The sequence below is a fragment of the Eumetopias jubatus genome, unplaced genomic scaffold, assembly GCF_037043125.1.
Source record: "Eumetopias jubatus isolate StellerSeaLion01/CBP00866 unplaced genomic scaffold, mEumJub1_p1.0 scaffold_10, whole genome shotgun sequence".
In the NCBI taxonomy this organism is placed as follows: domain Eukaryota; kingdom Metazoa; phylum Chordata; class Mammalia; order Carnivora; family Otariidae; genus Eumetopias; species Eumetopias jubatus.
The window spans coordinates 47,602,345-47,670,578 of NW_028274816.1; the positions used below are offsets into that span (position 1 = coordinate 47,602,345).

At 53.3% G+C, this 68,234-nt stretch overlaps 5 protein-coding genes across 7 annotated transcripts; 4 read left to right on the plus strand and 1 right to left on the minus strand.

Annotated features, from left to right (window-relative positions):
• Positions 1-3,384: 3,384 nt before the first annotated feature.
• FXYD3 (FXYD domain containing ion transport regulator 3) lies at positions 3,385-6,147 on the plus strand. Its single transcript, XM_028123659.2, has 7 exons — positions 3,385-3,424; positions 4,560-4,592; positions 4,695-4,718; positions 5,462-5,536; positions 5,617-5,653; positions 5,953-5,990; positions 6,128-6,147. Exons 1-7 carry the CDS (start codon positions 3,385-3,387, stop codon positions 6,145-6,147), a joined length of 267 nt encoding a protein of 88 aa, XP_027979460.2.
• A 1,560-nt stretch (positions 6,148-7,707) lies between these two features.
• Positions 7,708-14,846, minus strand: LGI4 (leucine rich repeat LGI family member 4). 2 transcript variants are annotated; one of them, XM_028123572.1, is made up of 9 exons: positions 14,677-14,846; positions 14,174-14,245; positions 13,880-13,951; positions 12,518-12,589; positions 12,301-12,372; positions 11,915-12,084; positions 9,653-9,817; positions 9,025-9,530; positions 7,708-8,184 (listed from the first exon to the last, which is right to left on the minus strand). In XM_028123572.1, exons 1-9 carry the CDS (start codon positions 14,844-14,846, stop codon positions 7,870-7,872), a joined length of 1,614 nt encoding a protein of 537 aa, XP_027979373.1. In that variant the 3' UTR covers positions 7,708-7,869. The 2 variants fall into 2 exon arrangements, with proteins under 2 accessions (XP_027979373.1, XP_087884594.1); XM_088028468.1 differs by having other exon boundaries at positions 14,174-14,371.
• Positions 14,847-19,483: 4,637 nt separating this feature from the next.
• Positions 19,484-22,467, plus strand: FXYD1 (FXYD domain containing ion transport regulator 1). Its single transcript, XM_088026930.1, has 7 exons — positions 19,484-19,488; positions 19,729-19,849; positions 20,278-20,353; positions 20,907-20,981; positions 21,141-21,258; positions 22,159-22,208; positions 22,400-22,467. The coding sequence occupies exons 1-7, from the start codon at positions 19,484-19,486 to the stop codon at positions 22,420-22,422; spliced, it is 468 nt and encodes a 155-aa protein (XP_087883056.1). The 3' UTR covers positions 22,423-22,467.
• A 470-nt stretch (positions 22,468-22,937) lies between these two features.
• Positions 22,938-32,140, plus strand: FXYD7 (FXYD domain containing ion transport regulator 7). 2 transcript variants are annotated; one of them, XM_088028492.1, is made up of 6 exons: positions 22,938-23,017; positions 27,328-27,357; positions 29,495-29,569; positions 29,709-29,751; positions 29,915-29,955; positions 31,760-32,140. In XM_088028492.1, exons 1-6 carry the CDS (start codon positions 22,987-22,989, stop codon positions 31,780-31,782), a joined length of 243 nt encoding a protein of 80 aa, XP_087884618.1. In that variant the 5' UTR covers positions 22,938-22,986; the 3' UTR covers positions 31,783-32,140. The 2 variants fall into 2 exon arrangements, with proteins under 2 accessions (XP_087884618.1, XP_087884617.1); XM_088028491.1 differs by lacking the exon at positions 22,938-23,017 and having other exon boundaries at positions 27,258-27,357.
• A 469-nt stretch (positions 32,141-32,609) lies between these two features.
• Positions 32,610-46,392, plus strand: FXYD5 (FXYD domain containing ion transport regulator 5). Its single transcript, XM_028123632.2, is given in 11 exon segments — positions 32,610-32,732; positions 32,734-32,748; positions 33,498-33,558; positions 35,386-35,454; positions 36,184-36,237; positions 36,898-37,023; positions 39,605-39,700; positions 40,754-40,783; positions 40,865-40,939; positions 43,074-43,119; positions 46,203-46,392. Coding segments are annotated over 11 exon segments (801 nt in total). The 5' UTR covers positions 32,610-32,624; the 3' UTR covers positions 46,324-46,392.
• The last annotated feature ends 21,842 nt before the right edge of the window (positions 46,393-68,234 follow it).

The window sequence follows — 68,234 nt, forward strand, 5'->3', positions numbered from 1 at the left end:
ACTCCCACCTCATGACCTTGGTCATATCAGCCTCTTCTGCTGACCCTTAAACTGTCAAGAAGCAACAAGTGGTCCGGAAGGGGACCTTAGATGTCCCACAATTGCCACCAAGACCTCCAAGAGGAACATACAATCCAAGTAAAAGAAACTAGACTATTACACCAATGCATTGCTTTTCCCCACCATTTTGCCAGGCAGAAGCTTGGCTGTTAAAGACCCCAACCTTCTTCTGTCTGAGTCCTTTTCACGGGGGCAAGAGATTAAAGAAGGCCCCCTCCCCTGATGTGAGGAGCCGAATTCCATGCTCCCTCTGGCTACCTGAGGCTGCTGTGGCCTTGGGGACCTCAGGGAGCTCCCTGCCATTAGTGGCTGGGAAGAAGGGGTGGTAACTGTCTCTTTAAGAGCAGGAATGGGGTGAGAGAGCCCCTGAGCTTTAGGGAGTCCGACTTGTTCTCTACCTGCCCAGGTTTGCCTAGGGCGTGGCAGCTGCAAATAAAGGCAGGACACAGGCTTAGCAGTCTCATTCTCTCCCTTCTCTCCCGGAACTTTCCAAGCGGCCTGGGGAGCCACACAGGTGAGCCGCAGGGGTCCCTTACCCCCAACATCCTCTTGGCTCTGCCCCCAAACTACCCTTGCCCCTCTCTCCACTGATCTCTGTTAAAGACACTAGAACTTGCTCCCTTTAAGGATCTTTTCTGGGGGGCAGGGGCGCAGGAGATTAGAGAAAGCACCTTCCATTAATGTGATTGTCCCCCATCATTCTCCCTTCAGGGGGCTGGGTGAGCTGGCTCGGATGAGCCCACAAGTGGGATTGGGGTGACTGGGTAGGTCTGGGGCATCTGAGTGCAACAGGAACATCTGGATTGGGGGCATCTGGGTGGAGAGGGTTGGAGAGGGGTGCCTGGGTGGATGGGGGTATCTAGGTGGATCAAAGGTGGATTGAGGGTATCAGAGTGGATGGTGGGTGACTGGGCGGATTTGGGGTGTCTAGGGATTGAGGATGTATGGGTCCTGGAGACCTCTTGGAAAAGGGGATGGTGACTTCCCGGGGAGGCTGTAAAATGGGGAGTTGGGTAGGAAATTTCAGAGACATGGGGGAGTCATTCTGCACAGGCTTGAGGGCCCTGGCTGCCATCACAGAAGAACAGAGGGGATAGCAGGGGGCAGAGGGTGGAAACGGCCCTCACATAGGTGTTGGGACCGGCAGGGCGGGGAAGGAGCCCAGACGGGTGGGCAGAGCCTCCATCTGCAGGCTGTCTTCCTCTCCAAGCCTTCACACCAACGTCAGTCCCCGGGAGCAGCTCAGGAGCCCCTTCCAACAACAGCCTGGGTGGGGAAGGTGAGGGCAGATGCCCACACACCAGCTCCCAGCGGCCTGCACTGCGGGAGAGCCGGGCTGGAAATGTTGCCCCCGGGGCTGGGGCCACGGCTGAGTGATGCTGAGATCACTCGTAGGTCTCCCCTCGGCCAGGGATGCTGGGAGATGCCCTGGGGATGGGGAGTAATGGAGCCCTCGAAGCCAGGGGGACTCAGTGAATTCCACAGAAAGAGGCTTCAGAACTGGGGCTCTGGGTCCCCGGGGACAACATACAGCATTAAGCTGAGTTAGCAGGGGCTATGGGGCTGTGATAGCAACATGGGGTAACCACAGCTTCATCAAGCTGCAGAGATTATATGAGTGAATAAGTGCAAAGAGCTGTGACCAGTGCCTGGCAAGAGGTAAACGCTCATTGGGCACTAGCTCTTATAACTGGGGTATCATCTTGGGGTAACAAAGCCTCACGAGGCAGCTTTAGACAATAGGTGGTCCTTCTCCAGACCTGCGCCTGGAACCACCGGGCTGTCCTGCCCACACACCCACTCCAGCTCTTCTCCCCAAATCTGTGGGGTCCTGAATGCCTTAGTAATGCTCCCCAAAGCTCTAGGCCCCCTTCCTGCAAGAAATGGATGCATTTGAGTCCACCATGTGGGATTAACAACTGAGAGGTTGCCCAGGACCTGAATGGGCACAGGGAGAGGGAGGAGTCTGTGAGAACATGCAAGAAACAGAAAGGAACGCGGGGTGGGGGTGACATGGAGGGTGCGGAGAGAGACGGGGTCACCGTCTTCCGCGGTGGCGAGCAGTCGGGTGACAGAGCAGGGAATGTCGAATGGCTTAGTGAGGGCACGTGCTGTGCCATGGGGGGGTGTGACATGGGCGAAGACACAGCAAGGGCATTGGCCAGTGCCCAGCACAGGGTCGGGCGGAGGACAGGCCAGCTCTTGCTGTCAACATCTTGACAGTGTGTGCTGGTGGCAGTGGGGCAGGGGCTGGGGGAGGGCCGGGGACACACAGAGACAGGGGCTTATCTCAGGCACTCGGGATGGGGGGAGGGTGGGCTGATACCAGACCAGGAAGGAGATGGAGGGGTTCTTCTTGCTGGACAGGCCTATCTGGGGAAAGAGGAAATAATGGCTTCCAGGAGGAGCTTGGCAGGAGCAGGGGCAGATGCGGGGGCAAGGGCTAGGCCAGGGGTAGGGGTAGGGGGCTGGGGTAGGGACGGGGCAGAGGTAGGGGCTGGGGTAGAGGCAGGGGCAGGGGTAGGGGTAGGGGGTTGGGGCAGGGGTAGGGGCAGGGGCTGGGGCAGGGGCAGGGGTAGGGGTAGGGGGTTGGGACAGGGGCTGGGGCAGGGGCAGAGGCAGGGCAGAAACGAGGGGTTGCGGGGGTCAGAAGTTGGGGCTAGGGCTGCAGCCCAGTGACTCCTCCCTGCTCTGGCCCCCGAGCCCTGCCCCAGCCTCTAGTTCTCTCCTCCCCACACCCTGCTCTGAGCAGCCTGAGGAGCCAGTCTGAGGTCTGCAGAGTCTGGGCAGGGCGGGCAGGCTCTGAGCTGTCTCCAAGAGACACACCCGAGAACCCGGGCCTCCTGCCACCTGGCTCCCTCCATCCCCTTTCCCAAAACACCCCGAGGCCCTGAGAGTCCTGAGCGACAAAGAGCCACTGCAGAGCCAGGCTGCTTTAAATCCTACTCTCTGACGTGGTGACCTTTTGCACCCATTTTCAGCTTTCAGAGCCTCAGTTTCCCCATCTGTAAGATGGGGCTAACAGCAGGCAGCACCTCCCTCATTTGGTCGCCAGGGCCATTCACGTAAAGCCCCAAGTCTGTGTCGAGTGAGTGATTCCTGTGACTCCTCTCCAAGTCTGCGTTGTCACCCCCCCACACACACACTTGGCGGCTCCTTCTCATCTCCCAGCCGGGCCTCTCTCTGCCCTGGGGCGAGCTGTGTATCCTGGGCAGGAGCAGAGTGGGAGAGGATGGGAACCCAGAGGCACCGGTCTGGCACCGCCAGGCCCGCTAAAGCTGGACCCTCCCCACCCACCACTACCTTTCAGGCCAGCTGGCTGACATGCAAGAGGTGACACTGAGCCTGTTCATCCTCCTGGCAGGTGAGTGCCTGTGTCCCGGACTGCCTTTTCCCCAGACCCCTCCACTGAGTGGTGGCCAAGCCCCACATGTCTCTCTCTCTCTCTCTCTCTCTCTTTCTCGTGCTTTCCGCCTCCCCTGTGCGGCGGTGACTACCTGGACGGCATCTCCTTGAGGGTCACAAGTGTCGCCCTTCTGGTTTCAAGGTGCACACACAAAGACAGGACCCCTTACAGCAGCGTCTCACACAGCTAGTCACCCCCTTGAGGTGTCCTTGATGAGAGGACTCAGGCCCAGGGCTGTGTCTTCATCACCTCCCTAGCACTTTATTACGAGAGGTAACTGGGAGCTTCGCGGAGGCAGCAGTTATGCAAATCCTTTGTACCTCAGTTTCCCCAGCTGTAAAAATATGGACAATACTAGTAAGTACTTAGTAGTCCCTGCGAGGATTGCACAAGTTAGTATTTGAAAATTGGTTAGGAAAGGGCCAGGTACAGAGTAAGCACTATTTGCTTGTGCTTTAAATATAATTAAAACTTATTAATCGCCCTTTAACAAACAAAGAACAGAGCTTAGGCCCAGACCTCAGGTAGCCCACTGCTTCTGGCCAGAATGTAATCCTAATCCTTTGCTTTTATTGTATGGTTTTGTTTTGTTTTGTTTTGTTTTTATGCCTTACATCAGGCAAGACTAGCATTCCATTCAGGGTAGTGAGAGCTGCATTTTTAAAGAACGTGTATTAAGTTTATAGCTAGTAATTTGCTCTGAAAGGAAGTGGTGAGCAAACACCAGAACCGGTGGGGTGTGGACGAGGCTCTGAGAATGACTGAGAACTGGTACCATCTGTCATCTTGCCAAGAATGTTGTTCGGTTTCTGCAGGAGGGAGGATTAGCCAGGTGTCTGGAAACATCAGGCCGAAGAGTCGTCCCGAGCCACCCAGATTAAAACCTATTTCGGGAGGCAAAATGCGGGCGGGCCCGTGGGGCTCGCAGGTGTGGGGCAGCGGGGGATGGCCACACCTCCAGGTTTGGGGCTGGATCCCGGTGCCCTCAGGAGGCGGGGACCAGTCCATCGGGGGCCCTTGAGGCTCTGTGGCCCTGCTGGCCGGCTTTGCTGAGGCCAGCACGCCATCTCCCTCTTCCTGCTTCTCCCAGCAGGCCTGCCTGCCTTGGACGCCAACGACCCAGAAGGTGAGTCCGACTCCTCCATCACGCGCACCCCCAAAGTCTCCCCCGCACCCTTGCCTCCTGGCCGTTGTCCTGGATTCACATGCTTTTTTCCTTTCTTTGCAGATAAAAACAGTCCTTTCTACTATGGTGAGAGCTTGTGTCCCTCTTTTGCCGCGCCCCACCCGCACCCCCTGCTGCCATTCTGTGTCAGGGTTCCCACACGGCTTGGGTGGGGGTCCGATGTGGGCGAAACAGGGGCGAGGACAGGAAGGGGCAAGGATGGGGAGACACTGAACAGTCATCACAGCGGAATAAAGGAACGAGCCACGCCGGTCTGGCCCCTGGGCAGGTTCTCTTCCGGCAGGATAGGTGCACACAGGAAGCCGGGACAGTTCCCAAGAAGCCGTTGTTATGGTTCAAATCAACTGCTGGGAGGAGGCTCGCTTTGCAAAAACTGCCCGGAGGAACGGAGCTATTGGGTGGCCTCCTTGCTGGCGCTCAGACACAGCAAACACGCTCCAAACCCCCGGACCTTTGTACCTTCCGATCCCCCTGCCACGGCCCCCCTGCACCCACTCGGGGCTCTGCTCAGAGAGGCCTTCCCTGACCAGTCTCTCTAAAAGAGCTGCCCTCTGACTTTTTGTTCCCTGGCTCTGCTTATTTGTCTTCAGAATGCTTATCTCCACCTGACCTTCCACCAAACCTCTTATCGCTTGTTTGTGTGTAAAGGAGAAAGCACAGGAGGGCTGGGGGGCTGTCTGTTCTCTCAGCTCTGTATCCCCAGCTCCCTGCCCATCATAAGGTGCCCGATACCTACCTGTCGAATAGATGGAGGTTTGGACGGGGAGGACACAGGCAGGCACTGGTGGCCTCATCTGGGTTTCTCCTAGACTGGCGCAGACTCCGGATCGGCGGGCTCGTCTGCGCCGCGGTTCTGTGCACCATCGGCATCATCGTCCTCATGAGTGAGTGGGGACACTGGTGGCTGAGCTGGTAGGGCAGGGCTGTGGGTCCCCTCCCCCAACCATCCCCTCTCCCCTGACAGGTGGGAAATGCAAATGCAAGTTCAGCCAGAAACCCAGGTAAGATGGGTTCCCTGTGTGCCTGCCTCCTACCGAACAGACACCTTTCACTGGTGAAAGAGCTAAATCTCGCAGAAAGAGGCCTCCCGGTTCTGCCGCGGAGAATTCCTGCCACTGAGATTTCCCAGGTTTATTCTTCAGAGCTGATAATCTTCAGGGGGTCCCAAATCCTGAAAAGCTTTGGTCCCATTCCAGGAAAAATAGCCAGGAAGCTCTGTCAGGGCAAGCTGAGAATCTTCTAGCCTTGAGGGAGAGGACAAGGGGGATGGGCACACATCTCACCACTTTTCCCTCCCTAGCCACCATCCAGGGGACGCCCCACCTCTCATCACCACAGGTAAGCCAGGAACAGAATGGGGATGCAGGGAACACGGGGTGTGAGGGGTGGGCGCGTGCAAGTGTGCATGCCTGTGTGTGCACGCGCCTGGGGGAGAAAACATCCGCTCCCACAAGCTGACCCATCATCTCTCCCAGGCTCTGCCCAGAACTGTTGAGGACGGATCAGCCGAAAGGACACAGAGGTCCCTTCTCTTCCTCCAAGGAGCTCTGCACAGGAGTCCGGATTCCAGGATGGAATTCTCCCTCCTCCCCTCAGAGCACCTTGCCAGGGCCTCACTTTACCTCTCACTGGAGGGGTCTTTTTGTTCAATTTTTTTTTTTTTCTAAACATGGATCTTGCCTCCTTATTCTTCTTCTAAAAACTGATTGCCTCAAGACTCCCTATGTGTACATCAGGGTGGGCTTTTGAGGACTAGAAGGTGGATACACACTGGCAGCTGACACAGAAGCCGGCAGCTGAATCTCTGTTGGGAAAAGCCCCAGGCCTGCTGGGTGGCCTGAGGTCCGCCCTCTGCCTCCAAGGCTAGGGGGACCACAAGTGCAATTTTTAAAATTTTCTAGTAGCCAAATGGCGGACGCTTTGGGGAGTGAAAGAAAGCTCTAACCAGATGGAATGCCGGGACATTCGAGGGGACACTGAGACCATCCCAGGGAAGCAAGGACGTGGATCTTCCTACCATGATATGAGTAGTCAGATAGATTGATTTCAGTAGTCAGACCCCATGACTCTCCCACATACCCCGAGACCCCACTTTATTATAGAAAACCCTTCCTAATACCCAACCGTCCTTGTGAGACCTTCAAATAATTCCACACGACACTCCTAATTATATAGAGTGGCCACATGGTGTGAGAACCTCCAAGGAGCCTCAAACTCCATTGAGACTCCCCAGTACCCTGTAAGATCTCCAAAATGCCCCCAAGGGCCACCCCGTAAAATGCCTAAAACCCTTTAATTAAAGCACCCAAAACTATCTCCTACAATGCCCTGAGACATGACCCCAAGAAGAGACCCATAATAAACCAGCGACTTGTCCCCTAATAATGCCTTTATATCCCTCGAACATCCCATGAGCCGCCCCCCCCCCACCCGCCGCCAATCCATGAGCCCACACTCATGGGGCAAGCGAAAGCGCACCAGGGCAGCCAAAATGCACCTCCCCGTAATACTGCTCCTGGGACACCACTCCTCCCCCCATGTCACTCATGAAACACCCTCAACATCGAGCGGGACAGGTGCACAGCGCGTTTATTGAGCTCATACACTTTCCGTCCTCTCCCCTGACCCTCACTGGAGACGCGTAGCCGGGGCTCCCCGCAACAGCTCCTGCTCACCCACCTGTTTCCCGCGCACGCGCAAGAGGGCCACCACACTGGGCTTCCGCCTGGGCTGCAGGCATGCGCACAAGCAGCAGAGGAAGTTAGCAAGCCCGGCAGGGAGGCCGGCCCAGCGACTGATGACGTCACGGAGGCGGGCGCTAAAAGCGATTGGCCGATGGAGTTTAGAGGGAAGGGGGAGCTATCTCTTCCTCAGTACTTTCACAGGGAGCAGGAGGGGTGGGAGTGGGTTGAGGGGGGCACTTCCAGACCTCACGGAGTTCTGCACATTACCCCCATCATGACTTCTGTATCCCGGCTCCTTGCAAGTGCCCCAGCCCGAGCCCCCAAGTCATCCTTAGTCGGGGCATGTGCCCCTAGCCGAGATGTTGCTTATGACTTGAAGGACAGCTCTTGCCTTGAGCTTGGCCTGTGGTCAGTACCTCACAGGGACCATCAGCCAGAGTAGGGCCAGGAGCCCAAGTGGGTGTCCAGCGGCCTGGGCCTCCCTGGGCCACTGCCCCCTTCCCTCCAAGCCATAGCCAAGGTCCCGTGGGGTCTCAGGCACTGAGGTCTAACTCGTGATGCTGGTAGATCTGTGTGGGGCCCTTGAAGCAAGCAGCGAAGAGGAAGCGTCTGCCGGCCAAGGTGATGGGGGCAAAGGCACGAGGGGCCACCAGGGCTGGGGGTCCCAGCTCCTGCAGAGGCTCCAGGAGCCCCTTGTCAGGCTCAAAGCGGAAGACCTGGCTGAAGGCGAAGTCACTGCCCAGGATGGCCAGCTGGTCCCTGGCGATGAGCAGTGGCTGAAAGACGTGGGCACCACGTGAGGGAAGCTGCTGCAGCGGGCGGAACATGGAGCCATCCCAGCGCATGACCTGTGAAGTGTGGCGACTAGTTAGGGCCTGGGGTCCAGGAGGGCCAGGCCTGCCGGTAGTCCTCTGGGCTTCAGAGCACCTGGAACAGCTTGGAGACAGGCCTGTAGGTCCCCAAATGCCTGCAGCTTTCCTGCCTTCATACCTGTCACCATCCTGCTGCCCAGGCCCCAGACTTGAAGTCATTCTTGGCTCTTCTCTCTCCCTCACACTCCACATGGAATCAGTCAGTTTTACCTACGGTGGTATCTGTTTGTCCCATCTCCTCTGGCCGCACTCTGCCCAGCCACAGTCACCTCCCTCCGGGACGGTAGGCTCTGCCCTGGGCTCCCCACTCCCATCCCTGCACCCACAGTCTGCTCCCCACACACATGACCCGTGAACACCTGAGTCAGACCACTGCCTTCTAGGCTCAGAGCACTCCGCTTGGCTGTTCCTCACCCCAGAATAAGAATGCTGGTGGGGGTGGGCCGTCAGCCTTGGGGTCCAGAGTGTGGTGGCTGTGGCCAAATGTAAGTCTCAGAGTGTGTCAGAGTTACAGAGCTGGAGGGTGGGGCCCAGTGTCAGTGTTGAGGGGATAGGAAGTGGCTTATGGTCAGCCAGCCTGGAGGAGTCACAGTGGTCTTGGGGTCAGTGGAGGGGTGGCCAGAGTTCAAAGATCAGTACATTAGGTGGGGTCAGAGCTCGAAGGTCAGCCTGTGAGGTCAGGTCAGAGTGTAGAGGCCCGTGTGCAAAGGTGGGGTCAGCGCTGAAAGACCAGCCCACACGAGGGGGGAGTCTGCGGCAGGTCAGTCTGGCTTGTGGCCTCCACCGCCTGCCCCACCTGACTGGGCCGGGCCTCACCATGGAGTCCCCGATGTAACGCGTCAGGCACAGGAACACATCCCCACCAGCCTGGAAATGGCGTGTGGCATAGACGTCCTCGGCCTCGGGGATGTCCGTGCGCCTCTCGAAGCGGCCCCCGAGCCAGTGGAAGAGCACGGGCCGCTGGGAGGCGGAGGCCAGCAGCAGATGGGGCCGGCCGTCCAGCTCCAGGGCCTCGGCGTCCGTGTCCCGGTGCCAGGCGTGCAGGCTCTGGCGGGGGTAGAAGCCGGGCCCGTCCTGGCACAGCAGCGTGGTGCTGCCTGCCTTGGAGGCGTCGGCCACCACGAAGCAGGGTCGCCCGTCCAGCCACAGGAGCTCGGCATCGTTGGGCCGCAGCAGCCGCCGTGGGGCCAGGGCCTGCGTGGGGGCCAGGCGCAGGCCGGGGCTGGGCCGGGCCCACAGCTGCGAGCCCCCCCACAGGCGGGCGGCCAGCATGAAGAGGCGCGGGCCCAGCACCAGCGGCTTGCAGGACACCACCGAGGGCGCTGTGTGTGGGGGGGGGGTCGGGGAGCCGGAGGGCAGGTTAGGCCGCGGGGCAGGTCAGGTCCACCAGGCAGGCTCTTGGGCAGGCAGGGGGATGGAAAGTCGGGGCGGGGGGAGGGCTCACCGGACAGCTCTTCCTCAGGCCGGAAGCGCTGCAGGCTGTAGTCCCAGGTGAGGATCAGGCAGCGGCCCGCAAAAGGCTGTGCCAGGACGACATGGGGCTCCCCCTGGTAGGAGAAAGACTCCACGCCCAGCGCCGACTCCCCAACCATCTGGAACCAGGACAGCTCTGGGGGGCGGCAGGAGAGAGTCAGGCAGGCACGAGGGAACCCCGCGGGCCCTCATCACTGAGCCTCGGTTTGCACATCTCTGAAATGAGGACCATCGTGGTGTGCACCTCACAGGGACACGGAGTGGAATCTTTTCATCGATAGATGAATTAAGTCACAACAACAGGGGAATGCTTTATTTTCTGAGCCGCATGACATCATCAAATCATTGCTAGATGCAACGTATTTCTTAATTCATTTGACGTCACAAGATCCCCGTGAGGGACGTTTCATTCTATCCATTCTACAGATGAAAAAGCTATCCCATCTTCCACGAACGAGGATTGGGGCACAGAGCTGCCCACCATGTGATCCCAGCACCTCCCTCCTGAACTTAGGTACGGCCTTGTCCAGGCCAAGTTCGCCGTGGAGAAAGAGCAAAGTGCTGAGGGTAATGCTCGCCTCGTTTGTTTGACAATGGCTCATCCTGGACCTGGTCTCTTTCCCCTTCTCCCCATGGCCTGGCAGGTGGACGTGCCACGACTCCGTTTCAACCATGAAAACCAGGACAATACCCAGGGGCTGCCCCACCCGCCTGGACTGCTCGCCTCAGACCCTTCTGTCTTCTTTGAGTCACGGGATTCTGAGCCTCTTGGTTATGGCCTCTTAGCTTTTATGGAAATGATGCACCAAGGTTGCCCAGCTTGGGTGGAGGAGCCGGGTGTAGACTCCAGGTTATAATACTTTACTCTATGTGCCAGGCCCTGTTTCCAGGCACCGGAGTTGAAGCAACGAACTGAGCCACCAAGGATGCCCACCCAAAGCTGGATCTTTGAGAAATGGCCATCATATCATCACCCTCCGCCTTTCCCCGTGCCTTGGGCTCTGGGAGGGCTCTGCTCGAAACCCTCCATGGCTTCCCACGGCCCTCAGGGAAAAATCCACTCTATTCTCTGTAGCTTTCAAAGTCCTACACAGTGAGGCCTTTGCTGACTTGGACCTCACCTGTGTCCTTCCCTTCACTCACACCCCCGAGACACTGCCTGCCTTTGACCTGCAAGCAGGACAGACTCTCTGCTGCCTCAGGACCCTGCACACGCTGTCCCCTCTCTCCAGAGGGCTCTTCCTTCTGTACTTCACTGAGCTACATCTGGATGTAAAGCCACCTCTTCAGAGAAGCCTTCTCCAACGCCCCATGGAAGGTAGGACCACCCTGCCACCGTAATCTCCCTCATGGCTCCCTGTGTTTATCACAACGTGTAGCATACTTTTGTTTCTGCAACATTTTATTCAATGTCTACGTCCTCACCCGCCAGAGCTCTGAGGGCAGGGCCCATTGCTGTCTGGGTTGCCACAGTGTGCCGACTGCCTCTCACAGGGCCGGACACAGAGTGGCCCTCAGTGACTGTGGGACAGCTGAATAAAGAGTGACCCTTACGTTAAATTCTCTGGTTCTATGAGTCCCACAAACCCAAAACACGACTTACACTTAGATGCTGGCAAGAATTGATTATTACATTAATAGCCTTACCCACTCCTTCAGGAAGCCCTCCCTGGCCCTCCCGCTGTGCCTGGCCCTCGCTCTGGCTCGGGGCGCCCACAGCTCAGTAGGCTTCCCCCACCCCAGTCCTGACCACTCCAGGCTCTCACCCTCCACCTTTCCCCGTGCCTTGGGCTGTGGGAGGGGCAAGAGCCAGGGCCATCCTCATCACCGCTGTGCCTCTTGCCCTGCCCAGGGCCCATAAAGGCACCAAAATGTATTTATGGGAAAGCAACGTGATCATAGCAAGTATTTTTAAAAGGTCATTTTTATATTAATAACAACCACCAAAATGCACATTTATGAAGGCCTCCCATCCAAGGCTCGGCACCACATGCGGGCGTGGATGCATCACTGAATTCTCGCTGCAATCCTACGGCACGGTTTATTACCTCCATTTTACAGATGAGGAAACTGAGGCTCAGGGAGCTGATGCTCATGCTCAGGGGCTCACAAGCTGGGAAACAGCAGAGCAGGGAGCGAGGTGAGCCCTTCAGCCCTGGGAGCCATTCCCCTGCTCTCCCACCTTCTTCTGGGACCCCTGCGGCCCCTCCCACCCTGCCGGGAAAGCCCCCACCTATGGCTCTGCACTTGAACGTCTTGGGGTCGAGGTGGCGGAGCTGCCTGTGGGCCAGAGCAGTGGGGCCGGCGCAGGCCCCAGTCCCCACGCTGGCATTCACGGCGGGCATCCACTGCAGGAGCCAGAGGACGCGGCAGTCACACTGGAACGGGTTCCCGCGGAGGTCCCTGGGGCAAGAGGCCGGGGAGGGGCTGCGACCTGGCTTCCACCCCCCTGGAGGCCACGTTCCCCGCCCCCCTCCCCAGGCAAGGGTTCGGGATGGGGCCTACGGAGGAACCACTGCCACCATACTTCTCTGTGTCACCAAAAGTGGGCAGAGCACTCCCCTTCCCCCTCAAACAGCCCCCAGCTCCCCTGACCCACCCAGCCCCCTTGAGCCTCACACATGAGTTAGGGTCTCCAGGCCTCGGAACAGGAATCTGGGGAGGGTCTCGAGATTATTATTGGCCAGGCTCCTGGTGGAAGGAGAGAAGGAGGAGGAGCCATCACCAGCGACCCGGATCCCCTGTGTCCCTGGGTGATGGGGTTTGGGGGTGGGCGGCTGTCAGGGCGGGCTGGTGAGGCGGAAGGGAGGGGTGAGGTCTTGGGGGAGGCACGCACAGATGTGTGAGGGAGCGGAGTCCTCTGAGAGCGTTCTTAGAGATGGAGCCAATCTCATTGTCCTCAATGAAGCTGTGGAGGGAAGGGGGGTGAGGGGGAGGCCCTCGGTTCCCTGCTGTGCCCCGCCCCCCGCCGGCGCCGCTTGGGGAAACTCACCCCATTTAAGCCATAGGCCACTGGAATGTGCTGAAGCCTCCCCAGAAACCTGTCCTCCCCAAGGTTCCGGGCGATCATCCCAGGAGGCAGGAACCTAACCCCGTGCTCACTGCCAGCCTCACAGTGAACTCTGCCGGCTCACCGACCCCAGCACTAGCTTCGATGTCATCACCCACACCTCCGCCATCATCCATCATGACCCACCCCCGTGCCTCCATCACCATCCCCCACCCCAGTGCCAACAGCATGGCTGAGACTATGGTCAAAGCCAAGCTGTGCCACCACCACCACTGACCCCGGCACCGCCACCCACTCCCGTCACCCACACCAACGCATTGTCACCAAGCCTCACCCAGCACTACTGGGAAGCATCACTAACAACACAGCCTCCATGACAACCCCGACAGGACTGCCACCATCGTCACCGACGCCGCCACCGTCACCAAAAGCACGCGGACCAGCATTGGCAATACCAACATCGCCAGGACGCCCCGCACTCCCTTCTTCACCCACCACCGGCACGGCTGCTGCCACAACTCCCGTTCACACCTACACCTCCAGCACCACCACCAAACCCAGTACCAGCCGCCGTGCCCTCCCAGCAACGCCAACGCTGGGATTAACAACGCCCACAACAGCGACGGCACCAACACCAGCCCCTCAGACCTCGTCATCGGTATCGCCCCCAGCACCGGCGCCATTGGGGCTGCCATTTTGACCCACGTCACCCCCGCGTCATCATCCTCAGTACCGCCACTGCTTCCCGGGGAGCCGCAGCGACAGGGTCCCCATCAACACCATGGTCACCAATGCCGACACAACCACCCCCATCACCCCCGTCACCACCTCAGAGTTGTCTCCTGTTCATACGAAACATTTTCTTGTCTCTAGCCTCTTTGGTCTCTCCCTGGGCTCCCCTAAGTCAGGGAAGGCCAGAAATAGTCTTGGGTGGTCCAGGTCCTTTGTGGCTCTTGAGGCACAGAGAGGGGAGGTGAGCAGGCTGAGATCACATAGCTGAGCAGGAGCCCTGACCCCACCCGAGACACCAGGCCTCTTGCCCCTCCAGGAGGGACCTTCATCCAGACACCCCCCCACCCCTCAACGTGCCAATGAGCCCCTACCTCCCTCTACTGTCGGAGCCACAGGTGGGTCCCTGCTTCCTCTCCCGAGCCCCCACCCCAGCCGCCATCCCCTGGCCTCACTCACAGGTACTGCAGGTGGGACAGGCCCGCAAATGCATCGTCCTCAATCACAGAGAAGGAGTTGGATGTGAAGAGGCTGACAAGGGAGCAAGAAAGCCATTTTTCCAGAATTGCTGCCCCCTCTTTGACATGTTAACGTTGTCCCCCCAACCCTCATGCGCATGGTCTCACACAGGTACACGCGATGCTTTCGCAGACATGCGCAAACACACACGTCAGCACGCACCCCCCACGCACCGGTGCGAACACCCCCCCCACTCCCTCGAGCTAGCTGTCGGCTCAGCTGGGCCCCACTCACAGCAGGTGCAGTGTGGGCACCCTCAGGAAGCTGCCGGCCTTCAGCTGGGTGACTCCAGTCCTAACGAGTGAGCTGGGGACGTGGGCAATGGTGGGTGAGGAGGAAATCACCCCAACACCCCGGTCCCGCCCCAGAGCCGTCTCCTGCCTGGGGGACCCTGGCATGCTGCCCCAACCCCGGATGTCTTTCCTTTCCATCCTAGGGAAACAGCCACTTGGCAAGGATCCTGGCAACATTCAGCTTCCCACCCCCCGACCGCCCACGGCCGTCCCTTCCCCCCCCCCCCCGGGCCCCAAATGCTGCCCTGGGCTTTGGAGTCTCCCTTCAGCTCCTGTCCAAATCCCAGCAGCTCCCTTTGAGGCATCCCAACATCCTTCGCTGCCCACCTCCCAAGATCCTAAAGGGTCCCTGCTTCCTCGGGGGCCCCGGCACCCTGCCCCCAGCCCCCAGCCCCCAGGGCCCCAGGACACCCATCCTCACCCTCAGGAGGGCCTGACACTCACAGTGACAGCAGGGTCGGGGAGAAGCTCTCGGGCAGGTCCGGAGAGCCCTCACACAGGGCACTATCCTTGGAGCAGGAGCAGCTCAGAGGACACTTTCCCTTTGGTGGTCTCCAGGCCACCCCCACGCCGGCTCCAGCCAGCAGCAGTAGAAGCACGCCCGCCCCTCCCATGCCCCTCACCCCTGCGGCTTCTCTCTGCCCACCCAGCTCAGCGGGCTGGGGCCGCTACATCTGCTGCACCAGGCGACCCTCCATCGCGCCAGCTGGCACACTCTGTGCCGGCTTGTCTCTCCTTTCTCTGTCTCTCTTTCAGCCTCCCTCTCTTGTCCAATTTTCTATTTCTCTTTCCTTTTCTTGTCTCTCTCTCTTTTTGTGTTTCTGACTCAGTGAGTTAGCTTCCCACTCTCTGTCTTTATTTCCGTCTGTCTCTCTGTCTCTGTTTCTCTCTGTCTCTGTTTCTGTCCTCAATCTCTGTTGGCGCGCGCGCGCGTGTGTGTGCGTGTGTGTGTGTGTGTGTGTGTGTGTGTGCGCGCGCGCGCGCCCGCGTGTCCCGCTGTCTGGTGTCTTTATTTCTCACCACCCTTTCCAGTTCCCTGTTCTTCCCCTCCTCCCACGCCCCTTCTCCTTGGAGGTTTGGGAAAGGGACTCACTGGGCACTGGGTGCGCCCGGCAATGCAGCCTAAGAAGGAGGAGGGGGTCAGAGGCCGTAGAAGAGCAGCCCTAACGAAGGGACTGGAGGGCCCCATGGGAGGGGAGGGGCCACAAAGGGCCGGAGCTGCCCTGACCCCTCTCAGCCAGCCCCCTCCCCAGATTCTCCACTCCACCCCACTCGGAGTGTGAGGAGGATGTCACCAGGGTGGGGACCGGATGGTTCGGCAGGCGGAGGGGCTGGGAGGAGAGACCACTGGGGGGCTGGAGCCATCCTGGCCACGCCCAGCCAGCCCCCTCCCCGGGCTCCCAGGAGGGTGTGATGTGCCGGGTCATCAAGGCTTAGAGGAGTCCAGCTGCTCCCTCTGGTGGTCAAGCTCGGCAGGGCAGCTGCCCGGCCCCAAACCCACAGCCTCCCTCGCCAGCCTGAAATTAACCCCTTGAGTGCCCACCACCCACTGGGACAAGGAGCCAACTCAGGGGAAAAATGAGGTGAAGATGCCACTGCCCCCTTCCTCAGCGTTGGCTCTGCACTAGGCCCTGTCCTAAAACTTTGTCTATTGGCTCATACCAACCTCATCACAACCCTCTGAGGTTGATCTTATTATATGGCTATTTTACAGATGGAAACATTGAGGAGAGAGGTCAAGTTAATTTGAGATTTGGGTTACCAGCTGGGGCAGGGCCAGCGCTCAAGCCCAGGCAGCCGGCTCCAGGGGCCTCTCTGCGTGATTTTTGTGTTCTTTCTTGGGAGATCTGAACTCATGGATACTGGTCGTTTTCATTCGGACTAAGCTTTTAGCAATTTCGATAGATTTCGCCCATTAAATAAGAAAAATAAATAAATGACACTTGTTACCCAACCTGAAACAGCAGTAATAATAATCATTGAGCACTTCCCGTATGCCTGACTTAACATGAATTTATTCCGTTCTCACAACGGCCCCGTGAGGTGGGTCATACTACTGGCCCCCACTTTGCAGATGGGAAAATTGAGGCATGAGGAGGTTAAATGATTCACCTCATGGCCACGGCTGCACATACTCAGAACACTTAACAGCACCAGCTTCCTTCTGAGGTGACTACGAGTTTATCCCCATTTTACAGAAGGAGAAACAGCCTCAGAGTGGTTACATCATGTGCCCAGCTTCACCCAGCTAGAAAGTGGTTGAGCTGCTCCACTCTGGAACAGTGGGCCTTGTGAGGGGGAGAAGCCAAGGACGGGCTGGAGCTGGCCAGGTGCCCCCAGCCCTGCTTGCCTTCCCTGCTTCTCTGTCAGCCCTCCCCAGGGCTGCATAAACATCAGGGTTATCATTAACCAGAGACTGCCGGTGACCCTGGGGTACAGGGCCATGAGGGGCAGAGGCTCAGACGTACAGGGATGAGGGTGCATTTCAAAGCCCCCTGGGTCCTCTGAGGTGGGTCCCCTGTGTGTGTGTGTCCAGGCTCTCCATGCCTGTGCCTGAGTATGCGCATGCCCACGTGCTCCCCACTCGTGTCCTCCAGAGTCTGAGCCCATGTCTGACCCTTTCAGGGTAGGGGCAGTTTCTGTCCTTAACCACCAGGGACCTCAGGAGAATCAGCTCCACCTTCCTAAGCCTCGGTTTGCTCATCTCTGAAATGGAGTTAATAAGAAGCCTGTGTTGGGTTCAGAGACCTCTGAGCCTGGCCCAGTGTCATACGTACGATCTCGGTGATTTCTCCATTTTATGGGACAGAGAACTGAGGCACAGAGAGGTCACACGGGCTGCTCAAGGTCACACAACCAGGAGTGGCAGAGCTCAGACCCGGAACCAGCTTTCTCTGTCACCAGGGCCTGTGAGTCTGGCCCACGTGTGAGGACAGCGTGTGTGTTACGCAACAGCACAGAGCCCCACAGGCCCCGTGAGATCAGGAAAGGGGAGGTTTGGGGTTAAAAGTGTCAACACACATTTGGTGGCGTGTCACAAGTGTGTCAACACAAGTGTGTAGGCCTGTCTGCCTGTGACAGGGCCCTGTTGGCCTGTGCATGAGGGTATGAACACAGTTTGTGTGTGTCTGTTTTTGTGGTTATGTGTAAGAGTGGCGGGCTGTGTGGCGGTGTCCTTGACAGAATTTCTGCTTCCCTTTGTGCCCACAGAAGTGTGGGTAGGCACCTGCGTACATATGTACACAGCGTGTGGGCCTTCCCATCCCTGAAACTGGAGGAGAGCTAGCTGTGCGTCTGGGCTGTTGAGTGTATTTATGTGTGGTGTGTGTATCAGTGTGTTTCTTTTTTTTTTAAATTTTATTTATTTATTTGACAGAGAGAGAGACACACAGCGAGAGAGGGAACACAAGCAGGGGGAGTGGGAGATGGAGAAGCAGGCTTCCCGCGGAGCAGGGAGCCTGATGCGGGGCTCGATCCCAGGACCCTGGGATCATGACCTGAGCCGAAGGCAGCTGCTTAACCAACTGAGCCACCCAGGCGCCCATCAGTGTGTTTCTGTACAGCCGTTTGTATGTCTTCACAAGAATGTGACCATTTGTAAGGGTGGACACGTGTGTGGCGAGGTCTTTGGGTCTCTGTATGGTCTCTGTACCATCCATCTGAATATGTGTGTGTGTGCGTGTGTGTGTGTGTGTGTGTGTGTGTGTGTGTGTGGTGTGCCCTCCTGGGGGCCGTCACAGTCAGCAGCAGACAACACACACACACGCTGAAATGACCCCACAATAGCCCTGTGGTTCTGCCCAGGTCCCTGCAGAACCCTGGGGTCAGGGGTCAGTGGGCTCCTAAGCACTCAGACGGGGTGACCTTAGGCCCCGACTGGGCCCCATCCCCAGGGATCTCACAGAAAACCACTGACACCCACCTTCCCACCGCAGGGCAGAAGCTCTCGGAGGTGGGCCCGAGGCCCGAGCGTGGGTACGTGCCCGCGTGGGTACGTGCGTGCGAGCATGTGTGTGTGTCTGTGGTCCCGTCCTCCCTGCCAACGCGGCCCTTCTCCAGCGATCCCAACACATCTCCTGCGGCTCCTCCATCTGAGCTGAGAGAGTTAACCTAGCGGGCCAGGGCGGTCTGGGCTGGGGGCCGCCCCCTGGCCCCCCTCCAGCCCCGGCTCCAGTTACAGCTGCTGGTTGGGGAGGGTAGGGGTGGGGTTGGGCTGGGAGGGGAGACCGCTGAGGGCGGGCGCAGTCCAGCTCTGGGCCAGGGGGTCCAAAGTGCTCACCCCCGGCACGGCCGGACGTTTGGGGGCCTTTCAGCAGGGGACAGCCTGATTGGGGTGAGCGTCCCCTGCCCTCCCCTCCAGGCCTCACCCCTCGCCTGGCTGGGCCACCTATTTTGGGAGCAGGAGTGGCCAGCCCGTGGCTTCCCAGGCAGGCCGGACCCAAGAGGAAGGGAGTGTGGGTAGGACGGTGGGGTTCCCCAGGAGTGGGCGTGTGGGTGCAACGTCTCCCTCCCCTGCCGCTGCGTGTGCACCCTGGCTGGGGGGGGGGGTTTCAGACACTCACGTGCGTAGGTCGGGTTGCGTCACGATTTGGGGGCACTGAAGGCTCAGATGAAGAGTATCGTTTTAGTGACTGTCTCCACCCCACGGCTTGCTCCAACCAGGAGTTTGGGGGAATGGGTGTTGTCTCCACTGCAGCCCCACTGCCTGTGCTTGAGTGTGTGTGTGTCTGTGTGTGTGTGTGTATGGGTGTGTGTCCCTGCCCCTGGCATCTGTCTTCTGTCTCTCGGCCCCACTGCTCTGGGCCTCATGCCACTTGCCTGGCCGTGTCCGCCCATGAAAGATATCACCCAGAGGCAAGCAGAGGGGATGTTTTCCCCCCTGTTCTCATCATTTCCAGAAGAAGAAAAGGGGTGGCCTTTCCCACAGGAGCAGCCTGGAGCCATGTGGCAGCCGGGCCTCACCCCGGCAGGGTTGTGCGTGACCCCCGAGTGGGGGAAGGAAGGCTGTTGCCATGGTGGCCTGTGTGAGGCAAATTCCTCCAGGGTGAAGTGGGAGATATTTATACCCAGGGTCAGGCAGAGAGCGGGCTCGTGGCCGAGGGCCGGAGAGCTGGGATATTACGCGGACACAGGGAGGCCCTGGTGTGCCGGCAGGTGGACCCTTGGGCGGGTCCTGCCTGCATTGTCCCTCATCCCTCACCGCGTGTGTCTGTCTCTCCACTTGGGTGGGGCAAGCCATCCTGCTCTTCCCATGGGGTAGGTGTGGGGCATCTGGGGCCTGCTGTGGGGAGGCCCGGGCCTGTGGGAGACCCCTGTAGACTGTGTGTCTCACCCCTGCCCTTGCTGTGTGTCGTACAACCCCCACTGTGACTTGTTTTGGTGACACTGTGTCCACATGAAGCGGGGGGTACCCCTGTTTCTCCCAGTGGCCAAGTTGGATGATGGACACTTTTGGAATCAAACCCCTGGACTCTGATTTAACCCCCTGGGTTCAAGTCCTAATGGTGGGGGGGAACGAGGGAACATATTTCTTGACCCTTGGTGTCCCCCAGGACAATGGCGCCTCTCTACCACATCTTGGTTCTCTGTATGGGTTTTCTCACCACAGCAAATGCAGGTGAGTCTGGGGTATGTAGCCCACCACGCACCTCAGTCCCAAGGGAGGCAAGGTGGGGGAGCCCTTCAAGAGAGCCAAGTTAGAGACTCCAACCTAAACTGAGTCAGTTGGGGTACCGGGAAATTGGGGGTTTCACATGGGGTCCAGTCACAAGCTAGTATTTGGGGTAGGGGAGTGGATGCAAGGTCAGGCCAAGGTGGACAGTGGGATGGAGGCCCATTTCCCTCGAATGACAGAATCACTGACAGCATGGGATAAGACAGAAAGCGGGGGCAGTTAGGTGCCCCCTGCCCCACCCAGGACAGTGCAGGAGGCAGCTAAGATCCAGAGAGGGTGGGCAGCCTGCTCAGGGTCCAACAGTCCCCAGGCTCTCAGCCCAGGAGAATAAAGCCCCCAGAAGGTCTCTCTTTATGTCCTTCTCTGTCCAGAGTTCCAGGAAGCATCCAACCCTTGACTTCTTTCTCTTTCCAGAACCTCCACAGGAACACGACCCGTTCACCTATGGTGAGGGAGGGAGGGGTGTCTATCCGTGGGCGCTGGGAGCGATGGTCTGGGTTTGTCCATCCCGTCCTCATTACTGCTCTGTCTCCATCTCTGTCTCTCTGACTCTGTTCAAGGCTCTGTCACTCTCCTTCTCTCTCTCTTGTCTCTCAGAGATCTCTCACTCCTTGTTTTGATCTCCCCTTGTCTGTCTCTCTGTGTCTCTATTTGATCCCTCTCTGTCTCTCGAAGTCTTTCTCCTTTAACCTCTCAGTATCTCATGGCTCATCCTCTGCTGTGCCTCCCTCTCTCCCCTCTCTGTTCCCCTCATTCTCTCCACCATCCTCCCCTACTTCCTGGTTTCCTCCCTCCTCCCTGCCCTGCCCCCCGCCCCCCTTTCCTTCCCACCCTTTCCTCCCCCATCCCTCTCTTCCTTCCTATCTTCTTCCTCCTCTCATCGAGCTCCTCTATCCCCTCCCCCTCCCTGATCCCCCCGGGCCCCTCCCTCCCCATTCGGCTCCCCTCCTCTCCTTCCTCCTCTCCTCCTTGCCCTCACTCTCCTTCCTGCCGCCCACAGACTACCAGTCCCTGCGGATCGGAGGCCTCATCATCGCCGGGATCCTCTTCATCCTGGGCATCCTCATCATCCTGAGTGGGTACCTCCACGCCACTACCTCCAGCCCCCGCAAGTGCGGCTTGCCGTCCCCGCCCCCGCCCCCGCCCCGTCTCCGCCCTCTGCCCGCCCTGTTGACGCCCCTACCCTCTCCCGGCCCCGCCCCACCCCTGTCCCCACGGCCCCGCCCCTCGCGGGCCTGGGCCGGCTCACGAGCGCCGCTCGGTGCCTGCCTAGAGCTGAATCTCAGCCTCGTCCTCCTCCCACCCCCACCCACAGGCAGAAGGTGCCGGTGCAAATTCAACCAGCAGCAGAGGTAAGAGGCCCCTCCGGGCTCTCACTCACCTACTTTTGCTCCAGAGGGGCGCTGGGGGTGAGGCGGGGAGTCCACCGGACCCGCAGCCAGAGACCCTTCGGCAAATATGTATTAAGCACCTACTATGTGCCAAGCCCCAAGACGGGCCCTGGGGACCAAGCGGTGAATAGACAAACCGCCCTCCCTGCCTGGCTGAGCTCCCAGCCCAGTGGGGGCGGCGGCCGTGGGTTCCAACAGCCTCACAAATATAAAATCACAAAGCGTGATAAGTGCTGTGAGAGAAGGAGCCACGGCGAAATGAGATCACCGCACTTGGCGGCCCAGTTTAGCTCAGCGTCCTGTTCCTAGCTCTTTGATTCATCTTTAAATAAAAATTTAAAGCAATGTATGAATACCTTCTCCATGTTAAAACAATTGTAGATGTGATTTTAAATAATAGCTAATGTTTAGTCCCAAGTGCCAGATACTGTTTATTGTGTATTATCTTATTTACTCCTCACACCCCTTGCATGAGGTAGGTGCTGTTGTTAACCTCATTTTACTGATGAGGAAACCGAGGCACAGGGAGGTGAAGTCACTTGCTGGAGATCACTCAACTAGGAGATGAGGGTTCTGGGTTTCTAGCCTACGCTGACTCCAGGCCGTCTGCCCTCAAGTCCTTCGGCCACTCCTCCCCCACCAACTTCCAGGCTCTTCCCCAGCACTCCGGGAGGCACTTGGAGCGCCTCCTGCCACACGCTTAAACCGCTCCTGGGTGCGCCCGATTTTCTGGCGGACCCTGAACCTGCTCCTTGCCCATCTCTGGCCCTCAGTACAGGGGTCTGTGAAATTAGGGCTGCGCTGGGGGATTCATGGGGGCGGCTGCCTCTCTCCTTTTTCATCTCCAATTCCTTCTGCCAGGACTGGGGAACCTGATGAAGAGGAGGGAACTTTCCGCAGCTCCATCCGCCGTGAGTCTGGGGAGACTTCGGGTGTTTGGGGGTGAGGGCGGGTTCCAAGAGCCCCTTTCCTGGCCGGGACAGGCGCGTGGAGGGAGGGGCTTGATCTGAAACCAGAGGTCCGGGAGTTGCCCTGCTGCTCCCCGCTCCGCAGGAGCTGGGGTGCCCCTCCTGACACCCGAACTCTCCGTGTTCCCCCTCAGGTCTGTCCACCCGCAGGCGGTAGAGACACCTGGCGCGATGGAACCCAGCCAGGTCCTGCAGCTCGGGCTAGGCTGGGGGGTAGGGGGAGGAGAAGGGGGCGAAGGGTGGGATGGGATGGCTGGGGGGCTCTCTTGCCTCTCACCTTTTTCACCCCCACAGGATTCCCCTGGCTCCTGATGCCTGCCACCTACCACCTGCGCGCCCACCGCCACCTGGACTGCCCTTTCCCCCAGCCCTGCCCCCACAGACTCCTCTCTGCCGCCCAGACTTCAATAAAACGTGCTTTTCTCTCTTGACAGCGCTTTGTGGATCTGTCAGTCCCTCTGCGCGAAAGCCCGGGCGCCCCCTTGGCCCCGGCAGGGGGCGCCCCCACCCTTGGGGAAGGGGCGGGGACGTCGGCAGTGGGCGGGGGCGGGGGCGGGGGTGGCCGGGACGGGGGCGGGCTCTCCGGGCCCCCATTGGCTACGGCCCCCCCCCACACGAGGGCTCCCCCCATCTCCCCCCGACATCAGTCCGTCCCGCTTCCAGCTGCTGCAGCCGAGCCTTCACCGCCTCGGCATCCAGCCGCCCCCTGCTCCGGCCCGGAATGGCGACCCCGACCCAGGCCCCCACAAAGGGTGAGCGTTGCCTGGGGAGAGGGCGCGCGGGTGGGGAGGGAGGCTCCGGGATCTTAGAGCTTAGGGGAGAGGATCTAGGGAGATTCCAGTATTGAAAAGGGAAGGGAATGGGGAAGGGGATGTCTGTTCCTTCCATGGGCGGAGGCCCCTGCAGTGCACCCCTTGGCGCCCCTCCAGGCCTCTTGGACACCCCCTCCCGGTGGTGTCGTTCCTGTGCGGGACCCGCGGTTGGAGAGCGGCAGTCCCGGGAGAAAGGATGCGCGGACCGGTAGCTATGGCAACCGGGCGGCTGGTCCTGCACAGCGGCGGTAGCGGACGCGAAGAGCCTTGGCTTCGAGGGTGGGAACGGGTGGGTCTGCGACCATAGGGGCTCTCGCAAATTTCAGGGTTTCCGAGGGGGGGCAAAGGGAAGGGGGGCATATCCCTCTCTTTCCCAGCGCTGGCTCCTATGGTGGGTGTCTCCTGAAATCCCTGACAGGCAGGTTCCGCGGGAAGGAGGGAGCAGGACGGAGAGAGAGTGGGGACAGAGCTGGAGGAAGTGAGAGAGAGATGGAAGGAGACAGAAGAGAGAGGGAGATGGAAAGGAATGTGAAAAATTGACTGAGAGCCTGAAAGAGAGAGAGCAAGAGAGGCAGGAGATCCAGAGCCAGAGACCCAGAGGGAGACCCGGGGAGAAGACAGATATGAGGCTGCAAGAGATTGAGAGTGAAGGGGAAGGCGGAGAGCAACAGAAAGAGATGCAGAGAAAGAGAGAAAATCAGAGACAAAGAGACAGGCATAGAGAAATTCACAGAGGAGGAGTGAGGAGGAGAGAGAGAGAGAGATGGACCCACAGCTTGGGAGAGAGATAGCGGGTGGGGCCAAGCCACTGCAGTGAACCCCCCTTGGGCAGGAATGGATGGCAGGACCCTCGTTCCCAGCCCACATGCAGGGGTGTTATTTGGTCCAGGAGGTGCACTCGGGTGTGCACACAGATGTCCCTTCTTCACCCCCATCCAGCCACATGGCGATTTACATTTCACACCCCTCAACCCAGTTATGAGCCCACTTAAACACTCACTGCCCCCTAACAGCCCCCTTTCTTGAGCCTGCCTCTGCAGAGGAACGGGGGAAGAATGCTCTGATGGGGGTGGGGGTGGGGTTTCCAGCACTGAGAGCAGGGCCAGAGGGGATAGGCCAGTGGCGCTCAGGAGCCCCTGGTGGTGAAGGGAACCCTAATTCCATCCGATCTCCCTTCCCTGCCCCCTTTCCGGGCAAGCAGGGGCTGCTGCACTGAGCCATATCTGCAGAATTTGAAGCAGGGCGGGGGGGGGGCTGCAGAGGCTGGAAGCCACCCTAGGGAGAGGGGGCAGGGCTGAGCCAGCGGGCCTGGCAGGAGCCCAGGGCTTCTTTTCGCAGAGATGGTGGTTAACAGGATCGATGGCAGCAGATGGGCAGAGGTGGGAGGACAGACGCCTCAGCCCCACCCCCCCACCTTTTCCCCAGTCAAAGCAGAAGAGGGGACCGCAGGTCTTGGGAAACCCCGGGGGGGGGGGTGGGAAGGAAGAGCATGTTATGTGTTGCACCACTTAAACTGATTAATGGATTCTGGGGGGCGCGGGGGGGGGGAAGCACAGGGGAGGGAGATGAAGGCTCTCCCACCCAGTCAGAAAGCAGGAGGGAGCGATGGGGGCAAACAGAAAGGGGATGCAGGAGCACAACCAGGCCCAGGTCCCTATCCTTGAGAAGGACCCTCGGCTTGGCCAGAAGCCAGCCCTGCAGGTGCAACAATGGGAGGTACAAAGGGAGCCAAGGGAGTCAAGATTGGCCCCGGAATTAGACACCTAACCCCCAGGACCCCACCCAGCCTAGGGTGCCCAAACCCATTACTCTCTTCACCTCTTAAGATGCCCCAGTTGCCATAGCAACCACCTCCTTCCTGATATCTCCCTGGCAACTGGCCAGGAGTGGTGCACACTTCTCTTGCCTCCTGGCTCCACCCTTAGCCCAGCCTCGCCCCGAGGAACCAGATTCCTGGGGCAGCAGGGACCAGAAGAGGGACTTCTGCATACAGCCCGAGGAACCCAGGGTAGAACCAAAGAGGATTCTGGAGCAGGTGCTCACCCAGTGGGCTCCTGATGGTTTGGGAAGGCAGGGTGCTTGGAAACACAGGAGACAAAGTAGGATAATCCAACCGCTCCACCTCTGATGCAGCTTCCTGCAGCCTAGCAGGGGCTCTCCTTCATTCATTCATTCACTCACTCGCCCATTCATTTATTCATTTCTTTCTTTCATTCATTCTAGAAAACTTCTTTGAAAGACTTTTACAAATGTCAGGATTAATGGCAGAGGAATCAAAGAAATTTCCTCCCCATCTGGTGGAGGAGCTAAGACAGCACGTATGACCCTAAAATAACGTTTCCCCATCTTGACGTTTTCGAGTATGATTTTTGCCTTAGCCAGATGTTCCCCACACTCGTATTTAGCATTTTGCCTTTAAAGGATTAGCTTTTTGAAAAACTTAATTAGCTTCATTTTATATGACCATCACAAAAGGAAAATTCCTCTCTCTCTCTCTTTATTTTTGCCTTCAAGGCAAGTATGAACATGATCTTAAACAAGTGACTCCACGTTTCTGGGCCTCAGTGTCCTTTTCTGTGGAATGAGGATGCAAACAGCCCCTGTATGAGGGAGCGGCTGTGTGGATGGAGGTGTGTTAACGCCTGTGAAGTGCTTAGAACAGAACCTGGCATGGAGTCAGTGCTATCAAATGCTGGTTAGATAAATAAATAAAGGAGAAAACCAAATAATGTCACAAAATTCTACAGAGCTATCACTGCTGAAGGCTGTGAGCCCAAGGACAGTGTTCTCGCAGGAAAAGAGGGAGCTTAGCAAGGTGGAAGGTGTTAAAGACACCTCCGCACCGACCTACGACTTCCTCCTTGAAGACAGGACAGGAAACTGAGGAGGACGAACTTACACACTACGAGAAACGGTGCTATTTCGAGTCTTGCCTGGGTGCCACCTGAATCAGTCAGTTTAGGCTAGAGTGTGCTGTGGTAACAAATAGTATCAAAAATCTCAGCGGCTTCTGACAACCAAGGTTGAAGTCTCACTTACACGATACCTCCATCTCAGGTCAGCCGGGGGTCTCTGCTCGCCAAAGAAAACTTCATGTCCTCAGGCCAACAGGCAAAAGGGAGCTCTTGTAAGAACCCTTAAATGCTCCAGCCTGCAAGTCACATGAGGCTTCCACTCACAGTTCATTGGCCAGAATTAGTCACGTGGTCTCCCCCCACCTCAAGGCAGCTGCCATCCTTCCCTGAGCCTCCAGAACATTAATGACAGTGCATTAGTCCTCACAGGCAGAGGCTTTGCCCTCGCAGCCCTGGTGCTCCTCGGCTAGTGGTGCACGCTTTGCCGAATTCGGCTCTAGACAAGACAGAATGTACTGAGAGCTGTCGGGAATTAGGGAGCCATCAGGATGGGCTCCTGAAGGGGAATTATGGTTTGGGACAGGGAGGTGGGGGATGGGGAAAAGTAAACACACACACACACACACACACACACACACACACACACACATTTTATCCACACATTAACATTTCTGAAATTGGGGTGAGTCTTCTAATGGATGGGTATGTTTCATATGGTAGAGTTCCATACATATTCAACATATATACACACACTGAGAAAGCTATTATGAAGTCAATTTTGAATCTTAAAATTGATGATGTCTTACAAATAAGTCATAAAGTATATATTATATGTAATATAATATAGAGTATATTATAGGACAGCTCCTCTGCATTGGATTCGGTGGCAGGAGCGAGTGGATGAGAATAGTAGCCACAGTGCCTGACTTTTTTGGGAGCTATCAGATGACTGAGAAGTTTTAGGGAGTATTCGGGGGAAGTGGATACACTCAGCAGCTTCCCAGTGGGATTGGAGTCTGTTAACCCCAGCATCAGATGCAAATAGGAAGGTGTATGTGTTTTTCAGGAAATGAGTCCATAGCTTGCCTCAAACTTCCACACGGGGCTAGTTCCAGGACTGCCGTGTATAGTTTGGTAGGTTGTGCACTGAACGAGGGAAGGTACTAATGAAAGGTGTGAGTGGGGGCTGGAATCCAGCCTATGCTCCACTTTTCAAGCCTTGTGTCCTGCCATGCATGAGGCTCTATCATTCAGATCAAGGGGCGTCTTTATCTGATTTCTACCCAGAAAGCACTGGGCCAGTGGCCCCATCTGGAGTCTCAAAAATGTTAAGAAACCCAGTGTTGAAATATTTTTTTTTTCCCTCTCTCTCTTTTCCTGCCTTCCTTGCCACAGTTCCTCAGGAACCTGACCCATTTTACTATGGTGAGTGGCAGATTCTGATGAGGGTACCCTGGGGCTGGATAAAGGGGTGGTTGCAAGTCCCCACAGGTTATTGCTGAAATGGCTTCAGCCCTGGCAACATGATACCTGCTGGGCCACTGGCCATGTGACCGTGCAGATTCAGTTTACATCGGCTGGACTCATAGACGGCAGAATCGGATTTGGGGGGGTGGGTTACCCTCTTTGGACCTCCTTCAGGCTTCATCAGGACTCTGGGCTGGCACATTGTGGTCATCAGAGAAGCATACAACTCTGAGGCCATGCTGCCTGGATTCGAATCCTGGCTTATCCCCTCACTAGCTGTGTGGCCTTGAGCAAGCAACTTTTCCTCTTCTGTAAATAAGGGATAGTATTAGTCTCTACCTATGAAGCTTATGGGAAAGATTTACTTGGGTGATGCCATTAAATCATCCCCACAGCACTGAAGTTTAAAGAAATTACCCCCGTGTCTAGCAGACCTGGCCTGGGTTCCCTCTCTAAACACTCCTCTGCCCTCTCCCTTTGCTCACTCATACTTTTCCTACAATATACCAAATTCTTTCCCACCCCAGGGCCTTTGCATGTGCTGTTTCCTCTGCTAGGAATACTCCTCATCTAGCTCTCCACACAGCTGACTAAGTCTCCTTTTCCTTCTTCAGGGCTCAGAGCAAATACCGACTGCTCTGTTAGGAGAGGCCCTTCCTGACTCTCTGCCAACAGGAGCCACAGATACAACCAGTCATAGTCACATGGCCAGATGTTTCATTTTATTTCGTTCTGTGCTTTATCACAATATGAAAGTCAATTCCCTGAGGCAGAGGCCTGGACACTGCTGGTACCGAGTTCGTGCCCTATAAATTCGTATTTCAATAAATACAATCGGCCCTTGAACAACTTGGGAATTAGGGTTGTGCCGACCCCCCCATGCAGTTGAAAATCCACATATAACTTTTGACTCCCCCAGAACTTAACTACCAATAGCCTACTATTGACTAGAAGCTTTACCAATGACATACACAGTTGATTAACACGTATTTTGTATATTATGTGTATTATGTACTGTATTCTGGCAATGAAGGAAACTAGAGAAAAGAATGTTATTAAGAAAATCATAAGGAAGAGGGGCACCTGGCTGACTCAGTCAATAGAGCGTGTGACTCTTGATCTCGGGGTCGTGAGTTCAAGCCCCAAGCTGGGAGTAGAGCTTGCTTAAAAAAAAAAAATCATAAGGAAGAGAAAATACATTTACAGTGCTGTACTGTATTTATTGGGGAAAAAAATCTGCATCTAAGGGGCCCTGCGTGTTGTTCAAGGGTATTTACTGTGGCATATTAGACAAGAATGCTTCTTATGAAGGAAAATACAGGCAAGAATAAGATTGTAAATGTTGAGGAGAGGATGGGAAATTCTAAATAGACAAGGTTTCAGAGAAGGTTTCACTGACATGTGACTAAAGCCCAGAAATTGGTAAGGAAGGAAAATTGGCGGCGGGGGGGGGGGGGGAGGTGTGGGGACCTTTCAGGCAGAGGGCACAGCAAATGCAAAGGTCCTGAGGTAGGACCATACCTGATCTGCTCCAGGAATGGCAGAGAGACCAGTGTCCCCGGAGTAGGGGACTGAGGCAGAAAATTGAGTGGGGTGAGGTCTGAGAAGGAACAAGGACCAGGTGATGCAGGGCTGGGTGCGCTGTGGTGAGGTCTTCAGCTTTTCCTTGGAATGCAATGGAAGCCAGGGTGAAGTGGGGTCCTCCAAGTTTGGGGACTCTGATCTGACTTGGGTGTTAGCAGGATCCCTGTGACTGGGGTGCAGGGACACCACAGAGCATGTTGCTTGCTGCGATAGTTCAGACAGGTGACAATGGTAGACAGGACCAGGGGGAGGCAGTAAAAGGAGGTGCGATATATGTATCTATGATGTAGAGGATGGTTTTATGTATATACAGAGCATGGTGGGAAGGGTGGAGGGTAAAGAGGTCAAGGGAGCTCCCAAGCTCCTGCTGTCCATCCTCATACTAGCCCACTGGGGGAGCCTCCGGCATGGCCCGCAGCATCCCTGGGCTCTGGGCCTCTGGCTGGGCAACCTCGAAGCCAGGGAGGGCTGAGGTGTTACCCACGTTGATGTCCCCCATTATCTCCCCCAGACTACGACACTGTGCAGACGGTGGGCATGACTCTGGCCACTATATTGTTCCTGCTGGGCATCCTCATCATCATCAGTAAGTGTGACCCTTTTTCTAGGCTCCAAAGTGCCTCAAAGAGGGCTGCTTCGGGGTCCCTGGGCACCTACGGTTTCCCTGCTGGCTTCTGTCCAGACCCTTATGTCCTGTCTCGTTGTGTCTCTCTCTCTCCTAACAGGCAAGAAGGTGAAGTGCAGGAAGGCGGACTCCAGGTCTGAGAGGTCTGGCAGCAGTAGGGAGAGAGAGGAGAGGGGCGGGAGCAGCCTGGGGTGCAGGGGTATTTCCCCAACAGAAGGGCCCCAGGGTCCGCCCACATCTTTCTCATGAAGCCTGTGGCTAATTGGATTTCTTGATGCTTTTCTCTCTGATCCGTCGCTTCCACAGTCCAACATGCAAATCCTGTAAGTCGGAGCTTCCCTCCTCAGGTGAGGATGAGGAAGGGTGTGGTTCTGGGAGGAGGAGGGATGGGGGCAAGAAGGGGAAGGGGGGCCGCACTGGGTGTCCCGTAGAACGATGCCACCCACGAATGGACCAGGGGAACTGCAGTGGGAGCTGAGGCCCCACCGATGGAAGAGGTTAACCCACAGAGAGTCAGTGGGATGTGGGAAATGTCCTAAAAAGTCCGCGGAAGCTTCCCAGAAACAAGTGGAGAAGCTCCGGGAAAGCAAGGTTGAACTAATTCCCCAGGGGAGAAAGCCACAAGTCCGTAAAGAGAGGGGGGGTGCACAGTCCAAAGGGGGGCAGAGCTGAGCACTACAGGAGGCAGGAAGATGGGATATTTTCCAGACCTTATTGCCCAGGTGGGAAGACCGAGGATGAAATGATCAAGAAAAATCAAAGAGACGGGTGCCCGGCTGGCTCAGTGGGGGGAGCTTGTGACGCTTGATCTCAGGGTTGTGAGTTCGAGCCCCACGTTGGATGTAGAGAGTACTTAAAAAAAGGAAAAAGAAAGAAAAAGGGAGGGAGGGAGGGAGGGAGGGAGGGAAGGGAAGAAGGGGGGAGGGAGGAAAGGAGGGAAGGTTTTTTGAATAATTGTATCAAAATAACAAAAGGAGAGACTTATAGGATACAGCTTTAAAAAACTGATTTTGGAGAAGAGAACACAGGGATGTAAGGAGCATGACGATGGAAAATACAGGCAAAGGATGACGCGTGAAGAGGATGGAGGGTGTGTGTTGGGGGGTAAAGGGTGGAAGGGTGGAGAGTGTGGAGGGAGTGAGGGGTGGGGAGGAGGGGGTGGCAGGCATGGAGAGGTGAGGGGTATGAGGGGTGGGAGGGAGTGAACGGTGTGAAGGGGGTGGGGGTGTGAAGGGGTGAGGGGTGGGGGAGTGTGAGCGGGTAGGGGTGTGGGGGGGGCAGGGGTGGGGAGAGAGGGGTGAAGGAAAGGGTGAAGGGGTGAAGGAGGGGTGAAGGAAGATGGACAGAGATTAGGTTGTAGGAGGGAATAAACTGTAGATGAAAGATTGTGACTCCTTGGGGGTGTTAATTCAAATTATGTAAAAATATCTTGACCTGTTTTTAGTGGGACTTCATTCTTTCCAGGGACTTACACAAATCAGAAATGGGGATCTCTCTGCCTCTCATAAAACGTCTCAGAACTAAAAAGTGGGCCTTGGGGTACTCAATGCTTGGGGGGATTTGGTGTAGAATTTGATGTGTTTTGTTTCATGTTCTTTTCATGAGATTTAAAAACTCTAATGGGGGTTTGTGGATGACTTTGTGGATGGCTGGGGGGGGGCTAGCACCTGGGGCAAGGTCTCAGAATATGCCCAGGACTGTGACCCACTCCAGTGGAGTGATGGTCCCAAGTGGGTGCGAAACAGGGGAATTCCGGCTGTGTCCAAATGTTGGGGAGACAGGGTGTGGGCCTGGGATGGGGGTGTAGGAGGAGGCTGGGGACACATGACGGGGATGGAGACTCCAGGGGGACACCCCAGAAAGGCCCAAGTTGGGCCAGGGGTCTCCAGCTTCATCACAAGTGTGTTCCTCTCCATGACAGTGTCCTGTGGGGCAGGACAAAAGCCACACAGGTGTCCCTAAACGGATCAGGGTGTGGGGAGGCAAGTCATTTCCCAGTGTTAGCTCAAGGGTGACAGTCCCTGCGGGTCTGGCTTCCGTGGGAAGAGGGGGGCGGGGGCGCACTGGCTGTGGGAGGGGCTGCTTGCACAGGTGCAGCAGGTGGCTGACGCTCCGTCTCTCTTTCTCTCCACCCGCCCCCCTGGTCCCCAGCCCCTGGAGGTGGCGGCGTGTAAAACCAGCCCCGGGCACCTCCACTGCTGTCCCTGCCTGAGTGCGGAAGCCTGAGGACCGGGTGGAGGCGGTGGGGACCCCAGCCTTGCGCCGGGGAGCGCTCCCCCGAATGAGCCGTCCCACCCACCCGAGGCTGGTGCCGCTGCACCCCGCTGCCCCTCCCCAGGCCTTGGCAATGACGACCCCCCGAAAGAGCCCGTCTGCATCCCGGATCCAGGGACTCAGGCCTCCAGCTCCTGGGGTCCGGGAGTCCAGCCCCAGCCCCCCAGAATCCCCACGTACTGCTCCCCTGCACCTCCCCGTCTCCCCTCCGAAGATCGGTTTCCCTGCACCCTTGGAGTCTGTGTCTTGAGCTTAATAAATGTGCATTTGGTTTTTTCCCCTGTTCTGTCTGTGAGTTCTCATCTGTGGGGACAAAACGGGGGAGAGGGCAAAACCGAACCTTGGGGGAGCTCTCTCTCTCCCATCCCCAGACTCGCCCCCTCTTTCTTCCTCCCCTCCCCCAGCGCCCCAGTGGTCACCGCCTGTCTCAGAGACCGGGAGTTTCCCCTCCCCTGCTCAACGCCCCCTCCCCAGTTGCCCCTTCCCGTCTCTTCCCCGCTGCTCCCCCGCCCCCCCCCCCCCGCGCCCAGCCGGGACCCCAGAGTAGACACCCCGCCCCCGCTCCCCCGCCTCCCCAAAGGAGCCGCACCCACCAAGACCTGCGGGCGATCTCCCCCGCCTCGCTCCCCCAGCGGGTGGGTGGAGGCCACTAACCGGCCTCTCACCCCTGCCCCCCATCGCCCTCAGCGTCTCCCCCTCCTGCTCCCACCGCGGGCTCTGAAGCCAGGAAACCCGAGAGGAAATGACTGAGCCCGTCTCGGTCCCCGCCCGCCAGCTCTCCCCTGGCCACACCCTCCGCCAGGACGCAGCCGCCGCCGCTGCCCTCTGTCCACGAGGCTGCCGGCTTGGGACCCCCCGGCTCTGACGTAAGTCTCGCCTGCGATCCGCCGGCGCCCGCCTCCCCTCTGCCCAGGGGCCGGGCTCAGGTGCCTGGAGGACTGCTCTCTTCGGTCGGTGCCTCTCGGCCCCCCACTCATGCTCACGTCTCCCCGCCTGCTCTTGGGCACTGCGGTGGGCTGCGGGCGCCTCTTCCTCCTGCCTCAGTCTCCCCAGCTCTCCGCTATCGTTTTCGGGCCGGGTGTCCTAGAGGTGCCCAGCATCCTGCTCTATTGTCCTGAGGCGGCGAGGCCCCTAACACCAGCTCACTTTTTCCTCTGAGATCAGGAGCACATTACTCATTCTTCCTCTTTCCCCTCCTTGCTGACTCCTCGCCTCTGGGGACAGCCCCGGAGGGAGGCACCAGGCCCCCTGATCTACTCCTGTGCCCTGTACAGTCTTGGTGGGGTAAGTTCTTCTCAGCTCCAGGGGTGTCCCTGTGCAGTGACTGCTGCTGGAAGCCCCATTTGGTCTGATGCTTCTTGTTTTCTCTGGGGGCCTGCAGCGATGGAAGAAGGGGGTGGTTGCTGGGGACCTCCCTCCACTTCTAGAACCCTCCCTCTGCCCTGGAAACCAGCTGTCAGCCCAGGCAGGGGGTCCTTGAAGCCAGAGGTGCTTGCTCTGGGTAAAGAAGGGGCTGCAAGATCCCCAGAGGGGGCTGGTGTGTGTGTGGGGGGTGCTGCCCGGGGGCCTGCCTCAGTGACATCATGGCTGATCCCAGCTCCGGCTCGCCCCATAGATGTCGCCCTCTGGTCGCCTGTGTCTGCTCACCATTGTTGGCCTGATTCTCCCCACCAAAGGTAAGGCCGGCCCTTATGCCCACTCTTCCCAAGAGTGACTCACCTGGAGTGCCCTGGTGGGTGGGTGGGCACCTGTGGATTTGGATGCCCTGCCCTGTGTCTTCACCCTCCTACTGAGCCAGCACCAGGAAGTGGGGTCTTGATGAGGGGGCCAGGGTTACACCCTCTTTGGAACACCTCGCCCCTGGGTGGCCGCTTCCAATGAGTCTGGCCAGAGCCTGTCCTGCTGAGCATCCTCCATTTCAGCTCCAAGAAGAACTCACTGAGTTTAATTTGGCGGGGAGATGGGTGTCAATTTTCTACTGAGCAGCCAGGAACCCTAGGCTCCCAGCAAAGCAGCTCCCTGGATACCCGGGTGATACACGAGTAAGCAAAGGGGGTGAGCTGGGGCCAGTCCAAGAGTTGGAGGTGTCTCACCCCTGCCTGGGCAGGGTTTCCTGAAGGCAGTGCCCATGGTGGGCATTTGCAGGTGCTTTCTACATGGCAGGTGGTGCATATGTGAACTCATTTCGACTTAAGCTCTACTCCGTTATACGTATGGTCATGCCCGTTTTATGGATGAGGATACTGAGGCTCAGCAAAGAAAGTGCCCTGTGCCAGAGGCTAGTGAGTAGTGAGGCTGGGATATGACCATCTTTCTTGCCTTCAGAACCCGGGACATAACCTCCACTGAAGCTGCCCCATTTGTCTTTGATAAAATGGTTTTTACGTATTCTTTCAATCATTCACCAAGTATTCACTGAGCAGCTACTATGTGCCAGATCTTATTCTATGCACTGGGGAAACGGCAATGCATAAAACAGGAGCTCACATTCTAGTTGGGAAAGACAGGCAATAAACAATCCATCAGTAAATTATATGGTATGCTAGGAGGTGGTAAGTGCTATGGAGAAAAACAGAGCAGTGTAATGAGGATTGTTTAGACGGGGTGGCCAGGGAAGACCTCACTAGAAGGTGACATTTGGGCAGACACTTGAAGGAGATGAAGGAATGAGCCAAGCAGGTATCTGGGGGATGAGTGCTGTCCAGTGGGTATGAGGAAGAGCAGGGAGGCCCCGTGTCTGGGCTGGGGTGAACAAGGGCGGGGCGGGAAGAGGAGAGCTAAAAGGGGTGACAGGAAACCAGATGGACGGGGGGGTGGGGGGGCCCCATGAGTACTTTGGCTTGTATTAGGAGCAAGGAGGGGGCTCTGCACCAGCAGGGCCTTGACCTAACTCAGGGGTTCACAGGCTCCCCTTGGCTGCAGGAGGGGAGCAGACTGCAGGGGGCAGGGATGAAGGCAGGGAGCCCAGGGAGGGGTGTCCAGGCCAGAGCCGAGGAGGCTGGGCCAGGGCGGGAGCAGTGGCTGCATCCAGCACTGACTGCGTATCAGGGAGTGGGGGAGACCCTTCCCTCTGTCGTGTCCTTTCGCCCTCTCCATGGCTCTGAGAAGCAGATTCAGTTAGTATCTCCACTTTGCAGATGAGACAGCTGAGGCTCAGAGTTCACCCGCTCCAGGTCACATAGCGAGGAAGTCGTTGGAAGCAGAATTTGAGACCACAGCCCCGGCTGACTTTAGGACGTGGGTTCACTAGGCTAAATCGCCTCTTCTATCCCACAAGGATGGGCAGGGCGGGGGGCTGGAGGAAGGATGCTGGGCCTCAGCATTTCTTAAAACACTTCCAGGACCATGGACGGATACCCCAATCAAGTGTTTGTCTGTCTGGTGCTTCCACCAGCATGTCCTGAGCTACCACCCACAGCTTCAGAGGGGAGGGCAAGGTGGGGTTTTGGTGAGAGAAGGGGGACCAGAGGCTCCTCTCTGACTCCTAGCCCTTGATTTCCCAGGACATATATTGAAGGAGGCCACATCCGTTTCTCCAGCAGACCCAGTTCATGCCCTGACGCCGGCCCCAGGTGAGGAAAGAGGGCTGGCTCTATCAAGATCCTGTCACTGCAAATAACAACAGCCACAAAAAATCTAAAGCTCGGACCACTCAGGAATTTTGGGTTTGTGCAATCGGAAAGTCTGGTGATAGGCCTTCAGGCATGGCTCGGTCTAGGTGCTCAAATGATGCTATCAGGAACCTGTCTCGATCTCCCGGTTCTATCTTTCTTGTGTTGACTAGACTCTCCTTTTATGGGGCCAAGATGGCCCCTCGAGACCTGAGGCTTCCATCCTCCCTGCTAAGAAGCCAGAGGAAAGCGGATTTCCCCTTCCCCAATCCAGCAATAGTCCCACAACAGAGCGTCCCTGACCAGGCTCAGGTGACAAGTCCAACAGAGAGCTGGGATCATTGTGGCCACAGGCCAAAGCTGATTGGCCAGACCCCAGTCTCAGGTTCAACCTCCAACAAGGCTGATGCCAGCCTCACTGAATGAGGTGGACTCAGGGAAGGGTAGTTCATAAAGAAAGTTCCAGGGCCTCTTACCAGAGGTGGATGGATTCTGAGTAGGGGGATGCGCATCTGTGGGAGGAAAGATGCAGGCATGGCAGTTGGGCCGTTAGCAAATGGCTTGGTTAATTAAGTCATTTTAATTATATCAAAATTGAGTTGCTACGGAAATCCCACCACCACCCCGTTCCTCCACCCATGGACCTTCTCCACATCTTCTCTCTCTTCTCTCCCTGTTTCCGGACTCCAGACGCAGTCTACCCAGAACCCCAGTCCACTGCTCAGACAACCCTGCAGACTGGTGGTGAGTGAGGCAGGGGGAGGGGGCGGGAGCCTGGGCCTGGGGCAGACACGCTCCCTCTCTTCCTCTGACACTCCGGGTCCTTGCTTACTCACTTCAGTCCCCCAGCTCTGAATCCTCTGGCTTACTTTGTGGTGGGGCAGCCAGCCACCCACCTCCACTTCTTTAGAAACAAATCTTTTGAAATCATGAAAAATAATATGCATATTGAAATGTACAGAGCCCATAAACGTAGAACTAAAGCAGATTATTCTAAATTGAACCCCTGTGTAACCGGCACCCAGCTCAAGGAATAGACCTTTGCAAACACCGCAGCAACTCCCCATGTGCCAAGGCCACTCCTTCCTTCCTTTAATCTCGGTATCTTTTGCCGTTTTTGAGTTTTCAAACCAGTTTTGAACTGTTTCTTGGAGTATAAGATAATTCAAAACGTGCTCCCCGATTTTCCCCATGAATATTTAATGATACCATAGTACATGCCCACATTGTGCTGGGAAGTCATGCAGATATCATAGGCAAGATGAAATCCCTTGGTCGATCCTCATTCTGTTCTCTCCCCTTGTCTCTGAGAGGCCCCCACTGCTGGCGCTGGATGGGGAGTAGCCCCCCAGTGATGCGATTCACTCATTGTTCCCCCTTCCCTCGCTCATCTGACCTGAGTAGGAACCACACGGGAGCAGGAGGAGGAGATCCAGACCCCGAAAATGGAGGAGACCCAGTCTCCGCAACCGACGGGACTGCATGTGCTTCTAGCAACAGATCCGAAGACCGTCAAGAGCAGCCCAGAAGGTAGGGCCTGGGACTAGAAGGGCAACATACAAATTTTGTTTAATTCTCTATCTGGGTCAGCAGTTCCCCAAGTACATTTCTCAGAGCACCCGTTTGGGGAATTGTTAATACATTTTCAAAAAACTCTGTTTTGATTTGCGGTCAAAGGTATTTGGGAAACTCTGAGTTAAAGTTAAACACATTTCTTTTTGGAGTCTTATTAATGCTTATTTGCAGTAAGCATCCCCTATAGGAGCTCCTAGTATGCCTCATTTTCCAAACCTGATGGACATGGGACTCTCTTTTGTTCAGGTTGCTTTATAGGGCTGGTACCTGGAAATGTGGGTGTAGGTGTTTCCTTTGTGTACCTCTTCATGTTAGAGGAGGAGATTTTCAGTTGCAAAATACTGCAAATGCAACTAAAAATAAAATAGATTTATTGGCTATATGTGTTCTGTAAAGTCCAGATATGCGATTTCAGGAACAGCTGGATCAAGGTGCCACAACACTGTCATCATAACTGACTTGCTCTCTCTCAGCTCTGTTGTCTACGTTCTCAAGTTCTCAAGTGGCTTTTCCCCTCTTGGTGTCAAAGATAGTCCCATAGTTCTATTTAGGTCACAAACCTAGCAGATAGAGCCCATCTCTTTCTCATGTCTAGCCCAAGGCATAGAAGTGACTCTCACTGGCCCAGCTGGGGTCACATACCCATGTCTGGCCAAAGGGAGTCAGGGAAATGGATGCTCTGACTGGTTAGGCCCGAGTCTTGTGCCCACTCTGGGGCTGGGGAGCAGGGTCAGCCCTGTCTGAACTACAAAGGCCCAGAGTCAGGGAAGAGGTAGTTCCCCTCAGGACCAGTGAGTAGTTAACATTTCAGAGACGTGGTAAAGGCAGCTGAGCCGAGGTAAAGGCAGCAGGTGGGCTCCAATGCCTGTCTGACCCATATTTGAGGAGCTGCCCCTACTGGAAAATACTGTAGCTTGAGCCATTCCCAGGCTGACATGTATGCACAGTGGTGCAGACTGGGCACTGCACAAGAGCATCACCTCTAAGGCCATGTCATTCCCCTTGTGGATTTTTATAATCGTTATAGTTTTCCAGTGATGGCGGTAAAGCATCTAATTCTGACAGAGCCTGTCTATTAAAACAATTTTACCACAGATGGAAATACAGTGTCTTGGAGAAGAGAATTTTTCTATTTTCCACAAAAGGGGAGGTGGGGGGGTATAGTGACTGTGTCCACACTTCCCAATTGAGAAAACATTCTCACATCTCCAGATTCACTTGCTGTGAGTCCGTGTTGACCCAAGTTACTCTGTGTTATGATATCATGTTCCTGATTATATGGGACAGAAATTCAGCCGGGCTGAGGGGGCCATGGAGCCAAGAGATAAAAGGCACCTCCGAGCCCCCGGCTCACTCAGAGCCTGAGCACGAACGCCCCCAGCGCCTCTCTCCCTCCTTCATCTTTGTTTCTCTTGTGCTGGATCTTGTTTTCCGCCTGGTAAAGAAATGGTTCCTGTCATCTGCAAGCTCAGAGCTCTCAGACTTCACCTAGCTGCCCCTCCGAATGTCTACTTGGAATGTGGAAGGTCCCAGGGAAGAAGGAGCCTGGGTCACATGCTCCCCCTTGTGGCCTGTGTTACAATAGAACCAGATGGACTGGGGAAAGCGGGAGCAGGCCCCCCAAAGAAAGGGGAAGCTGGCCCCAGGAGGGAGGGGTGAGAACCAGCTGCAGCTATGGGGTAACAGTGACAGCCAACATTTGCAGAGAGTTTGCTCCCTGCCAGGCCCTGTGCTAAGCTTTCCCGCCCTCACTCATTCACTGCTCACAGCCACCCTGCCTGGTAGGAACTGTAGAAACCTCATTTTACAGGAAAGCAACCGGGGCCCAGAGAGGTTACTCTGCCGGCCCTAGGCCGCACAGCCCAAAGCGGCAGAACCAGAATCTGAGCCCAGGCTCTCTAGCACTGGCGTGCCTGAGCACTCTGCAGCACCGAGGCTGGCCTTTACATTCTCTGTGGTCTCCGCACGTCTGTCCTTGCTGCTGGTCTGGATTGAGCCTTCCCTTGACCAAAGCTTTCCCGAACATCTCGTGATCCTCGCCTGTCAGTTCATACTTAAGAAGTGAGGTGCTGGGGCGCCTGGGTGGCTCAGTCTGTTAAGCGGCTGCCTTTGGCTCAGGTCATGATCCCAGGGTCCTGAGATCGAGCCCCGCGTCAGGCGGGCTCCCTGCTTCTCCCTCTCCCTCTGCCCTGCTCATGCTCTCGCTCTCTCTCAATCCTGGTGCTGGGCCCGTGTTCTGGAGGTGCCCCTGCCTGGCTCAGAAGGATACTATCCATTGCTTCCCTGATTACGAGGCAGCCCTGGGGGAGGGGGAGGGGGGCTGGGACAGCTGGTCTTAACCTGGGAGTGCAGGCTCATTCAGTATTTCCATACCTGCCATTCCTTGCTGTCCCCGGGGTAGGAGTGGGGGGGTTGCCAAGCCTGCCTACTGAGTGTGTATATGTGGAGGAGAGTGTCTCCTGGGTACAGACATTCCTGAGACGTGGTCATCCCTTGTCTCCTCCACGACTCACTTCCTCCCTCTGCCACCTTCTAGCCACGTCCTCTGCCAAACCCACTAAAGGCACCACGCTCTCCAAGAAGCAGGCTCCAGGCAAAGGCGTCAGGCCGGACCTTGTCCTCGGGCCAACTGGTCAGTAACTCCCTTCCCAGACTGGAAACTGGCTATTTCCTCTTCACTCTGTATTTCTAGCACCTGGAACCCTGCCCAGCATGAAATAGTCCTCTGTAAACATGTGTTGGGTGGATACGTGAGTTCAAGGCTGGAAGAGACTGGTGGTGGTATAAGGTAGATACCCAAGAAATGTCTGGATAGACAAACGAATCCATGAATGATTGCAGCGTGCAAACCACCCTGATGCTCGGTGGCTTAAAATGACAACCGTTTATTTAACTCCCAAGGCTGCAATTTGGAAGTTTCATCTGGGCTCAGCTGAGTGGTTCTTCTGGTCTCAGCTGCCTTACTCATGCATCTGAGATCAGTTTGGGGGTGAGCAGGGAGCTCTGTCTCCAGGACACCTTGATCTGTCCCCTTGTGGTCTTATCGTCCACTTCCCCCCCAGCTAAGCCCACTGAACCGGTGGAAATGATATGTCCACAGGTCACATAGAGAATTCCTTCATTCAAAACATATTCACGAGCACCTACTATGTTCTAGGTGCCAGAGATATAGCAGTGAACAAGGCAGACGAAAATCTCTTCTCTCATGGAGCAGACATTCTAGTGGGGCATAGAGATAATAAATAATAATTATAAGAATTATGTATCAGGTGGTTTAAAGCTGCTATCAAGAGAAATAAAGCAGCATTAGGGGCAGAAGTGACTGGAGAGTATTTTCCATAAAGGGCCAGGGAGAGCGCCCTGAAAAGGAGCTGAGGGGGAATTGTGTGGATGTCTGGGCAGGGGTGTTCCAGGCAGAGGCAGCAGCCAGTGCAAAGGCCCTGAGGTCAGAGGGGCCTGGCATGGCCACCAGCAGGGTGGCCAGCGGGGCTGGAGCATCTGGTGAGCAGGGCAGTGAGAAGCTGAGGTATAGGGGTGGTGGAAGCCACATGATGTGTCATATGAGACTTTGGTCCTAAGTGTCCCAAGTCAGAGACCCAAGTCCCTCCCTTCCTGACTCCACCATTCACTACTTCACTCCACAGTTTTTGCTGAACTCTGACTTGCTCCCTGTCTGTTCCCCCAGGTTCCAGTGAGGAAAACCCCTTCTCCTATGGTAAGTTACCCATGGGAGGATGTGGGAAGAGGGAGGGAGAGAGGCAACTCTTGCCATACTCTGTCGTTTTTCTCTCTGCAGATGAGAACACTCTCCGGAAGCGGGGGCTGCTGGTCGCAGCTGTGCTGTTCATCACAGGCATTGTCATCCTCACGAGTGAGAATCGGAGCTGGGGGAGGCACCAAGCCTGGGAGGGAGGAGGCCTTGGCTTGTACTTTGACTCACGGGATCAGTTCTTGAAGCCCCCCCTCCTCAGGCAGAGTTGTTTTAAATGAAGCATATTAGCTACAGGTCCATATAAACCACGCCGGAAATCAGCGGCTCAAAATGATCACCATTTACTTAGGGCTCAATTGTGCCCTTTGGAAATGTGGGCTGGGCTCAGCTGGGTGGTTCTTCTGGTCACAGCAGGATGGCACAGCAACGGGGAGCCGTGTCCCCACAGCTTGGAGGGGTGACAGGAGGGAGTGGTGGTGCCAGGGGCTGGTGGGAGACAGAACTGTAGGTGGGGGCCACCGGCTTAAGCTTTGGCTCTGGGGAGAGGTTTCCAGCCCCTGCCCCCCAGTAAGCCCACCAGGAGGGAGCAGGGGTTGAGGGGATCACATACCTAATCCTCTCTCTCTGACCACAGCCTCCCTGCCAGTTAGAAGGCGAGGGGCCAGGGGATGCAGTCTCTTGCTGTGGGGGGGGGTGCAGCATTGCACGGAGCCCAACGTTGTACGGGGAATGGGGGCAAAGAGGGAATAACGAACAGAAAAACAAATTTTTCAAACAGTTTTTTAAATGCTGCAGGTGAACTAAAACACGCAGGCCACCAGTTTGCAAGCTCTCAGTGAAGTCATATAGCTTACACCAGATTTTATTCCCTCTCTTGCCCAACTTCCCCATCAGGAAAATACACACAGCCACATCTTTTCTTTGGTCTAAGGTGGGAGGCAGCACACTAAGAGCGGTGAGGAGAGATCGCTAGTGCCTCCTGCCCCACACCGAATCCAGGGGCTCGAGGAACACTGCTTCTGTTGTTTGTTGATCCTGACCCTGTGCTGGGGCCCCGTCGGCACCCCCCTCCCCCCACCATGGGAAAAGTGAGGCTCAGAGAACTGAGGGGTTTGCCCAGGGTCACACAGCACCTAAAAATCAGGGAAGGACTGGACCCAGGTGTGTGTGAGGGCAGAGCCTGAAAGTTAGCTCCTGGGCCATCAGTTGTTCTGGTGAGAGTCATTTGTAGGCACCTACTCTGTGCCCACCCTGTGCCCTGGTCCCTGCCCTCGGGGAGCTCACATCCAGTGGGGAGGGGGGAATGACAGTAAACAGGTAAGTGCATTAATGAGCAGAGTGGACACTGAGAGAGGTAATTGCCAGAAGGAAAAGAAAGCAGAATAATAAGCCAAGAGGGATGGGGAGAGACAGTCCCTCTAAAGAGATAAAATCAGGCCTGATGCTTGATGATGAGAAAGACGATTTAAAAAACAGGTAAAGGGAGCAGCAAGGACAAAGCCCCAGAGGCAGGAATGAGCTGAGCGTGTTGCAATAACCACAGGAAGAGGCTAGGGTGGCTGGAGCCCTGTGAGCCCGGTGGGGAATAGAAAGAGGAGAGGAGGCAGTGGTGGCAGCCAGGACACTTGTCTTCTGAAATCCCACCCCTCCATTCCCTTCAGTCCGGCCCCCTGACCCCCCTGTTGTCCATTAAGCCCACCTGTCTCCTCCTATCTCAGGGCCTTTACACTGGCCATTCCGCCTGTCTGGAACACCCTTCCTCGAGATGTCCACGTGGCTCCCCCCTCACCTCCTTCAATGAGGCCCCTCTAGTCATCACCATGGGGATGCCCCCGGCCCCTGGGGCTCCCTGCCTCCCTCCTGGCTTTGTTTTCTTTTGAGCACACATCACCATCTGATATCACTGTCCCTACACTTGATTCAGTCATTCTGCTCATTGTCGGTCTCCCCGACGAGAAAGCTCTACCAGGGCAGGGATTTTATTCATTCCTGTCCCTGGCTGTGCTCCCAGTGCCGAGGTCAGAGCCTGGCACATAGTAGGTGCACAGTAAATATTTGCTGAATGAACGAATCACACACAAGCTCGGATGGGTTTTCAAGCTCCTCTCTGTGTGTGAGAGGCTTGGGGGCCGTCGCACTAGCTCTTCTTCCATGTGCTTCTCATCTCTGGCTTGGGGTTTCCTTGGAGCTTTCTGAAGGGCAGGGCTGGTGGGCCTTGACCCCCAGCACCCAGAGCACATTCAGTAATCAATATTGTTCCAACTCATGACCGAACGTTTTCCTTCACCCACAGGTGGCAAGTGTAGGCGGTTACCCCAGTTATGCCGGAATCGTAACAGGTGAGACCATCAGAAGTAGGGGCCGGCAACCCAATCAATGGGCACCCCAAGACTGAGTCCCTACCAGCTCACCACGCCCAGCCACTTCTCTCCCCTCGTGGAGCCTACAGAATAGTCAGTAAAGCCCAGCCTGAGAGGGAAGACCCTGATGGAGCCAGAGCCGGGGCTTACGGCCCACAGCCCCTCCCCTCCCCACCCTGCCCAGCCAGAGGGCTGCCCGGCTCCCTGGGCACTGCCCCCCAAGTCACCCATTCTGTTCAGATGAAAAGTAAAGCACTGTGGTCCTTGCCCATGGTCTCTGATCATTCATGACTGGGGAGTGGAAGAAAGGGGCTGGCACTGAGGACGGCTCCCCTGAGGACTGAAGGGAGAGGGTCACAGACTCAAAAGCCAAGGCAGGGAATCCAGATAACATGGCCTGGCTGGTGTGAGGCAGGAGGGACGGGAGGGCAGGCCACGGGGCACTCTGGCCGGTGGGAGCGTCTGCGCTGGATTCGGCCCCCAGCAGTGTGAGACCCCTGGCCTGGTGTCCACGTGGTGTACCTACTCACCTTGGTAGGTAGTATTCGTAACTGGCCAAGCGCAAATGGAGGTCCTGGGCCCACGGGGGCCTACTTTTCTTTACACGCCAGATCCTCCCGTCACTGTGAGGGGCCCCACACACGAGTGTGGACACCCCAGCCTGCCCATCCAAACTCCACCCACACCCCCTGCCACAAAAGACTGCCTCTGGGCCACCTCTCTGTGGAGGGGGATGCCCACCAAGAAGGCCACGCAGGCCCTGGGGAGGAGGCCCCAGAGCCATTTGGGCGGGGAATTCCAGGGTCCCAGGGACCCAGAGCAGGGTCCAGAAGGGGTGCAGGCTCTGGTGGGCATGTCCTGAAGGCCCCGGAGAGGGGCTCCACCGGATAAGGCCAGAGTAGGCCCTCTGAAGCACGGGGCCCGGGGCAGAGGTCGCTCCCCCAGCGTAAGTGCCATCATGACAAAATACAGGGACAAGGTCCTGTTCACAGGGGCTTCCATAACAAGAGTTCATGGACCTCGGGTCAGAGCCTAGTCATGGGTTATGAAATCAGTTTCGTGGGCTGTGAGTAGCATAAAAAAGAGAAAAAAAAAAAGAAGTAATAGAATAGAAAAGAAAAATATCAGAGTATATCCCAAATAATCTGACTCTTTATATACTCTTCTCACTTGTTGGCATGTTTTCATCCCACCCGTATTATTATTCACTTTTTCAAGAGATCACCTCCCTTTTTTTTTTTAAGATTTTATTTATTTATTCATGAGAGACAGAGAGAGAGAGAGAGAGAGAGAGAGGCAGAGGGAGAAGCAGGCTCCCCCGGAGCAGGGAGCCTGATGCGGGACTTGATTCCAGGACTCTGGGATCATGACCTGAGCCAAAGGCAGACGCCCAACCATCTGAGCCACCCAGGTGCCCTCCCTTTTTTTTTTTTAAGACTTTATTTATTTATTTGACAGAGAGAGAGACAGCGAGAGAGGGAGCACAAGCAGGGGGAGTGGGAGAGGGAGAAGCAGGCTTCCCGCTTCTTCCCCGTGGAGCAGGGAGCCCGATGTGGGGCTCGATCCCAGGACCCTGGGATCACGACCTGAGCCGAAGGCAGATGCTTAACCGACTGAGCCACCCAGGTGCCCCGATCACCTCCCTTTTTAACATAATACATTTATTTTAAAAGGAACAATCGTATGTGGAAAACCAGTACTGCTTCATGTAAGTAGAAAGTAGCCATCAGGATAAATCCAGTGAGGGGCACCTGGGTGGCTCAGTTGGTTAAGCATCCAACTCTTGGTTTCAGCTCAGGTCATGATCTCAGGGTCGTGAGATCCAGTGCCGTGTAGGGCTCCATGCTCAGCGCAGAGTCTGCTTGAGGTTCTTTCCTCCTCCTTCTCCCTCCCCCTCTGCTCCTCCCCCCGCTTGAGCTCACTCTCTCTCAAATAAAAAAGAAATAGGATAAATCCATTGAAAACAAACGTGTTCTATGTGATATATAGCATGTGCATGTGTGGTATGTATTACGTATATGCATAGACATGTATAATACATGTATATTATATATGTGAAATGTATAGTGTGGAATATATACATATATACATGTGTATTGTATATATACAATATTTATAGTCTAAAAATATTTTTGATTGGCATCTACCAGTTGCTAATCAGATGCCTAGCCCATCAGGAGGACATGTCATTCATATATATGTTATATACACACACACACATACACACACACGCACGTGAGTGGATACAAACTGTGGCATATGTTGTGATGGGATACCACTCAACATGGAGGAATTGCAAAAGCATTAGTCTGAGTGAAAGGAGCCAGATACCAAAGTGCACAGACTGTCTACTACCACTTATGTGAAGTTCTGGAGTAAGCAAGATGAAGTGATGGTGATATAAGTCAGAATAATAGTTGCCTTTACCACTATTGTGGTGGCCCTCCTTTGCGGGCGGGGCGTCGACTGAGGAGAGGCATGAGGGAACTTTCTGGAAGGACTGGAATGTTCTGTGCCATGATGGTGGCACAGGTTACGTGAATGTCTTAATCGGCCAGAACTGGCTGAATTGTACACTTAGTTTCCTGTGCTTTAATACATGTAAGTTATACCTCAAGCCCAAGCACAAAAAAAATTGAAAACAAAAAGGCAGTTGTGTCTTGGGTGGTGATGACCTCTGGGTCCTGGATCAGGATTCTGAAGGTGCCATGGACAGGGGGGGCCTCACAACTGAGGTGGAAGGAGAAGCTCCCCAAGGGGGTTGGTTCAGTTATTGTGAAATTATAGGAAATATGTATATTGGGTTTTGCTCCCAGTTCCTGGCACAGAGCTCCTACAACCCCAGGAACTTCCTGGGTGATAGGAGCATCTTTTGTTCTAATGAGGCAAGGGATGGTAAGCTTCTAAATGGTTCTGATCACCAGAAAGGCCAAGTTATGATCAGAAGCTTGAAACTTCCAGTCCCGCCGCCATCCTCTGGAGGAGGGAGAGGGGCTGGAAGTTGAGTTAATGGTCAATCATGCCTCCATGATGAAGCCTCCATAAAAATCCCCAAATTATAGGGTTCAGAGAGCAACCTGCTTGGTGAACATAGCCACGTGCTGGCAAGGTGGTGGCACACCCAACTGCATGGGGGACGGAAGCTCCCATGCTCAGGATTCTCCCAGACCTCGCCCTGTGTAGTTCTTGACCTGGCTGTCCATCTGTATTCTTCATCATAGCCTCCATGATATAATAAACTGGTAAACATAAGTGTTTCCCTGAGTTCTATGAGTGTTCTGGTAAATAATCAAATCCAAGGTGAGGGAATCATGGGAACTCCCAATTTGTAGTCACATTTGACAGAAGTTGTGGGTAACCTGGGACTTACCAGCCATTGGCGTCAGATGCGGGGGGAGGGGCTGTCTCATGGGACCGAGCCCCTCACCTGTGGGGTCTGTGTTCACTCTGGTTCGTGTCAGAATTGAACTGAATTGTAGGACACCCCGCTGGGGTGACAGAGAATTGCTTGATGTGGTGATAGTATAAGTGTAAACAAGCAGCGCACAGGAGTGGAGGCAAATTTTTCCTTAGAGTCAGGTTTTGGGAATCATTTGCAAAGTCTTAGCCCTGAGCCCACTCCACGAGCCTTTCCAAAAAGCTTGTCAGCTCTTCATTCCCGAAATCAGGCCAACCCATTTTTGCTGGAAATTGACAGGAATAATCTCAAAATCTCAGTGGCTTACCATGGCAAAGGTGTGTTTGCACTCACACCTCATGCTCACCATGGATCAGCTGGGAGCAGTGATGTGCCCTAAGCTGATGGAGAAGCCACCATCAGAAACGTCCCCGGTCATCAGTGACAGAAAGAAGAGAGAAGAAGGTGAGACACACGCTGCCTCCTGTTGCCTCTGCCAGAAGGGACACACACATCATTCCTGCTCACATTGCATCGGCCAGAACAAATCACACAGCCACGTTTGAGTTCAAGAGGGCAAGAAACTACAATCTTCTTATAGTGAGGGAACTGGGTATTGCCACAGAGGAAAGTAATTATCTCACATACCAAGAATTCTGGAAGCAGAAACTGTATTCGGTGTCAAGGGACATAAGCCAGAAACAGCAGTGGCTTCAACAAGGTGTTTTGTTTCTCCCTCACATAACAGAACTATGAAGTGTGTAGTCTGAGGCTGGAGAAGGGGTTCCTTGGTGTCATAAGGGAATAGCACTGACTTACTGCTCTGCCATCCTTAGCATGTGGCTCTAATCCTCAAGATCACAAAATGGCTGCAGGAGCCTCTGCCATCATGTCATGTTCCAGAGGAAAAAAGCAAGAAGACAAGAAAAAGGTGTGGAGGGGAGAAGGCACCACCAGGTGAGTTTCATTCTTTTAAAAAGGGGATCCCAGGATCCCTTCCCAAAGACTTCTACTTACTTCTGATTGGCCACCTCTATCTGCAAAAAGAAATTGGGAAATGCAGTCTTTTAGCTGAGTCCATGACATGCTGAATACCATCATGGAAAACAATGGCCCCAAGGAATGTGTTGATGTTGATATGGTGGGGAGAATGCTGAGCTTCTTCCAAGTTAAGGATGGGGACTCAAGCTATTTTTATTCAAATATGAAAGGAAAAGGTAATTCTTAAGACTGGAGTCTGTGGAGATCTCCAGGGGACAGAACACTGAATCTCAGACTTGGAAAAGACATCCAGAAATCTCTCCAGCTGTGCCCTCAGTGCTCTCCATCTGCTGCCCCAACCCCTTCTGGCACAAGACCCCTTTTTCTGTTGTGGTGTCTTAACTGCAGCCTCCTCCTCCGCTCTTACATCAGGGGAGAGACGGGTTGCCAAGACCTAATGGAATTGCTCTCGGAATGCAGCCAGGCTCCCGAGCAATACTGACAAGATTCTTGTTCTGGAAGAATTAAGGCCAAATCACACTAACTGGAAGGAATCTGCTTTCTTCGCATGAGACTCACGCTTTTTTGGGGGCTGTTGGGAGGGACTTCCAATGCTTGCTTCAGTGAGGTGTTGCTTTAAGGGAGGTTGGTGAGTCGGTGAGCTCCTGCCAATGGGGAGATTAAACGGCCTTTGAAAACACCCTGTGAGGTGGCTCTGCAATGTGTCCACTTGGTCAGGTTAAATGACATTTCCCAGCATTCCCCTCCCTGTACGCTTCTGGTTAGGGTGGGCCACAAGAAATGTTCTCGTGGGGGATTTGTGGGGTCAAGGTTGGAACAGCAACCATTTTATCGCTTACATTAGCGGTCACTTATCTGCAACTCATCTCTTTGGTAGAAGGCAGCAGCTGGTATGTATCTGTTCCAGCCCCCCTCTTTTAGCTCCTCCAACTCCTGCACCAGCTGCACGCCTAGCCCTGCGATGGGGGCCCTGGCTTCCATGGGACATTGTACCACCAAGGTCACAGGCAATCGGTTCTCTGATCTAATTAGATTTAAAGCCATCAATGACCCTGTTTCCAGGGGTAAAGGGGACACTGATAGTCCATGGCACGAAATGGCAAGCAGTTACTCAGATCAGTACCAGTAACTGCCTGTATCGGGAGGCAAGGCTCTGGGGGACCAAGTATTTGCTTCCACAGGACATTTTAGTAAAAATAAGGCACATAATGAGTTGGCTGGTTGCCCCTAACCGTGCTGGAAAACGTGGGGAAAGAAAAAAAGCTTTTTATATCCCCAACTCAAGTGCTGTCCGAGGGACTTGAACGTTTCTGTGACTGCAAGGAGAGAAACTCTTACTTCCCACAGAGACAGGGCCAAGAGTTCTGAAAACCATGCTCAAAGTGAAATCCTGTGGGTGGCCGAATTACAATTCCCATCCAACTTCCAACCTCACAGGGTCCTTTTGTTAATGCCAGGGCATTGAATGGGAAGAAACAGGAGCCCCCAAAATTGGGATTGGCTTTGGGATATATGCGCAGATTCTAACAAGGCTGTCGAATCTCCTTTGCCCATTGAGTGAGCCTGCACCCCTGCCTGGGGAGGTTAGTCTCCTCTTGCTTGAAGAAATCGTAACGGCCTTCCCTAAGGTAGCTGCCTTGCAAGGAGCTGCTCACCCTCCTCCAACCTTTTCTTGTCCTCTAAGACCTATACCCAGACTCAAGTCTCAACAGAACCCAAAGGGCAGGGAGCAAAATAGGACCTGTGAGGAAATCACCAGGACAATTGCCAATTTCCATTTGCCAATTTATATCAAAGGAAGACTGCAGAATGTGTATGGAAATGGGTCTTCGGTGTGCTGACTCAAGGTGGTGGCAGAATATAAAGTTGGATCAGGCCAAATGTATCGATTTGGCCCACTAAGCAGAGATTCTGGCTTCCATGTTTGAACGTAAAGGTCTAAGCATATCTCTGATGGCTTGCTGCTTGGTTGTTTGACTGACCTATGTACCCTTTTCTGTAAAAGGCCAAATAGTGTATGTTTTAGGGTTTATAGGCCAGTGTCAACTGCAGCTCTAGCCTTAGAGTGGAAAAGCAGCCAAAGACAATTTGTAAAGGAATGAGCATGGCTGTGTCCCAATGAACGTTTATTTATGGACACTGAAATGCGAATTTTGTATCATTTGCATGTGTCATACAGTATTATTCTTCTTTTGATTTTATTTCAATGAAAAAATGTGAAAACTGGGACACCTGGTTGGCTCAGTGGGGTAAGAATCTGCCTTTGACTCAGGTTGTGAATCCAGGGTCCTGGGATCAAGCCCTGCGTCGGGCTCTGTGTCTAGCACCAAGTCTGCTTGTCCCTCTCCCTCTGCTCCTCCCCCCTCTCGTGTGTTCCAATAAATTAAAAAAAAAAATGTGAGAGCCATTTTTAGCCTGCAGGCCATACAAAACAGCACTAGATTTGGTCCCTGGGCTATAGTTTGCTGATTCCTGCTATAGAGGACAGTATCCAAAAGGCTTGCGACCTAGAGGACACTATGCTAAGTAAAATAAGCCAGACACAAGAGAAATAAATACTGCATGATATCACTTGTAAGTGGAATCTATAAAAATCAAATTCATAAAAGCAGAGAGTGGAGTGGTGGTTGCCAGAGGCTGGGGGATGGGAAAAATGGGGAGATGTCGGTCAAAGGGCACAAAGTTCCAGTTATACGAGTAAATTCCAGAGATCTAATGCACAGCAGTGACCATAGTTAATAATACTGCATTTATTACAGTAATACTGAATTTTGCCAAGAGAGTCGATCTTAGGTGTTCTTAGCACACACAAAGGTGATGAAAATGTTAATTAGCTTGATTATGGTAATTATTTCACGATATATACATATATCAAAACAACACACCGTATACCTTAAATCTATAGAAGTTTTATTTGTCAATGATACCTCAGTAAAGCTGGAAAGAAACTCACACAGGCTTAGAAAGATTGGAATACTGGATGGCTTTGTCATTTAAGACTTGCTTATACACACACAGCGGAGGGTGGGGAGGGAGTGTTAAAGAGCCACAATGATCTCACTGTCATTAGCTGTCATGTGACTGTCAGAAATAAATTCATAGGAAGGAGTCCTAGCGTCTTTGAAGAGCTCCATGGCGGCTCTTCTTTGAAGGTCAGAAATTCTAGTGGAAATGGCTGTCCTTGAACTGGGATCTCTAAATGCAATAGACATGACGGAACCAGAGGTGGCAGGGGTCCTGGGGGCACTTACACACCAAAGATAAGATGATATAGTTCCCACAGTGGATAGTGAAGCCCAACCAGTAATGAGAATAGTCTGACTTGCAGAGCTCGTTGGCATTTCCTAGTTTGTCATGGCATCCTTTGAAATGAAATAGGTGGGCAGCCTCCTGAAGTCTTGCTTGATCCGAATTAGTGGATGAGTTCTGGGTCTAGTGAATGAATTCTGAGCTGAATGACCAAAACAGAGTCATGGCGCCTCAATCCTACACATGAGCCTTTGATGAAAGGAGGGGCCAGGTTCCTTGGAGGAAGGACCCTGTTACACTGCCCAAAATGTATGCTGTTAATCTTTCTCCTAGCTCTCCAAGGAGATCTGTGGCCATTTACCAGGCAGCTGTACACTGGGGGAAAGGAAATAATCAGATTTTCCAAGCATGACTGGACACTGGGTGGGAACTGACTCTAGTTCCTGGAACCTCAGGAGCTAGTGGTTCACCAGTCAGAGTGGGGCTATGGGGGTTAGGTAGGGGGAAGTTCTGTTTCACAAAAGGCCTAACTGGTCATTGAATCCATCCTGTGGATATTTGCTCAATGCTGAAATGCATAATTGGAATAGACATATTGAGCAATTAGAAGAATTGCAACATTGGTTCCCTGAACCATGGAGTTGAGGGATATAATGGTGGGAAGAGCCAAGTGGAAGCCACTAGAATTCTCTCTGCCTATGCAAATACTAAACCAAAAGCAATACCACGTTCCTGGAAGGGTTGCAGAGATTGGTGCCACCATTAACACTTGAAAGATGCAAGAGTGGTGATTCACCACGACCCCATCAACTTGCCTGTCTGGCCCGTTCAAGAAGACAGATCTGGGAGGACGACAGCGAATCATCATAAACGTAAGCAGGTGGTGGCTCCAATTGCTATTGTTCCAAATGGGGTTTCATTGCCGAAGCAATCCACATACCTCCTGGGACCTGTTATACAGTTATTGATTTGGAAAATGTGCTTTTTTAAAAATCTATACCTGATAGTAAAGACCATCAGAAGAAGTTTATTTTCAGCTGGCAAAGCCAGAAACACCTTTACCGTCCCAGCTCAGAGGTATACCAGCGCTCCAGCCCTATGTCCTAAGATGGTCTGGACTGAGTTTAGTCACCTTCCTTTTCTACAGGACATCATGCTGTCCCATTACATGGATGGTATTATGATGATGGGATCTGATGAGCAAGAAGTAGCCACCACTTTAGACACATTGGTAAGACAACTGCATGCCAGAGATTGGGAGATAAATCCTACTCACAAAAATTTGTGGCCTGTCACTTCAGTGAACGTTCTTGGGGTCCAGTGATTTGAGGGCTGTTGAGCTATCCCTTCCTGGGTGAAGGCAAAGCTGCTGCCCATGGCCCCTCCTGATCCTGAAAGAGAGGCACAATGCTGGGGAGCCTCTTTGGATTTGGGAGTCCGCATATACCCCACTTGGGAATACTACTGTAACTCGTTTACTGAGTAACCTGGAAAGCTTCCAGTTTTGAGTGGGATACAGAAGGAGAGAAAGCTCTGCAACAGATTCGGGCTGATATGGTGGTGCTTGAAGTGTCAGTGGTAGATAGGAATGCTGTTTGGAGACTGGCAGCCCCCTCCGTATCTGTGAATCGCAGCGTAGACCTCTAGGATTTTGGAGCAATGTCAGGTCATTCTCTGAAAATAATTGTTCTACCTTTGACAAACAGTTCTTGGCTTTCTACTGGGCTTTAGTAGAGGCTAAATATTTGACCCCAGGCCACTAAGATACTATGCAAATGGAGCTACCTACCATTACCTGTTGTACGACCCAAGAAGTCTCAAAGTTAGGCATGCGCAGCAGCGATCTATGGAAGTGGTTTATACAAGATGGCTCTAGCAGGTCATAAAGCAATAAGTACTTTGCCCGAGGAAGTTGCCCCGATGTCCAGATCCATGATTCCTGCTTCAATGCCTTCTAGATCTCAAACTTCACCTATGGCTAATGGGGAGTTCTCTATGACCAGTTGACTGAGAAGAAAAAAAAAATCCTCAGGTTTTGCAAATAGTAAAACTCTGGTGACATAAAACTCTGGTTTACAGGACAGTTCTGCAGGACACGGAGGCACCACCCAAAAGTGGACAGCTGCATCACTGCAGCCCTGTTCTGGGACACCCTTGAAAGATGGGGGTAAAGGGAAATTTTGCAGAAATTTGAGCAATGCACCTGGTTGCCCATTTTGACTGAAAGAAGAGGATGCCCAGAAATACAGATCTGTATCAGTTCATCAGTTGTGACTAATGGTTTGGCTAGATGGTCAGAGACTACTACAAAGAGGTCTGGGGAGGAGATAAGTAAATAGAGCTCTCCAGAAGAGGAGAACTGTGTCCCATGTGGATGCTCACCAGAGTGACCTCAGAAAATAAGATTTTAGGAAGATAGGATAAGCATTTTGTGGACACCAGTCAGCCACTTTACCCAGCCACTCCTGTCATCACCCAGCCAGCTCATTAACCACGCAGCCAGGGGGGCAGCCAGGGGAACTGTGCATGGGATCCACACGAGAACTTCTGCTCACAAAGGCTGATCTGGCTACGGCCACTGGTAAGGGCCCAATCTGCTAGCAGCAAAGACCAGCACTAAATCCCCTGATCCGGAACCATTCCTCAAGAGGATCAGTCAGCTTGATGATGGCAGGCTGATTACATCCAGCTGCTTCCCTCATGGAAAGAGAAGCACTTTTTTTTTTTTTTAAGTAACAGCTTTCTTATAATTTATATACCATACAATTCACATCTTTGAAGTGTACCAGCTAATGGTTTTTAGTATATTCACAGGTATGTACAACCTTCACTACAACCAATGTTAGTACATTGTCATCACCCCACAAAGAAACCCCGGGAGGATTCTGGGAAGATGGCAGAGTAGGTCACACCTACCTGGAGAGCAATTGCACTGGCAGACTCATTTTGGAACTCTGGAAACTCCTGAAGCCTGAAAACTTCCAGAGGAAGGCTAGGATGGTAAATTGTGGTTCGTTCTCGTCAATTTCAGATCTCAGCAGAGTCAGGGCTACCCAGCCCCCAGCCCCATGGCCGGCAGCTGTGCCCATGTTCCTGCTGCAGCTTGCACACACCCTGCAAGACCAAAGTGGGCAAAAAGCACCTTGTCCTCCAAATATAGAGGATCAGTGGTCTGATTGCTGACTGCCACTTCTTTTTCTTTTCTTTCCTTTCTTTCCTCTCTTTTTTTCTCTTTCTTTTCTTTTTTTTAGTTTGAGAGGTAGAATTTAGTGACTCATCAGTTGCACATAACACCCGGTGCTCATTATATCAAGTGCCCTCCTTAATGCCCATCACCCAGTTATTGTTCCTCCCACCCACCTCCCCTCCAGCAACTCTCAGTTTGTGTCTGGAGTTCAGCGTCTCTTATGGTTTGCCTCCCTCTCAATTTTCATCTTATTTTTCCTTCCCTTGCCCTATGTGCATCTGTTTTGTTTCTTAAATTCTACATATGAGTGAAATGATGTGGTATTTGTCTTTCTCTGACTGACCTATTTCACTTAGCGTAATACCCTCTAGTTCCATACACGTCGATGAAAATGGCAAGAGTTCGCTCTTTTTGATGGCTGAGTAATATTCCATTGTGTATATATACCACCTCTTCTTTATCTATTCATCTGTTGATGGACATCTGGGTTCCTTCCACAGTTTGGCTATTGTGGACATTGCTGCTATAAACATTGGGGTGCCGGTGTCCCTTCAAATCACTGTATCCTTTGGATAAATACCTAGTAGTGCAGTTGCTGGGTCGTAGGGTAGCTCTATTTTTAACTTTTTGAGGAACCTCCATACTGTTTTCCAGAGACTGCTGTTTCTGGTCACAGAGGTGCAGATACAGGCAGGCAGCCTATTGCTGCACCTCTCCCCATTGTACCAGCTTCTTCCTCTCCAGCTGCAGTGACTTCCAGGGGATTTAAAGAGCTGGTGCCTTTTTATCCCCACCTTCATTTTTCTCTTTTTCCCCTTTTGGGAGCCAGATAGTAAAGATTAGGACATTTAAAACAATTGCATATACAGGGAGAGATGCAAGGTCAGAAAAGACCTCAGAAGACTTTAAGTTTACACCCCAGGCTGATCCTTAGCATAGAAACAGCCCATAACAATTTAAAAAAAAAAGGAAAAGCCAATAAACAAAACCAATAACAAAAAAGAGCAAACCCTGGGGATGAGGAGAATCTGATTTCCAGAGTTACTACATTATCAGATTCAAATGTCCATTTTTTAACAACCACAAAAAAATCACAAGGCATACAAAGGAACAAGAAAGCATGACCCATTCAAAGGAAAAAATAAAGCAACCACAACTGCCCCTGAAAAATGTCTGGTGGCAGATCTAATAGACAAAGACTTTAGAACAACTGCCTTAAAGAAGCTCAAACAACTAAAAGGATATGTGGGGAAAGTCAACAAATGATGTAGGAGCAAAATGGAAATATCAATAAAGACAGAAAACCTGAAAAGAAACCTAAAAGAAATTCTAGAACTAAAATGTACAATAGCAGAAATGAAAAATTCACTAGGGGATTCAATGGCAGATTTGAGCAGACAGAAGAAAGAACTGGTGAATTCGAAGACAGGACAATGGAAATTATTGAGTCTGAGGAACAGAAAGAAAAAAGATCAAAAGGTGAACAGAGCATAAGTGACCTACGGAACAACATCAAGTGGGCCAATATACACATTGTGGGAGTGCCAGAAGGAGAAGAGAGAAAGGGGCAGAGAGCATATTTGAAGAAATAATGGCTGAAAGCTTCCTAAATTTGATGAAAGACATGAATATAAGCATCTAAGAATCTCAACAAACTCTAAGCAAAGTGAACTCAAAAAGACCCACACTGAAACACTTTACAATCAAACTTCCAAAAGCCAAAGAAATGTGCATTGGCGGTATAGTGGTGAGAATAGCTACCTTCCCAAAGCCAAAATAAAAAAGATAGGATCTTGAAAGCAGCAAGAGAGAAGTGACTTGTCACATACAGGAGATCCTCAATGCAATTATCAGCAGATTTCTCATCAGATACTTTGGAAGACAGAAGACAGGGGGCTGATATATTCAAAGGTCTAAAAGGAAAAACAAAACAAAACAAAAACCCCTGTTAACAAAGAATTCCATATCCAGCAACTGTCTTTCAAAAGTGAGAGCAAAATGAAAATATTCTCATATTTAAAAAGTAAGCCGAGGGAGTTTGTTCCTCCACAAGAAATGCTTAAGGTGGTCCTGTGGGGTGATATGAAAAGCCACTCAACAGCACCTGGAAACCATCTAAGGAAATGAAGGAGATCTTAATAAAAGTAAATACATGGTAAGATTCTGTACTCAATTCTGACACGTGGGTTTTTTTCCCCCCACACCAAGCAATTCTCCAATAGCAGCTGGGTGTCCTACAATTTCACAATTTTGACACTATCTACTCTGAAATAGCATCAGATTCCACAGGTTACGGGCTCTGTCCTACAAGACTGCATCCCCTTCAGATGCCAACTGGCAGTTCAGGTTGTCGCCTGTGCTTCTGAGAGACTGGCTATATAAATCAGAAGTTCACAACCTCCTCCTTGGGTTCAGTGAGTGTGCTAGAGTGGCTCACAGAACTCAGGGAAACATTTTACTTACTAGAATACTGGTTTATTACTGGTTATAAAAGGATATAACTCAGGAAGAGCCAGATAGAAGAGACGCATAGAGCAAGGTACGGGGAGGGGGGTGTGGAGCTTCCATGCTCTCTCTGAGTGCATCACTCTCCCCAGATGTCCATGTTTCTACCCATCCAGAAGCTCTATGAACTTCATCATTTGGGGTTTTTATGGAGGCTTCATCACATAGGCAAGACTGACTATTGGTGATTCAACTCAACCTCCAGCCCCTTCCCTTCCCAGGAGGTGGGGTGGTAAGATGGAAAGTTCCAAATCTCTAGTCACATGATTGGCTCCACTGGCAGTCATCTCTCATCCTTAGGCATGGTCCAAGAATCACCTCATTAACATAACAAAAGACATCTTTATCACTCTGTCTGAGAGTTTTAAGAGCTCTGTGCCAGGAATGGGATGGAGACCACACATACATTTCATATTATAAATCACAATATCACACATGGCCAATTAAGAAGCTAATATTATTTTAATAATGATTTACAAATGCACTTTTTGTTTGCTGTTATCTGAGAGATATTTTAAAAAAGTATTAGTCTAAAAGCTAGCATTATTGTGACGGTTTCTAACACCACATTTTCTTTTCTACATGATTTGAGACTAATCCATTCAAAAGAATTCTTAATTTGTTTTGGGGCACAGAATGTTTAAAGATGTAATTGTGTGACATCAACAACCCAAAGGGGTGGGAACAGAACTGTAAAGGAGCAGAGTTTTTGTACATTATTGAAATTAAGCTGGTCTAAAATCAAATCGGAGTGTTATAACTTTAGGATGTTAAATATTATCCCCATTGTAACTACAAAGAATATAGCTATAGAATATACAAAAAGGAAATGAGAAATTTAAATACTTGATTACAAAAAAGTTAACTAAACATAAAAAAAAGTAATGTATGAAATGGGGGACTAAAAAAGCTGTAAAACATACGGAAATCAAATAAGAAAGTGGCAGAAGTTAAATCCCTCCTTATCAATAATTACTATAAATGGAAATGAATGAAACTCTCCAATCAAAAGACAGAGACCGGCAGGAGGGACAAAAACATATGTTGTCTACAAGAGACTCATTTTAGATCCAATCTATTTGGATCCAAAGAGATTGGATCTAAAATCAGATTGAGGGGCGCCTGGGTGGCTCAGTCGTTAAGCGTCTGCCTTCAGCTCAGGTCATGATCCCGGGTTCCTGGGATCGAGCCCCGCATCAGGCTCCCTGCTCCGCGGGAGGCCTGCTTCTCCCTCTCCCACTCCCCCTGCTTGTGTTCCCTCTCTCGCTGTCTCTCTCTCTGTCAAATAATAAAATAAAACCTTAAAAAAAATAAAATCAGATTGAAAATGAAATACACAAATAGGTAGAATGGATTGAAATCATCTGAATTCACAAATCCATTGAAAATAGATGGGAAGCAAAAGGATGGAAAAAGATATTCCATTCAAAGAGTAACCCAAAGAGAGCAGGGTGGTCCTACAAATATCAGACCAAATAGACTTTAAATAAAAATGTTACAAGAGACAAAGTACATTCTGTATTAAGGAAAAGTTCAATACAACAAGAAGACAGAATTATAAACCATTAGGGGCGCCCGGGTGGTTGTCAGTTACACACCTGATTCTTGATTTCAGCTCAGGTCATGATCTCAGGGTCATGGGATCGAGCCCTGTGTTGGGCTCTGAGCTCCGTGTGGAGTCTGCTTATCTCTCTCCCTCTGCTCCCCCCCTCCCCACTCTTTCTCTTGCTTTATCTCTAAAATGAATACACAAAATCTTTAAAAACAATTATTAACCTTTACATACCTAATAACAGACCATGAACATATATGATGCAAAAACTGACAGAATGGAGGGTAGAGACAGACCAGACAATGTGGCTGCTGAGGGCAGAGTGAATATGGAATGGCATCTTAGTCCATTCATCTGCTATAACAAAATACCATGGGCAGGGGAACTCATAAACAATGGAAATTTACTTCTCAAACTTCTAAAGGCTAGAAGTCCAAGATCAGGGTGCCAGCAAGGTTGGGAAAGGGCCCTCTTCTGGGTCCAGACTTCTCGTTATATCCTCACATGGTGGAAGGGGCTAGAGAGCTCTCTGGAGTCTCTTTCATAAGGGTCCCATTTATAAGGGCTCCACCCCCATGACCTAATCACCTCCCAAAGGCACCACCTCCTACTATCATCATATTGGTCATTAGAATTTCAACATATTAATTGGGGGGACCCTAAACATTGAGACCACAGCAAATGGGTAATGGGAAAAGTAGTTAAATATAATTACAAATGCCAGCCGTGAGCGGGTGCAGAAGTAAGAACTGTAGTACTTGTAGAAAGAAAGACTTATTTCTTCCCTTTTTTGAAATGAATGTGTGTGTGTGTGTGTGTGTGTGTGTGTGTGTAAATACCACATATTTTTATTTTCTTTCCCTCTTTCCCCTTGTTAGCTAACATCGGATGTGTTGATAGTAGTTATCTTGTAGTTTACATATTGAACAATAAAGCTATCAAAGGTGTAGAATCAGCTATGAGAAGAATGAGCATCAACCAATAACAACTACAAAAAAAGATATATTCTATTTTCTCCTTAGGAAAGGGCTAGCAAATTCTGAGTTTTAGCTGGCACAGATGTATACTTTAGTTAAAGCTTGACTCTGTTATTCTCTTTATTTGGAGATTAAGTATGGTTTGAGGAGATGTGTATGTGCAGGGTGACAAAGGGTAGACTGGTGTGGTGGTTTCATAATGTATCAACTTGCTTGCATTGAACTACATTTCCCAGAATGCCCTTCTTGGTGGGCTTCCAGTAAGGTTGAGCCCGTAGGAGGGATTCTTATGGAAGATTTGGGGCAGCAGGATGTAGCAGCCTCTTAGAAGTTCATACATGCTGTCTTTTATCTGCTGGCTCACTCCGTTGGTCCTACAACTGCTCCACCTTCCCCTGGATCCTCCTTCAGCTTCCTAGCTCCTGGGCTAGGTATGTGTTTAGCCCCCTCATGAAGGGCTCTGGCTCCAGCAGGACACGCACACCACCAAGGTTGTCAGAGGCAAGAGGAACTGACATAGGCTCAGTCCATCCTCATGGACTGCGTGCTCCTGCTAATTCTTGCTCTCCCTGACCTGACGTCCATCTTCCCTTCCTGCCTGCCCTGTGGACTCCAAGTTCCCGTATCAGACTCAAAGAAAACACCCTGACAGAGACAGCTTCATTCGCTCCCCGGATTGCATAAGATCAGATCCAGTAACAAGTGCCTTCACAGCTATTTATAGATATAGCTTAGTGGTTCTGCTTCTCCAGTTGAATCCTGATACACCCACCAAATTCTTCCAACTTCAGAACCAGAGCCTAGAACGTGGGCATGGCACCATGGGTGTAGGAGATTTGGCCAGAAGAGAGTTTCTATTAGCATCTGACTGAAGCTCCCCTCCCCCAAAAGATGGGAGGATGGAATTTCACAGGGAAGAGGGGAGGAATGCCAGATTCAAAGGCTAGAAAAAGAGGAGCTATGAGGGGAAGGTGGAGAAGGGAATGAGAGAGAACAGGAGAAAAGATTTCACTGCACACACTTTCCTTTCCAAGAGCCAAGTCTCAGTGGCTTGTTTCCCTTAGTGGTTCAAGGAGGCAAGAAAGCTGGATAAAGTCACACCCTCAAGCCCTCTAAGCAGAGATCTGTGCGACTGTAGAGGACATCTCTTGTTTCCCTCTGACCAGCAACCATTCTCTCCTCTTTGAGTAACATCCCTCATACTTTCCTTTGGGGAAACCTCGTCCCTGTGTTCAGCCCCTATAGTTTGGGCTATGACCCCCTTTCCTAGCTCCAGGAATGGGCACATGCCCCAAGCCTGGCAAATTGTACCCTGGCCACTGCCATTGGTTCTGGGATGGGTACATGCTTAGGCTGAGCCAATGAGATTGAATTCTGGGAACTTTGCTGATATTTTGTCTGGGTTACTCAGCCTTTTAATAGGACGTGAACCTGGAGTTGCCATTTTTTTTCCCAGGACGGGGGAGTCAGCCTGAGAAGCAGGCCAACATAGAGGTACGTTTGTTATGGAACCTGGACTGGATCGCCCGATGGCAGAACCAAGCAGCGCTCGGAGATCTTGGAGGATAGGAGGTTTATTTAACGCCGGCGGGCTCAGAGGAGAGTGGTCTCCAAAGGTCTGAGCCCTGAGCACAAACAAAGGGGGCAATTTATACACGTCTACTTCCGCATACTGGGCACTTTTGGCGCGTGCGTGAAGGGGGGCAAGGAGAAGAACCCGGAAGAGCCCCGGGGCAAGCGCTGGGACTCTCACTGGCTCGGTCAGCCATCGTAGGACACAGATTTTCCTAATCATTCCCCCCTTTGATGCCCCTTTAAACACCTAGTTTAGAGGGCATCATTCTGTTTGACTCTGGGGGTTGACTGCTAGGCTTGGGGCAAACACGGACTTAATCATAAACTTAGCACACCAGGTAGCAGAAGACCAGGACTGACTGGGGCCAGGAAAACCACAGTGAAACGTGCTCAGAGGTAGACAGCAGAGGGCCAGTAAAAGTGGCATCTATGACCTTAGGTAGAAGCCTCTGGGGGAAAGTCCAGTCAGGAGGGGCAACAGTGTAGAGTCCAACTCTCAAGATGAGGGAAATCACGCTGAAGCTGGAGTGGGTTCGTGAAGTCTGGCTGGACTCTCCACTGGCACAGCTCCTCCGAATGATGAGTTTTCTTCTTTCTTCCAATCTTTGACCCAAACTGAGTCCCCTGTCTGGAAGGAGTGTACCTGAGACCCTAAGGAGATTGGGGTTCTCTCAAAGGTGTAGTTTTGTAATTTATTTAGGGTGGCCCTCAGGGCCTGAAGCTGCTCCTTTATCCCTTTAACTCCAACCTGATGCAAGTTTCCTGGAAGGCTTCCCAAGCATGGGGGAGGACATCCATATATTAATTCAAATGGGGAGAAACCTGATGTCCCGGGCGTGCAGTGAGCATGCAGGAGAGCTAGGGGCAGCAGATCCAGCCATGGAAGTTAGTCTCCTGACAAAAACTTTGCTAAGGTTCCCTTGAGGGTTGCAATTCATTCACTCTCCTGTTCAGAGACCCCGTCTCCTCTTGCCTTGGGTTTAATCGGAGGCTAGTGTGTCCAGTGGGCTCAAAGGTTATCTGAGCCCTAAGCTTGGAGAGTATGTCTCGGCCCAGGAGAGGGATGGGACAATCAGGCAGATCATGTCGGACCTTGTGGCCCCCGAGTTCACACTGGCGAGCCTGGCAAAAGTGCTGTTGTATGACTTGTGCCCCAGTGGCCCCAAGGATGGTCTCAGTCCTTTTGCTGAAAGGGGCCACTGGGGAGGTGACAACAGAGTACTCAGCCCCAGTATCAACCATAAAAGTCACCGGTTGGCCCCCCCACCTTCATTCTGACCGTGGGCTCATGGGGGCTAAGGAGGAAAGAGCCCGGTCCCCCTCAGTCTGAGTCCACTCCTGCAAGGCCTAGGAGGTCCTCCTCTCGGGGCTCTTCCTTGTGCCAGCTGGGCATTCGTTTTTCCAATGCCCTTTCTCTTTACAGTAGGCATTGATCCCTTGCCAAGGGGGTTCTGGGCTTCCCCCCTTTCGGTGGTTGGGGTCTCCCCATCTTTGTGTTGTCCTTTTCTTTCAGGGCGGCAGCAAGGAGGCTGATTTTTCATCTTTTTGTTGGCTTCCCGTTTGGCTGTGACCTCCCTGTTCATGTAGACCTTATTGGCAATCTCTGTTAGTTGGGTGATGTTCAGCCTGGCAAAACCCTCTAGTTTCTGAAGTTTTTTTCTGATATCTGGGGTGGCCTGAGCCATGAAGGAGGTGTTTACCATCTGTTGGCTTTCCTGTTCCTCGGGGTCAAATGGAGCGTATATCCTGTAGGCTTCACATAGATCTTTCATAGTAGTCCCCAGGGGACTCCCCTGGTTATGGAGTGACCGAGGATACCTTAGTCATGTTCATGGGTTTCTTAGCTCCTACCTGGATTCCCTGGATGAGGGCCTCCTGGTACCAGCGGATGTGGGCCTGTCCCTCAGCTGTGATGAAGTCCCATGCTGGGCGCTCTTTGGGTGCGGCCTTATTAGCCCAGGCAGTAGGGTCGATGACTCCTGCTGGTGCGTGCTCTTCTGGGTACTGCTGTGCACCTTTCATTTTTCTCCTCCTTTCCTCTGTGTTAAACAGGGTGCGGAACTGTTGGCAGTATTCCCAGGTTGGCCGATGAGTTGGAAGAGGGATTCTCTGAGGTCTACCATAGCCTGTGGTTTCTCAGAGTAGGATGGGGTGTTATGTTTCCAGTTGAGGAGGTCGGTGGTGGTGAAGGGCTGATAATACATCATGGAACAGCCAGGTTGGACCGCCCCTTCTTCATGGCACCTCTCGGGTTCCTATCTCTCGTACTGGCGTTTGGAGGGCGCTTGTGCCCGGCCTGGGGCACAGCCTTGCTGCTGGTCCTGGAAAAAGTGGATCCTTTGGGCCTGGGGGCACTGGTGAAACTGATGGCAGTGGAGTGTCTGGAGCTGAAGGGCCAGGTGTAGACGGTCTTGGGGGTATATACAGTGGGGACAGGTTTGTTCGTCCTCGGGATCTCCGGCTAGATTTGTGGAGACTCAGGCTTTTGCTGATTTTCTTTAGGTCGCTTGGATGAGGCGATTAAGACCCTGGCCTGTCCCTGCCTATTGCAAGCGAATTGTACCCAGAGGGAAGGGTCTGAGCAATTCCTAGCCAGGAGTCAATATACAGAAACTGGTCAGGGTGTCCTGGTTCTCCTGTTACAACTCGCCATACTCAATGAATCGTTGGGACATCCAAGGTCCCTTCTGAAGGCCACCCAACATCAAAGTTGGGCCATTCCAATTCACATGGGATTCTCAACTTGCTGGAGTTCATCCTGACTCCATAGTCTCCCAAGAACCCCTTTCCCTGAACTTTGGGGCCGGTAAGCAGTGTGGAGTCTCCAGGTGATGTTGAGAGATTTGGTCAAGACCTGTACAATGTCTGCCACAAATGTGGGTCCATTGTCACTATGGATTGTTAATGGCAGGCCGAACCCGGCACAATCTCCCGCAAGAGGACTTTAGCTACTTCCTGGCTTTGCTTGGTCCTGGTCGGGAAGGTTTCAACCCACCCAGAGTATGTGCATGCTATTAAGCCTTGTTCACTCATTGCTTGGCATAGTGCCGGCAGCTGACTGATGCAGTGGTGCTTCTTGAGAAGGGCCTCGAATGCAGTTTTTCCCAGATGGGTGAGTCGGTGGTGTTCCTTGACTAGATGCCCTCCAGTTGCTGTTGGAACAAAGATGCGCCCATCTGGCATCATCCACCATCCCTTTTCAGTCAGGGTGGCCCCCTCCGTCATGGCCCACTCCTTTTCCTTTTTATAGTAACTGGGCGGATGGACTTCCAGGGGTGTTAGGGCCATGGTGAGAGAAGGGGCTCTGCTCATGTCCTCACTGGCTGTGGTCTTGGCTGCCTCATCTGCCGGACGATTTCCCCGCGCTATGGGGTCGTCTCCTTTCTGGTGTCCCTTACCGTGCAGGATTGCTACTTCCTTTGGAAGCCAGACGGCTTCGAGGAGTTTCAGTATCTCCTCCTTGTTCTTGTTAGCTTTTTCTGCTGCGGTTAGGAGGCCCCTTTCCTACAGTAGCAAAGGTGTACCGAAAATCAGGATAGATGTTGACTCACTTGCCTTCACTGAGGGTGAGGGCTTGGACTAATTCACCCTGTTGAGCTGAACATCCAGCTGGTAATGCCTTAGCTTCTAGGACTTCAGTGGTTGTGGTTACTGCATAACCCGCTTTCTGGGCACCCTCTCATGGGTAACTGCTGCCATCGCTGAACAGTGTGAGCTCTGGATTCTTTATGGCTTGATCCCGCAAATCTGGACGGCTCACGTAGACTTCATCAGTCACCTCAGAGCAATCATGGTCTGGTTCCCCCTCTTCCGTAGGGAGAAAGGTTGCTGGATTTAATGTCCCTACTCTTTCAAGGGTGACCCACGGGTTTTCACAAAGGAGCCTTGGTATTGTGCTGAGAGTTGGAAAGGAAGCGGTGTCCCTGTGTGTTCATGAGGGACCCAACTGCGTGAGGGACCTTGACGTTAAGTTCTTGCCCCAGGGTAAGTTTGTCCACCTCCCTGATGAGTAGGACTGTGGCTGCTAGTGCCCTGAGGCATGGTGGCCATCCGCTGCCACGGGGTCCAGCTTCTTTGACAGGTAAGCAACTGGCCATTGCTAGAGTCCAACAGTCTGGGTGAGTACCCAGGGTGTTATTTTTTCCTCTTCAGTCCAGGCAGGGGGGTTCTCGATCTGGTCCCCCTAAGAGATCATAAAGGGATCTTGCTATTGTGGAGAACCCAGGGATCCAGATGTGGCAGAATCCTGCAGCCCCCAGGAATTCTCATAGGCCCCTTTTTTTCTGAGGCTGTGGCAGGGAGATGAGGATTCTCTTCCTCTCTGGCCCTACTTCTCTTTTCCCTTGGCTGAGGAGAAAACCAAGGTATCGGACCTGGTGTTGGCAGATTTGTGCCTTCTTCCATCAGGCTCAGTATCCTGAGTCTGACAGTTTTTTTTCTGAGCCACTTGGGTGCCCCTGGGGGTTGATTTTTAAACACACAGCTTCTGGGATATTCTCCCCATCCCACCCATTTTGATTCAGTGGGTTTGCATAGGCCGGATAGTATTACACCCAGGGCTCATCACAACACGTGCCCTCCGTAATACCCATCACCTGGCTACCCCATCCCCCCAAATAGTTATCTTTTTAACAAGGCCCTCCCAGGTGACGCTTATAAAGGAGGTTTGGAAACAATGTCTAAGCCTTGCTGTTCAGACTGCGGCGGGTGGACCAGCAGGATCCGTATGGCCTGGGGTATCTTGTTTAAATTGCTAATGTCAGCACTACCCCAGACAATCAGAGTCTGCCTTCAAACAGTGTAGTAGCTTGGCTTTTGATCTGACCTCTTCTCTGTTTTCATTTTAGTAGGGTTCCTCCCCCGACTTCCTTACCCCAGTCCTCTCCAGAAGAGCCAGTGTCCCCTGCCTCTCCCTACCTGAGACCTGTCCCATCCCGGGGCCAACCTCCCACCACCCAGAGACAACAGGGAAAGGTGCTCTGTGAAGCTAAAGAACCTAAACAGCTGGAGATCTTGCCTTGTTAGAGAAGGCTGACTTGACTCCCCAGGTCCTCCGACCTCCACAAATTCCAGACGCCAGGCCTGTCTCATGATCTCAATTTTGGTTGCTCTGCTTTGTCTCCATCAAGTGTTCTGAAGCATTTCACACACGACTGGGCTTGGGCAATTTGGCCAGACCTTTGATCATGGTCTCTAGAACCGTAGGTTTACTCTGCCCTGACCCCATGGTGATGTCCCCGTGTGTGGTGGTGCAGAGACCAACAAAGCGGGGGGGGGTGCCTCCTGAGATGAGGAGACCAGTCAGATGCCCATCTGGCCGTGTCCTGAAGGAGCTTAGGTGAGGCTTAGCCATAGTGGTCTCAGCGTTGTGACTTACGATCAGAAACTATTCTGACGCCACCATAGACCGTATGCCGTTCACCATGGAATCGCAGATGGGCCCACTCAGACTCTGTAGGCTTCTGGAGACCTTAAGGGTGCCTGCCCGTGGAGTCACAGAATCCGTCCGCTTGAGCAGGCCAGGTCGGACGGCACATTCACTCACACATTCCCTCCCTGGGAATCCCTACCTGGGAGATCTCTAAGAGGTCTCTGGGAGGTGATCAGGCTCCCCTTCCACCCCAATGGGGGTGGGCCTGTCTGGGTCCTGGGGCCCCAGGCCTTACCGGAATCCGACGTGGGGACCAGGTTCTCACCTCCTAGTCTCAAGTCTGGCGGCAACAGTGGAGCAGAGCCCAACCCAAGGTGACCGGGGCAGGAGACTGCTGAATATTAGGCAGGGCCCACCTTCTCCGTTACGATCCCTTGTTCCGCCACCGCCCCCTCCATTGCCCCCAAACCGGTGGCAACAATGGGCCAGCGCGGTTGAGTTTCCCGGTCAGGGAACCAAATGTTACAGAACCTGGACTGGATTGCCCGATGGAAGAACCAAGTGGCACTCGGAGATCTTGGAGGACAGGAGGTTTATTTAATGCCAGTGGGCTCAGAGGAGAGTGGTCTCCAAAGGTCTGAGCCCTAAGCACAAAGGGGGCAATTTATACACTTCTACTTCCGCATACTGGGCACTTTCCGTGCGTGGGTGAAGCGGAGCAGGGAGAAGAACCCGAAAGAGCCCCGGGGCGAGAACTGGGACTCTCACTGGCTTGGCCGGCCACCTTAAGACACAGATTTTCCTTATCACATTGAGCTGGTAGAATGGACAGAGACACACTCCTAATGTTGTCCTCTGAGCATCTGGATCCAACTATGCCTGAAGCTAAATACATTTTAGTGGACCAATAAGTTCCATCTCCTTTGTTGTTGTTGTTCTGTTTAAGTCCATTTGAAATTGGGGTTCTGATACTTGCAGCAGAGTCAACACTAACAAACTGAACCCTCAGTAAAAGAACTTAATACCTGCCTCACATCTCAGGTGTGTTTGATTTGGGGGAAAATTAAGGAGGCTGGAGACACTGTTAACAACGGCGGCTAACCTTACTGAGCACTTCTTAGGTACCAGGTAGCCTGGACACACTACAGGTATCTCAATGTCCTCAGAACTACCCCATGAGGCGGCTACCCCAATTACCCCCATGTTTTAGATGCGGTGCAGACAGCTTAGGCGGCCACCTCCCAGTTACGCAAGAAGCAAGAGGCATCGGTGGGAAAGAACAGCAAAGCAGACCGAGAGGACGCCCAGGAGTGGCAAACAGAGAGGTCCTATCCAGACTGCACTGGTATAGGCTAGCTGCCCCCTCACAAGTGCCCCCTTATGATTGTTGCAACAATAATGTTAGAAAGAACCCACCTCACTCTGCCCTCTCCCCTCACACGCCAAGACCAGTGGTGCTGACGCAGCTGCCTGTGCCCTGAGTCTTCTCCATCGTCAACTGTGGTTTCTTCCACTGCTGCCTGTGGGCTGTTCTGGCCAGCCTCAAAATATATTCCATGTGTGGGCCGATGAGCTCCTTCCTTCATCGTTTGCAAGTAACATCAGGCCAACCCGTTCTCCGTTCTGCCAGTGAAATGCTGAGCTCTCCAGACCTGTTTTTTTTCCTCATTGGGGTCTCATCTGACCGGCCAGAGGATGACTTTTTAAAACCCAAGTCTTCAACATTAACAAGAGGCACATGCGGAAGAGGCGGAGTTGTCTTCTCAGCCCCGCAGCTGCATACAACCTGTGTCGTAAATCTAGTTCCCGGAGTCTGATGGGAGAAAGCGTGAAAGAAGGCATTTCCAAGAACATCCCCTATGCGCTGTGGGAGTAGACCTGTGTGACTTGTGTGTGGGATAAAACCCAAACGCCCCCCTGCCGCAGACCCTGCCTGGCCGTCCGCACCTGCAGCTACATCTTCCCACCTCCCACCTTGCTTCCACTTGCTCTCCACTCCAGCTACAGGCTCAGACTCGCCCTCCTCTCTTGGCACAAGGCTTTTGCACATGCTGTTCCTTCTCCCTGAAACACTCTTTCCTGCATTCTTTATCTAGAGAGATGAGAGTTAAATCCTCTCATCCTCCAAGTCTCTGCTCAAACTGCATGTTCCCCGAAAAGCCTCCTCGGACCTCCTATATTAAACGCTCCTGTGGATTCCTATAGTTTTACTTTGCAGCATTTACATGTTTACATTACTTTTGTTGTTATTGCAGTAAACTGTTCACCCCCTTTAAGAA

Excerpts from the sequence above, each read along its gene's own strand:
- FXYD3 (XM_028123659.2), top strand. The coding sequence starts at position 3,385 with ATGCAAGAGGTGACACTGAGCCTGTTCATCCTCCTGGCAG. Across the intron at positions 3,425-4,559 it reads CCTGTTCATCCTCCTGGCAG|GCCTGCCTGCCTTGGACGCC; the intron begins GTGAGTGCCTGT and ends TTCTCCCAGCAG. Across the intron at positions 5,991-6,127 it reads CCCACCTCTCATCACCACAG|GCTCTGCCCAGAACTGTTGA; the intron begins GTAAGCCAGGAA and ends CATCTCTCCCAG.
- LGI4 (XM_088028468.1), bottom strand. The coding sequence starts at position 14,846 with ATGGGAGGGGCGGGCGTGCTTCTACTGCTGCTGGCTGGAGCCGGCGTG. Across the intron at positions 12,085-12,300 it reads CTGGAGACCCTAACTCATGT|GGACCTCCGCGGGAACCCGT; the intron begins GTGAGGCTCAAG and ends CTCTTGCCCCAG. Across the intron at positions 9,818-11,914 it reads GTTCAAGTGCAGAGCCATAG|AGCTGTCCTGGTTCCAGATG; the intron begins GTGGGGGCTTTC and ends GCCGCCCCCCAG.
- FXYD1 (XM_088026930.1), top strand. Across the intron at positions 19,850-20,277 it reads TCTCACCACAGCAAATGCAG|AGTTCCAGGAAGCATCCAAC; the intron begins GTGAGTCTGGGG and ends TTCTCTGTCCAG. Across the intron at positions 22,209-22,399 it reads TTTCCGCAGCTCCATCCGCC|GTCTGTCCACCCGCAGGCGG; the intron begins GTGAGTCTGGGG and ends GTTCCCCCTCAG.
- FXYD7 (XM_088028491.1), top strand. The coding sequence starts at position 27,258 with ATGTTAAGAAACCCAGTGTTGAAATATTTTTTTTTTCCCTCTCTCTCT. Across the intron at positions 29,570-29,708 it reads GGGCATCCTCATCATCATCA|GCAAGAAGGTGAAGTGCAGG; the intron begins GTAAGTGTGACC and ends CTCTCCTAACAG. Across the intron at positions 29,752-29,914 it reads GCGGACTCCAGGTCTGAGAG|TCCAACATGCAAATCCTGTA; the intron begins GTCTGGCAGCAG and ends TCGCTTCCACAG.